Genomic DNA, 72,089 nt, shown 5'->3' on the forward strand with positions numbered 1-72,089 from the left:
TTTCATTGTATTCCACTTCACACTTCCCATTTCATACTACTGAAGGGTGGCAATGAACCCGAATACAAAATTTATTATTAGTAGTCTTCCACCCCTCTCAAAGTTGGTGTACAGGACCAGAACAAGAAGACAGCTGCAAAATTTATTTTATTGTCTGAATTGATTTGAAATAGTTCACTAACAGCATGTGACCCATCATGATGCTTCCACATTTGGGACGACATTGCTGTCCTGTAAACGATTAGAAACAGCACGTAACACGTATATTCACTGTCTGTACTACAAATGTGACGCTTTGTATGTAACGAAACTTATCTGACATGGTTCAAGCACTGCATGTGAGTCTACAGTCTCTTCTCCCGTGATATACTAGTTGGCTTCATATGGAAAAATGTCGATCTCACTATTTTAATGAGATATTCGAGAAGGCCTCGCTACCCAATGTTTTGGGGTTCGAAACGATCATTGTAACTATTCTCAATAGACACTTAATAAAGTGTCTAAGAAATTTAATGTGTCAGTGGGAGGAATTATCGTTTCTGCCAAGGGCAATAGCACAAACAAAAGAAGAGGAAAGTTTCATCGAATATTAACTAGTTGTATTATCACTAGTTGTAACATCGGGGAATATCTAGTTGGAATATTATTCAGTTTTAAATAGAGCAGACGAAAAGTTGCTGATTGCAAATTCATTAGTTATAATGAATTGTAACCTACACTCAACTGGTTGTAATGCAATCCGTACATAGTGAAACGTACAGGCCACTGATGTGTAACTCTTTATCCACGTGACCCTTAATATTGGTGTACAGGTGATTTCATGACAAAAGCTGCATAATTTATTTTATTGTCTGAACAGATGTGACACAGTTCAATGGCATGCATTGAACTCTACAACTTCCACTGCCATGACGAAATTGTTTGCCCTGAAATGCATTGTCCAGTGATATTTTAGCACATTGTTCTTTGTTGGCGGACTATAAAAGGGCGCGGGTGCAGTAGTATATCCCTCAACAACAAAAAATTTTTCGTCCACCTTTCATTACTGCACAAATATTTTTCATTTTAAATTACTTTACACTTCCCATATCATTCTACTGAAGGGTGGCAATGAACTCGTGCCTGAAATTTATTATTAGTATTCTTCAACCCGCCTCTAACTTCATTTGCAGTGTCATCAATAGAGGGTTCACACAAAAATCAAGTTCTTGGCTACCAAATAGCAGCCAGTAGGTTGTATGATGTTCGAGAAGATCTCGCTAATTTAATGAGATGTTCGAGAAGGCCTCGCTACATCAATTGTTTTGGGGTTCGAATCGATCATCTTTATGTTCTCATTAGACACTTACTAAAGTGTCTAATGAAATTTTATGTGTTGGGGGAGGACTTGTTGTTTGTGCCAAGTGCAATTGCACAAACAAGAGAAGAGGAAAGGTTCATCAGATATTAACTAGTTGTAGTATCACTAGTTGTAATATCAGAAAATTTCTAGTTGTAATATCACTAGTTTTAACTAGATAAGACGAAAAACTGTCGATTGCAAATTCATTAGTTGTAATGAATTGTAACATATATATAACTAGTTGTAACTCAAAATGGTACATGGCGTAATCAAAATTTGTTGCATTTTAAATATTAGTTACCATACTTTCAAATTACTTGTCCCAACGAAGTATCATGTTCTTCTGTGAAACTGTTACTTATTATGTGGTCACGTGGAACCAAGCCGAGCCGCCAATTGTAAGTTCATTTCTGTACTGAAGGAGTACTACCTATTGAAGTGCTTCCCCAACTATCTGTAATACTTATCATTAATACAATTATAAACAAATTGTCTAAGTTTTAACATACAAGCAAATGACAAGGTGCCTGTACAAGCACATCAATAAGCGGTAACAGCTTATTAATTTCTTGTAACGTACATATGCTGGTTGCAACTTCTTGTTACACTTGAAAGGTAAGGTGACTGATGTATAACTGGGTATTCACGACCCAATTGTTGTTGGAGTACAGGTCATGATCCAATCGAATTGAACCATTATTCCATCCACACACTATACATTTGACCAAACGTTGAGTCTATTCTCTCGTTAATAAGTGGTTTCCATGGCTTCACCAACTCACCCAGGAGTACTATCCTGTGGAGAACAGCATGAAATGACACAGCAAGCAGTTGGTCAAGTTGCCAGAAGAAACCATTTACTATGCATGGTCTGAAACAGGTGCTCCGTTAAAAATTTCTACCTCTTTTTTTCTCCCACCTTTTTCTTTATCAGTAGATCCTTTCTTTCATCCAACCAAAAAGCAGTAGATATCAGCATAGTCATGCAATCCACAAACGAAGGATCTCATACAAGCTCACCATCAAATGTTCGGCAAAAAAGACGGAAAGTATCGTTGGGTCCAACAAATGCCATCAGCAAGTACGAAACACCAGACGGGAGGATTTTATATGGTACCAAACGCGAGTTCAAGAATGCTCCGCTTAACACCAACAACTCTCTGGGAAATTTAGGTCACATTTTTAAAAATACCGTCAATAATCATCTACCGTCTGGCTATTCCGTTATGGACCATAAACCCATATGGGAGCCTGTTCGTGAGCGAAGAATGGAATTAGAGGTACTTTGTCGCTGGCATAGCCTCCGCGTCCCGAGAACAAGGTCGGCGGATCTTGTTATAGGACCACAAGCCAATGATGCAAGCGTATTACATAGACTACAGCGAGAAATTATGCAGATGGAGCGTAGGCTTCACAGGTTTCACGAGATCCAAGCCGCAAAAAGACATGGTATTGGAAAACAATTTGATGTTCAGCACATTTTAGCAGATCCCATGCTTATATCTGATCCGGACCTATCTGACTTTACTGAATCAAGCGACGATGACTTTCAAAGGTACATACCCCATTGTCTAATGCATGACGGCGTTCCCAAGTGTTGTATGGGATACAACTGATAACAAGGGATGTAGTTCAATGTTTGTTAGGGTAGCGGTAAAACTATACTCATTATAATCTCTACTCAAACAAATTGCTTACCATATTTGGATATTAATCATGCCTGTTAAACAGTCGTAACTAGTTGTAACGTAACAGTAACAGATCCCTAACTGGTTGTAACCCATTGTGTACTGTTCGTTCTTCCTTTTTGTTGCATTGTAAAACTTCATTTTAACGTTACAAATTAGTTCTCCAAGGAATCATTTTCTTATGCGCACCTATTACCAAAATGTGGTCGTGACCTGGCTTGACCATAATTTAATTAACCTAAAAACTTGTAATACCAATTGATGTGCCTGTGATATATCATGTCAATGGTGCACTAAATTCGTCAAGCGATGCAAAACAAATGGCCTAAATGATAATGTTTTATAAAAATAGCCCAATAATAATTCGAATTTATCATCATAATAAAATCAAGACAATTTAGACTTTAGATTGTGTTATCCTATATATCGTACCTTTGGCGGTGCGATCTATGCCAATAAATATGTTATTAAGGTATGCAATTGAATGTAGTAGAACGGTATACATATCACGATAACCATTCAACTGTTATGGTCGTTTTAGTGAAAAATATCCGATCACAAAAAACACGTTCAATTCTATTGTAAAATTGTTACTTCAATTTTCTACCAACTTTATAATTTTCTAACAATTTTATACAACCCAATACAAACTATTGATGACTACTAACACTAGATGCGATTACAATTGTAATCCACTTGTCTAAATTTGAAAAGAGTGAAACATCAATGGTGCCTGTATAACCTCGTCAATAAGTTGTAATAGCTTATTAACTGCTTGTAACGTACATATGCAGCATTCTCAAGTTGGGATAACCACTTAATGTCTCGTTCAAAATGTATAGTTACACATCATTCATCAACCTCATTTTGGGGGGAGGCGACGTCAACGCGTAGTTGCAATCCCTGTGTGTTATTTCTTTCCTGAAATGTGTAACGATGGCAAATCAGCAAATATTATTAATAAAACATACGATTAATGATATACGATGTCCAAGTCTCCAATTAATAACATTACATAAATATGTGCTGTAACGATAAAAATTTGTCACCTGAGGTGATGGTGCAAATACATGATATGCATCAACATCACAGTGTGTTGAAATTGCCCCACGCTCCTCCTACATTATATAGTATAAGTAATCGACTGTCAACAAATCATTACCAGTGCCTATATTACTCACTTATAAAGTTAAATTGGACTAGACATTATAACAAAAATGATATATCAGACCATTAAAACATCTCTGACGGAGTTATGCTTGGAAAAAATAGAAAATCTGGGATGCATCCATTCTGTAGGGACACTTGCAGGAGGCCCCTGATTAGCCAAACGGTGGACCTTGAAATAATAAAAAATAATACGTTATTAAAGCGAGCATACGTTAACTACATAATTTGCATGATTTGACAGCCTTCGGGAGCTCACCGTTACAATTAAAGAAAAAAAGGTAGCTCTACTACATGAACAAGAAGGTTTTATTTTAACAACTAAATGTAAGCATACCGTTTGACTTTCATCGATATCGGGAGCAACAGCATTTGGAGGGCCATTCACTGTCTGACTCATTGAATGCGTCTACAAGTTTCGTATGGGCAAAATCATTGTATGAGACAAACAAAATACGTATATCAGGAGGGATGACGGCCGTAACAACATTATCACACAATGTAACATCAATGTAACTATTTATGCTGTTAGAAACATCCAAATAAAAGCAAGAGTCATGTCCATTTTATACTAACCGAAACAGAGTCAGTAGATGAACGGCATCCCATAAACATGTATTCTTCAAATGAAATCGATGTCGGCTCCGATTCTGAGACCTACAGTATTGACACGGCAATAATATTATTTCATAATGAATGTTACCTAAACTTTAGTTAATAGTATAACAATAACTTAGTTTTAGCATAAATGTTCCCCATGTACCAAAATTTGATCCATACCGTAGTCTGTGTAGTCCTTGATAATCTAGATTTTCTTTTTACTCTGTCAAATTTATCGACCCAACTTCGCATCACTCTACTTTTCTTCCCGAAACAGAGTCAGTAGATGAACGGCATCCCATAAACATGTATTCTTCAAATGAAATCGATGTCGGCTCCGATTCTGAGACCTACAGTATTGACACGGCAATAATATTATTTCATAATGAATGTTACCTAAACTTTAGTTAATAGTATAACAATAACTTAGTTTTAGCATAAATGTTCCCCATGTACCAAAATTTGATCCATACCGTAGTCTGTGTAGTCCTTGATAATCTAGATTTTCTTTTTACTCTGTCAAATTTATCGACCCAACTTCGCATCACTCTACTTTTCTTCCCACCGCCTCGTTTTTTAATGCCTCTTGCGACTACTGCCTCCCCCATTTCATTTACAATTTCAATTTTATCTCGTTCCTCCATATTCAGATTTTTTTGATTTTGCAAAGGTTGCTCTTCGCTTTCTGAGAGGAGGAGCTCAACTCTCTTTGACAAATCGGATATGACAGTGATTGCTACTTTGCTGGTGTCCTCCGACATTGCTGCTCGAGTTGCGACCTTAATCATGGCTGGAGCGAGCTCCCGATAACGAGTTGAAATCATGACTTTAGGATCAGCCACAACTTCCTGTCCTCGCCGATCAAAACAATCTCCAGCCCGAGCTCTTTTTGTCCATCGCCTCTTAATGTATTCAGGAGGAATTATTTTTATGCCCACGGTATCAAACACCTTCAACGCGTGCCCACATAAAATGCCTTCATTCTCGTATTTTTTGCAACTACAACGTACACTTAGATCATTCCGATTGAATACTACTGTTCTTTCAGGTCCTCCATCATATCTCATGACCGCAAACTCCACAAACATCGCTGCATCTTGTTGTCTCAATATAACCATAGCTGTTGACTCGCCATATTCATTTTGGAATGCAACAAATACGGTTGGTGAATACGTCTCTGATGCATGCACAAGCATAGGTGTTTGCCTTAACCCTACCATGGGGAGCTTTTGCCTCATTTCATATTCTGCGATCAGTTCATTATGTCTCTTTTCATCAACCACCCGATTGAAATGTCTAAAGAACTGCACAAGGTCATGATCCAGTTTCAAATGATTTTTAATTGCTGCATTTAGGCTTTCGCTGAGTTGGGTGCTTCGCATTCCCGCGGTCCATCTTTCTTTCATCATGCACCTTGCCCATTTATCACGAATTTTGTACAACCCCGAGAGCCATTCATTATTTTCAAGATTGTGTTTTTTCACCATCGCCTCCCACACCCTATTGAATTGTTCCACTTCTTCAAACTCATACATGCAGGCACCAAACATGTATGGAAGATCACTATTTTCCTTGTAGTGATTGCCAAGATGTTTCATAAAATTACGCCTTATGTGAAACGTACATAGACCGTGAAATGTTTCAGGCATGACAATTGAAAGAGCGGCTGCCATGGCGTGATCTTGGTCGGTTAGTATGGTACTTGGATGTTTTCCGCACATTGCTTCTAAAAATGTACCAAACACCCATTTGAAAGAATCTATCGTCTCATCATACATAAGGGCAGCACCGAATATCACAATTTGCCTATGCTGGTTAAAACCCACAAATACTCCAAGTGGCCGGTATTCTTTATTTGTTTTGTAGGTTGTGTCGAATGTGACTACGTCTCCAAAAAAGTTGTAGTCAATTAACATTCCTGCATCAGCCCAAAAGATATTCGTTATCTGCTCTTCACAGTCCAGCTGTACGGCATGAAAAAAGGATGGATTCTCGAGTGTTTGCTCTTGAAAATAATTCAGCATGCTACCTGCTTCTCCATATTTCAAGCTCCTTTCCCGTCTCGTTCGAAGATATCGTTTAAGATCATCCCGAGTATATCCCACATTACCCATTCCACCTGCTTCCGTTCCCATAAGCTCATGGCTCTGTTTCAATGAAAGCCCAGCATCCTCGCTTATTTCAGCTTGGAATCCTTGAGCCACACTCACTTTTCTTTGTGATGGCATCATGTGAGCACATTGAGCAATGTGCAACTCATGATTATGCTCTAAGACAAGGTCATGCACACGGTACTTCATTGTCCCTCTAAACAACACGATAACCATCTTAGCTCCACACCCTGTTTTCATCGGCGCTCGTGTCCTCTTTGGCATCACATCACCTTCGTACTTGCGTTTCACACCTTCCTTGCAGCAACTATATCTCCTAGACGTGGTCACGCCGTCTTTATCTTTATTCAGATAGTCTTTACGTACACTGAAACCCATTTTAAAGGCATACTTGTTGTAAAACTTGTACGCATCCTCTTCACTGTTGAACTCCATTCCTAATTCAGGGGTCCCATTTTCTGTCAATTTGCTGTAATCCATTACTTCTACTCCTGCCAATTATGCATCAAACACCCTAATTTGCAACATTTCATGAATAGTATGTACATAAACGACAATATAAATGTATATTACCATTTATAATGTGTTATGAATCACACATTACTCGTATACCAAATCCTATTATTACGCTTATCAATATGATTAATGATTCACATCACCTTACTTTTACTCTAAGACAACGACATTATCTATGTACAAATACAACTCCATGTACACTAACTTATACGGACTGTAATGTATTGGTCACACGATGTAAGTCTATTTTAACTGTATGTACATCCACGCTGGTGATTATATTTTGATTCTAGATTCTTTAACTTACTGGACCTTATGTCATTCGTTAATGACAACCGCATAAACCAACTCCACATTTTCTACTTTTTCTACATTTTGAGGGCCAAACAAGTACTTTCTACTCATTGTAATATATTTCTTACATCATGTAATTGACTTACAACACAAGGTTCACCCATTTATTATTCACATATGTGTCTTTTCCTCTGTTTCACCTCATTCAACTCTGCGCCTCTATTTTATACACACTGTATGGTTAGGAGAGGGGCAAACTAATATTGCTCCATGAGCATGGACCAATTACTAGATGCACAATAATTCATATCAATTGTAATACGGTGGCTATAACATGTAACTAATTTACAACAAGATGTATATTCATTCACTTGTTAAATGTGACTTTGTTTCTCTCATCTTTCCCTAATTCTAGTCGATGGTTTATTTGAATACATAACCCTACTTTCTACTCATTGTAATATATTTCTTACATCATGTAATTGACTTACAACACAAGGTTCACCCATTTATTATTCACATATGTGTCTTTTCCTCTGCTTCACCTCATTCAACTCTACGCCTCCATTTTATACACACTGTATGGTCAGGAGAGGGGCAAACTAATATTGCTCCATGAGCATGGACCAATTACTACATGCACAATAATTCATATTAATTATAATACGGTGGCTATAACATGTAACTAATTTACAACAAGATGTATATTCATTCACTTGTTAAATGTGACTTTGTTTCTCTCATCTTTCCCTAATTCCAGTCGATGGTTTACTTGAATACATAACCCTACTTTCTACTCATTGTAATATATTTCTTACATCATGTAATTGACTTACAACACAAGGTTCACCCATTTATTATTCACATATGTGTCTTTTCCTCTGCTTCACCTCATTCAACTCTACGCCTCCATTTTATACACACTATATGGTCAGGAGAGGGGCAAACTAATATTGCTCCATGAGCATGGACCAATTACTAGATGCACAATGATTCATATCAATTGTAATACGGTGGCTATAACATGTAACTAATTTACAACAGGATGTATATTCATTCACTTGTTAAATGTGACTTTGTTTCTCTCATCTTTCCCTAATTCCAGTCGACGGTTTACTTGAATACATAACCCTAGGTCTTCCAAAAACTACTATCCCATTATAGTCCATCACTGAAAAGCTGAATGCTCACACACACACAGATACGGTACACACATACAAATACAGTACAACTTCACTATTCTTCTATCATCTTCATATTATGTCTTCAGTGACTCTAATTTCATCCTTCCTTTAACAGATGTGCATTTGGGTGACAAATTATTGGCCACAATTACTGACATGGTTCAGTCATGTTACCTTGGTCTGCTAATACGCTTCACGTTTCACCGAAGTCGGAGACGTAGCTGCTTCTGCTATTAAGTTGAAGGACAAAATCTGGTTTCGTGAGATGCTGAATTTCCTCTATTTGCTTCTACCTTACCGCCGCTCTTGCACGCATTCAGAATACATACAACACTCTTATACCCAATTGGAGACCACAACTGCTTCTGCTATTCAGTTTTACGGACAAACTTTGGCTTCATCTCTGTTTGCTTCTTCCATGCCGCCTGCCTCTCCACCCACTTTTCTGTCAATTGCTACATTCATCAGAGTAGACTACACCCACTTCACCTAGAAACACCCAGTAGGTTGAATCCCACCTGAACTTCAGCTTTCTGCCTTCAGTGAGTGGTTGGTCAGAGTAGATTACCTTCACAATTTAATTATTTGGCTTCCCTCAGTTTTGTTTTCTGCGGCTAATTCAAAATTTCAACTTGAATTTCAAAAACCAATTCTCTTCCGTTTGCTCCGTCTGCTCCCGTTTGGAAGTCAACATTTTTTTATTTGGAACGGCGTCGTTTTTGTGCCCTGCTTCAGCCTTGCTGACTTGGCTCATTTGTCTCCTCACGTTTTTTATTGTGAGGAGACCGTTCAGGAGCGGTCGTCAGAGGACCGCTCCTGCCCCGTATCCATAATTCTACGTGAATTATTCATAAAACTTAATAATATAAATATAATTATTATATATGGGATCCACACAAATAGTTATGCTGTTCAGGAAACCGTCCCTGCCCCACTCGCCTAACTAACGAACCCAATCGTTCTGAATGATATAACTTTTTTGTTAACAACATATAATTCTATGTGAACTATTCATAAAACTTAATGACAGAAACACCTTTAATGATATATGGGACCCACATGAACAGTAACAAAATATCACATCTCATATTATAAAGATGTATGAAAAGTTTACATAAAATTATAAAATATTCAAAAAATGTTACACTGTTCAAAGAACCATCCCTGCCTCACTCCCCTAACTAAGGAACCCAACCATGTGGAGCTTTTCTGATTAGTATCTTTATAAAATGCTACAACTACATAATACTAATACGATTTAGAGTGCTTAATGATTAATTAATTGTGTAGTAGATCAGATAAGCAAAAAAACCTTCCAAGAAATTGCACTTATTAGTGCTCACCCTATAACAGTTGAGCTCACAGTAGTGGAGTACATTAAATTTCTAAAACTCCAAGGAACCTCCGACTTATCCTCAAACATAGTGTTTGGATTATAAATTATTTGAAATGATTTTGTGAAAAAAATACTATAACATTTTTTTGATATGATATATGTGAGATAAAAAGGTGATTGGAAAATGTGTTGATGATACAAGTAAGCCAGTGTGTGTAAATAAAGTGTAAATAAAATGTTATTTTTTACAATCCAAACACAGGTACATGTATGTCAAATCTAGATGACAAATTCTTATCTCCTTTTGAGGAGGAGGAAAGGGGTAATAGTTAAGTAGTTTTTATGATAGAAGATGTGACGACCCCACCTCTCCCAAGGGCGAACCCAAGGGTATCGGTGGGCCGCCTGCCTAGCTCGCGCCAGGACTCGAAACACAAAACTAATAAAATGATAGTAAACCAAAAGAGAACTGTCTATAATATATACAACCACCACAAGTTCTATTTACATCTTCAAAAGCATCAAGTCAAACCTCTCTAATATACTATAACAACAACCAGTAGAAGGTAGACCCTAAGGAGGGTCCTTATACAACCCACCAAAACAAAAATAAACATCCTAACTGTCCAACTATTACAAACGAGACCTAACTATACTAACGGCAGAGTCCCAAAGTTCCCCGCGTCGTCCCCTGCTAAGGAAAACAAAGGAAACGGGGTAAGCTAGAAGCTTAGTAAGTAAACAGGGGTAAAAACGTAAATTTCACGTAACCACATTTACACAGTAGGAGTAAAGCAAAAGCAGAAAAATAACATCACATGATAAGGATACATATGGCTTCAAAGCCAAGTCATTTGCCATGCGTGATCTCCTGTCGACACTCCGTCGACCATAAATAAGGTCCGTAGAACTTCACTTGTACACCCACCGGACACCTTATCACCCTCACTGGCCAGTCACCTCACAAACTTGCCTGGGCGAACGAAATCACAAACTTGAGCTTGAGTCACAAGCTCGGGTCACAAACTTGGTTCACAATTCGGTGAATCGGATTCACAAACTTGGTGACCTCAATCCAAGTTGGACTGACTTCGACCAAGCCCTAACCGGCTCGAATAGTCCCTCGAGGTATTGAGATCAGCCCCAAACTCACAAATTTCACAAAATTATTCAAAAGTTACCCTGAGCCACAAGCTCAAGGGTTTTAGTTCCAAAATTGCTCATATACACTAGCCATGTATAGATAGGTGCGCAGATTAGGGTCTAGGTCGAGTGCGATAAAGTACACCCTCGCCTAGGTACCCTCTTCATACAAATCGAAACACATAAGCAACGAACACACAAGAGCGGCCTGAATACTTACTCAAAATACCAAAAGTAGTACTAAAGCAAAATCGCTTCGCGCGTGTTCGCTAGTAGTGGGCCCCACCGGCTCCGCCTAGCTCACCACTGTCTGAAATAGAAGATTTTACCACATTATATCACAAACGGCTACTAACAGATCCAAAACAAGCAAAACGGCAAAAATCGGCACACGCGCTCGCGCGGAACGGCAAACGGAAACGGCCAAATCGGCCATCTCAAACCGTTTTGATCAAAGGTTAGGCTAGGAATATCGGATCAAGGTGAACGAGACACCGTTTCGAAGCTATGAGGAAGGCCTACGATTCTCATGAAGACACCTTAAACTAGATCCGAATCAACACAAGTCGAAATCATGGAAAACGGTACCAGAATCGCAAAACAGGGTCACAAACCGTATTCTAATACAAACATCATAACTCAGCCTACACAAGGCCAAATCCAGAAATTCCAAAGCCATCCGAAAGCTTAGAAACAGGGATACATTTCATCAGAAGACCTCAACACCCAAATCCAAAACAATTCCAGGCAAAACAACCCATTTCAGACGCAGTTCTAACATCCTGATGAACCCAGAACAGCAATAGTAATTTCGGCTTATCTCATTCTACACTACTCCGATTAACCTGAAATTTTACAGGCACCTTTAAAACATCAATACCTACAACTTTCATGTTTTAAGCCAAGGCCAATTCGGCCTCTATCTAGGACCAAAAATTTCGGACAGAATGAAGAACCAAGAACCCTAATTTTCCAGAATTTCTTCCAAAACAGAAATTGATTGCAATTATCAATCATTTACACCTACTAGAGTTATTAAACATCATTTCCAATCATCAAAGATAGCCACACCATCATGATCATATTAAACCAGAAAAATCACCAATAAATTGAAAACTTCATCAATTCATCCAAAAGCAAGAAATAACCACAAAATTCATCACTTTAACTATCACTAGGCATCAATTAAGCTTCATTAGATGAAGGAGAAGGTTCATTCATTACTCACCTAGTAAGACAAGAGAGAGAGAGTTGCTTGACACCTTAGCTTCTCCAAACACTTCACCAAACTACTAAATAATACCTAATGAAGAGATTTTATGGAGTAGAAACAAGTTTATGTGATTGTTTTGGAAGATTTGAGCTAAATAGAAGCTAGAAATTGGAAGAGTTTTCTTTCTTCTTTGTTCAAGATGGCCGACCAAGAGGGAGGAGGAAAGAGTGAATTTTTGGTAAGTTTTTGAGATATTTTAACTAAATGGTAAAAAGTCAAAAAAGTGAATAGTTGTCCAACAAGTCCAACCAATGAGATAGTGACACTTGTCACTCCATTTAAAGCATCTCTATCCTTTTTCTCTCTCACATCAATCACATCACAACCTCTATTTATCTCTTAACACCCAATAAATTTCACCCAGTGTCCGGAACTTAACCTAATTGGCCGAATTTTTCCGAACATTTCGCACTAGCGGGTCCCACATCCGTTATATATCCTTAATTTCTCAAAAACTAACCGATACTAGAAAAATCATCTAAAACCTATATTTACTCATAAGAATTATCTGGGAAAAGTTCTAGTAAAGAAAAATGTAGAAAAGGCGGGGCGATTCAATAAAATAAACCCTAGAAAATTAGAAAATTTTTGGGTTCTCACACTCATACTTTTCGGGGCGTCACAGAAGACAGTTTTATTGAAACTAGAAACGTATGTTACATTTAGGAATATGATCAAATATCACATTCCACGTTATTCTATCCACTAAATTTTAATGTTTTTTCCATTCAAAATCCACAAAGTATAACACCAACATACTTACCAATCAGTACAATTTTCAATTGACATGCATTTGGACTCCCATTATATTGGTGGAATTAGGCGCCAAACCTTTTTTGTTAATTATTGTTAATTAACTTCACTATTCAATCTTACTCGATTTTACAACGTTTCCATGAATATGTACATGCAAATGGGATCCACCTAAAAGGAGTGATCATTTTAGTATAAACCTTTACAATTTTTTTTTTTCAAACAAAATTTTCAATAATGAAGTGTGAACACAAGGGCAGCTTGTCAACAAAATAAATAGGAGTACAAACTTAAAGCAACCCCCAAGGAAGGAGGAGGTTTCATCAATGTTGCTTGAGAGTTGCTCTTTTGTTCCTTGGCCTTCTTAAAAACCAGATGGATAAGCTCATGTCCTGTATTACTTTCCAATGACTCTGGAAATGTTTCACATTGGTTACTAACTTCACATTGAGATCCGTACTAGCTATCTTGAAAGTCCTGCATGTAGGATAGGATATCTGCACTGTTGTTCACGGTTTCACTTACTATAGGATCATGTTGACGATCTCTAGTACACCCTTCATCTGTGGTTCAGTTATGAGAAATACAGGAGCATGCAGTTTAAGAATGCAAGATGATCACTACACGTAGATCACTACAACCCCTGAAGCAAAATCCAACAGGCCAATTCAACTTGAATTATGCCCAGCAGGTTTCAGACACCAGAGGGGACCTCGTAGCATCACCTTCAACAACTGCACCAGGCCCCTGCATGAATCACTGGACATTATTGTTCTTATCACCTGCTGTTTATTCTCTTTGTTTGACTACTTCGAACCTCACTGTAGCAAGCAAGTGTATATGCATTCTCTCTTGCAATTGACTTTGCAATCCACCAGGTACTGAAATCAACTTTCTTGAGCTCAAGATACTTGAAGCATCACACTTAAAACAGCCTCTGAGAAATAGTAATGCAAAAGATCAGAGGGACTTGATCAATTGGGGCATAAATTCTCAATTCTTCAAATCTTGAGAGATGATCACAATTAAATAATAAAAAACTAAAATGAACTACAAAATGCATACTTAAAGAAATGGAGAAACAAATAAGGACTTATCAAGAGTGTGACCCAAGGGACGAAGACCTTTTCATAGGTTTTATTGATCTCAGATGTCCATAATGAGAATCACATCTCTTAGAACTTGTACAAGGGAAATATACTGGCGTTGGTACGTTTGACATGGGCAAATAAAAACAGAATTTGTTCCAAGAATAACAATCAAGTGATCAAGAAATAGAATGGTAAGCACCCCTATTTTGATACATTATACAAACTACAGTGAAATAGGATCAGATGCTAGTAGCATAGGCCTGGGATAAAGATACCAGTATCCTGCAAGTTGGCAAAAGGTACTATCATTTGCATCACAAAAGGAATAGTCCAGGTTTTGCATTCCAATCAGTACAGTACCTTCCAGGTTTTCACCTACCTAAGCAAAGCTGAGCAATATGGTGGCAATCTGGAAAGCCATATTTTCACTTCCATCTTCAACTCCTCAGCTAAAAGCTGACATGTACCAAGAATTTCACAACTTAGTCCAGTGACAAACACCAACTCAAGTACTTCATAGATAGAATAAACGACATATACAATACCACGTACAACTTCTGATATGGATGATAAAGCAACTGTTGATTTCTTAACTGAGACAGTAATAAGATGGAATAACCCCTGTATTAACTACTTCTATAAGAATATTGCTAACATTGAAAATGTAGCAAAATGCCCAGGTACACCACTGTGGTCTATGATCAAGCGCTTCCTGTAGGCTTTAGACCATTAGTTTTCTGCAGCCTGCGTATAAACTTGGCATTTTACCGTCTGTAACTCCATCCTTCACTGGATCATTATCTCCAAGAGGATATTAACATGATCTATATCTTCTTCTTTCTTTAAGTTCTTTATTGACTGGATAGTACAAAAGCAAAGAATGAGAATCTTACAAATTGATTGCTTATTTTCTTCGCAATTTTGACTTACTAGCAATTGTGATAGAGTAAATAAAAGCATGCATGTTCTTAAGTTAATGCAATCAGCAATAGGTATGTTCCTCCCTTGCTCCAGAACTGTAAGGCCAATCCTTCATTAGGTACTTCCCACTCCAAAAAACACAAAGCAAATGGACTCCAAATGCAGAAGAGAGTACCCACGTTAAAGAATATAAAGGAAAGAACAGAAGTACCTAAAGCAGAAACAATCATCAAAAGGTTTGCAAAAGTTCCACCTTGCCCTTCCTTTCGCCGGCACAATTCCATCATTTACTGAATACTTCCTCTCCTATTCTCAGTCTCAAGAAGAAAAGCTGAATTAGATAACTAGTAGTATGGAGAAACAAGTTTCTGTTTCTTGAATTAAGCTGAATTAGATAAGACAGAAACATAAGCACAAACAGGATGTCCCACTGATAGACTCATTTCTCAAGGTCCCAACCTTTAACTGGCTCACAGGAAAAATGCTAACAATTCATGTAAAATGTTACAATTATAGACCTTTGTTAATCCAATCTTGAGAAAGAAGCCTAGTAAGCAAATAGTCATAAAGGAAAATTTTGTTTCTGCAGATATGATATATTGACACAAAGGTGATTGTGGCAACAGTCAAGTGAAAGAAATTCTCCAAATGCAAACCAATGCAACCCAAAAAAAAAGGTGCTATCGAATATAAAACCATCTATTTCCAAGAATATAAACTTCAAAACAATATGTCCAGCACGCCCAGAACTGGAAAACAATCCTATTTATAAATACAGTTTGCCACAAGGAATTGACCCAAACAAAGAAGCAAAAGCTCGCATTTTCAACAATTTGATCATTGATAGTTCCAAAGTTCAGTCTAAATATCTCGCTCCAAGACATGAATGTAACAAATTGTCTTTTATCTGGCACTGCTACTGTCATAGAACACAATAATTAGTTTTCAGTTCGAAAATTAAGCTGAAGTTTCATCAAATCCTAAACCTCAAGTATATCAACTGAAGAAAATGCAGAAGACAAACTTGCATGCCAATGGAAAAGGTTGGACCATTGCAATCTTTAAAGCAAACATACTTTGCCTGAGGTAATGCAACACAATCATAGTCTCAAATGACGAGGAAGCCGGCCAGATCCGCTTTGCAGTCGCAAAATCTCTCTAGCAAATTCTTGATTACCCGTAAGCAAAAGCCCATTCAGAATGCGGTTGAAAGTAAACCTTCGAGGCAGAAATCCTCTGTCAATCATTTCTATCAACAACTTTCCTGCCACCACCAAATCATCGGATTTCTTTCTGACAAACATTGCACTGATCAAGATGTTATAAGTATCTAAGTTAGGTAAGCAATGCCCACTACCCATTTTCTCAAACAATTCGAAGGCCTTCGCAAATTCTCCATCATCACAATAATATCGAATTACAAGATTGTATGTCTGAACATTAGGCTCACACTCATCTTCTTTCATCTTGTCCATATACTCAACTGCCCTGTCCATTTTACCGACATGACACAAACCTCTAATGAGCACATTATAAGTAGTGACATTAGGTAAATAGCCCTTCCGCAACATCTCATCAAACACCAAAATTGCATTTTCCACATTGTCTTTCTTACATAAAACTTGAATCAGAGCATTGTAAGTTGCTACTGAGGGAAGCACTCCAGCTCCAACCATCTCATCAAACAGCTTACGGGACCTCTCAACCTCACCTGCAACACCAAAACCGTGAACCATAGTAGTATAAGTCACCACATCAATCTCACATTTTCTCCTCTTCATTTGCAAGAAAAACTCCCAAGCTTCCTTCGTTTGCCCTGCTCTAAAGAAACCTTTAAGAATTATATTATAAGTCATCACATTTGGCTCCAATCCTCTCTCTACCATTTCCTTCAAAATTTCCAATGCCTTTGGCGTTCGCTTCATTATACAATACCCATTAGCGAGAATGTTATAACTAATCATATCAACTCTAAACTTCCTCCTAAACACCTTAAACAGATTATAGGCTATTTCAGCCTGCTTCGCCTTACAGAGCACATCAAGAAAAGAATTGAACGAAGTCAAATCCTGAGGACAACCATGTTTATGCATTGACAAGAAAAGGTCAACCGCCTTATCAGCTTTGCCAGAAGCCACATACCTTTCGAGGATGATGGCGAAGGTTTTCGGGCCAGGACCGAGCTTTATAGTCCGCATTTGAGCCACAAGGGCCCATAGGGTCTTGTAATCCCGCATTCTGGCAGCAATGTCGATGGCGTAGTCGAATGCGGTGGCGGAGTGGGTGTAAGAGAGATGGGGGTCGAGGGCTTTGAAGAACTGGAGAGCTTTCGGGCCATGGTTCCACAGGCGTTTGAGAATCGTGTGGACAAGCTCAGGGGTCCATTGCACAAGGGTGGGTAAATTTTGAGTCAAAATTTCTGGGTTTGTCTTGAGAACGAGGTTGGTTATGGAGGTAACGTCCACCTCCGCCGCTGTCGGTGGTGGCGGAGGGGCTATGTGCGGTTTCAGAGGGGTTTTTGCAGAGGAGAAATCGGGGAACTTGGGGCCTATCGCTGTTTTGTGTAGTTTTGACATAATTTAAATTAGCAAGACGGTGGCAGAAGAGACCGCAAAACGCCACCGTTCTATCATGCTGCTAAAGGAAATGGACGACGGTGGCGACACTGGCGGGCGGTGGCAAGCGGGGAGCTTCCGCCGGTGGCAGAAGATATAAACATAAAAAATGAAGAGGGGGAAAAAAGGAAGAAAATGGAAAAAAGTAATGGAAAGATTTCATACAAAGTCCTTCACATTTTCAAATTATCCATGTTTAGCCCTTATATTTTGAAAGTAGTGCATTTCAATCCCCAACATTAACGGAGCTGCATATTTTTTTTCACACGGTAACAATTTATTCGTTGAAAAGGAAAATGATTAGCAGAAATTTTGAATTTCAGCACAGGCATTTCATCAAACATCAGCAGCCCGCGCTCCACTTTCCCCCCAAACCCACCCACCCTTCCTCCGCCGCCCTCCGCCCCTCATCCCCCTAAAACCACCCATCCCCGCCCCAGAAGTACGTGCATTCCACACTGACTATGTGTGAGAGCATGAAAGTATAAAACTAGTAAAAAAGATACATTGGGAAAATGGCGAGCAAAGCGACCTGTAGACAAGAGCTCCGCACAGCAATCCGCCAACTCAGTGACCGCTGCCTCTACTCCGCCTCCAGATGGTACCCGCATCTGCCCTCTGGGAACCCAGAAAATACTTTAATTTTCATTTAATTACTATGACGGGTTTTCTCATTTTTCTTATTTTCTGATAATTGTTTCCGAAATTTCAACCTTTTTAAGGGCAGCGGAGCAGTTGGTGGGGATTGAGCAAGACCCGGCAAAGTACACCCCGTCACATACGAGATTCCAGCGCGGCAGCTCCAGCATTCGCCGGCGGTTTCGCACTGACGGCGCCGGGGATGCTGCGGCAGCCTTTAACTCCACTCCCGTTGCCGGCGTGTCATTTATATCGACCCACCGGCTTCTGAGGAGGAAAACGACGCCGTGGAGAGTGATTTTTATTTGTTGGCGAAGTCTTATTTCGATTGCAGGGAGTATCGGAGAGCAGCCCATGTGCTCCGCGAGCAGACTAGCAAGAAAGCTGTGTTCTTGGGCTGCTATGCGCTATATTTGGTTATTTTCTTCGCTCATCCTTTACATTTGCTTCTGTCTAGTATTTTGAGTTTTCTCCCTTTTTTGTTGTTTTCAATGGTAAAGTAGTTTATTGAATTTGATTTCAGGAGCACTCAAGTTGAGCTTTCGGTCTTAAGTGATGTGTTAAATTATATAGATACTGACGGCCACAAAATACACATTTTCCACGTATAAGTTCTTTAGTTGCGTCAGGTAGTCTTAAGTGTGGAACTTTCACAAAAAGAAATGATTCTGCTACCTTGTTGGTTTATACATAACCCATCCACAATAATATAGGTAGCAACAATGAAAAGTTGAATAACTTTGTATCAGTTGCACAGGCATTAATTGCATCGCCTGCAGTGGAGTTACAAGTTGAAATTTGAGCTATTTGATTAACTTGGGATATTAGCATTAGGTTTAAGAAATGTACCATTTGTTATGCCGATTGAACATTAAACGCTGCCTTGCATTCCAGTTTCAGGAAAGTGTTTGTATATGTGTGAGTTTAGGAGAAAGCTTTGATGCATTGGTACTTTCGTTTGAGTCTTTTGGTCTTTTCTACATTCAAAGTTGATGTTGTGCAAATAGTGGAAGTTGGAGTTGACATGGAATTCTCACAGAAGGCAACCTAAAGTTTCCCATGAAGCAGTTAGAAGCCTGATATGAATGAAAAAAAGTACTAGACTAAGACAAATGGCAAGTTCAATTAAACAGCGGACTATAATAAGAATAACAAAGCTAATAGTGGTCTAAATATAAGTTTCACCTGACACTGCTATATAGTTTACATTTTGGGTTTGGGAGTGACAATGATTTGGCCTGCTGGATCTGTCACAGTACCATCTTGTCTATATCAAGTTTTCTCATACACAAACTCTTACTTTTTCTACTAGAAATCATTAGCAATAACTACTCCCTCCATCCCATTGATAATCTCATACTTTCCTTCTTGGTTAGTCCTCAAAATTTGTGCCACTTTCCAAATAATGCACAAAGTTTCCATTTGCAGGCCCACCAACTTTGTTTTTGACTGTCACTAGGTAATGATGTGAACTCTCATATTAGTGTGTGAATTCCATGAGCTACAGCTGAGCGTTATGCACCTTTAAGGGATCGCTCACTGACCTGCAAATATCCTTGGCAACCCAAAATGATTATTCTGTAATTTTGAAACATAAAAACACCAGCAGTTTAGCCCCAAACACATGTTTCAGATTTTTATATGCCCGGGGAATGATGGGAAGAAGAGCTGAAGTTTACAAAAGCTTTTCACCATTGATAGATGGAGTAACAAATGGAATTTAGATATTCATTTGATCAGCTAGCTATTGTTATGCTTTATTTCTTTTCGTGTTGTTTTATCATGTTGAACTCAAAATTTCAAAACAAGAACTAATTAAGAAAGAAAATGGGTCCTATTCTGTGACCTCAAGACACAGAGGAAAGGGCAGGCTGCTTGTCATTTTTTCCATGAAAAAATAAGTTTTTCGTTGGGAAAGCCTATGCAAGTTAGGGGATTGGGGGTAATTTAGTTTTTATAGTGGCCCACCCTCTCTTTTTGGTGTATTATCCTAAGGGCACAATTAGGAAAATGGAAAGAAACTAAAGGAGAAGAATACTTGTGGCTGTATATCCTGTAAAATATTGAGATTGAGTTGCTGGTGAAGCATGAAGAGAAGCGTCATTCTGTGGTTCAAATTGTATTTGCAAGAGCCTGAGATTGGTTTTGTGGTCAAGTACAATGATGTTCCTTTGTCCTAATCATAATGTACTTGCAAGAAGGTTCTATGGCTATTATGCATTACCTGTAATGCTTAAAGCATTGAATGAGGAGAGTGTACTTGCAAGTCTATTATGCATTACCTGTAATGCTTAACGTGCAAGAAGGTTCTATGTCTATTATGCTCTAAAATTCTAGCAATGGGGATTTTGGATGTCATGACTTTAGTACTTACCTTTGGCTTCTTAACAATTGAACCACCTTTGGAGTTGGAGGGCTAATTTTCAATTATGGGTTCCAATTTGGGCTGGCTGTAAAAGTTTCAAGCTGTTGAAATGTCTAAGTTTGTGTGAAGTGCGAAGTTATAGAAATTAATAGAAGATTGACAAATCTAGTTGACCAGTAATGATCATAGCCAATACTTTATTTTAGAAGCTTGGAGGATGATATAATGAAATATGAGGACTGTATGATAACATTCTTGTGTTTTGAGTTCCGATGCCATCCTTCAACTACACCCCCCCCCCAATCTGGTCCAAGTTGTAATTATGCTTCTTGTTGGAAAGTAAGTTTGAGTAGTTTGGTTCCATGCTTATTTTTCAAGTTAGTTCTTAGTAGAGCTGTAAACGAACCGAATCGAACCGAGTATCTCATATTTGAGCTCTGTTCGTTAAACGATTCGAACAATGTTCATGTTCATTCGTTAATTTTCGAACTCCAAACTTGTGTTCGTGTTCGGCTCGTTAAGCAAAGTTCGTGTTCGAATTCGAGTTCATGTTCAACTCGTTTAACATAAATGAGCCGTTCGCTAACATGCTCGAAATGCTCGAATCCAAATTATATTAAGCCTTAAATATGCCATGCAAATCATTAATCATTCTCAAAAACAATTGAAGCAATTAAGTGACTAAATTCTATTATTCATTAACTATATAACTAACATTAACATAAAAACAACAAATAAAACAAAGCAATTTGCCCTCCAAATATAAAAGTCCAGCCATAAAATTAACCCTAAAATTTGTCAATGATAATTATGTCCATGTTCGTGAACATTCGTTAAACTCGCGAACATGCTCGTGTTCGCTCGATTATTAATCGAACAAAAAAATTCGTTCGAATTCGGTTCGTTTAAGGTTTTGAACGAGCCTTTCACGAACACGAACGAGTCGAAATGAACCGAACTACTGAACAGCTCGGTTCGTTTAACAGCTCTAGTTCTTAGATTTAGTAGTGCTTGGTCATACTTACTATGGCCTCACATTTTTTGTATGATAACAAGCTTATCCTTGAGTTCCAATGCCAACCTTCAACTCCACCTGCTATAATTTAAACTTTAAATCTGGGATGGCATAGTGATTGTGCTTGTTATTGAAAAGTTAACTTTAGTAGTTTGCTTGTTGTAGGCGAAGTTGGTTTCTTAGATTCCTGTACAGTTTGGTCATACTTTTCTACTTTTCCTTCAATAGGCTGGTGAAAAGCGCAAGGAAGAGGAGACGATGGAACTAGAGGGACCTTTAGGGAAGAGTGATGCTGTAAATAAAGAACTAATTTCACTTCAGAGGGAGTTGTCAGGACTTCGCAAGTGTGGAACAATTGACTCATTTTGTCTTTTTCTGTATGGTCTCGTTCTCAAGGAAAAAGGCAATGAGGGTCTTGCTCGGGTTGTTCTTGTAGAGTCCGTAAACAATTACCCTTGGAACTGGAGTGCTTGGTCTGAGCTGCAGTCACTGTGTACTACAGTTGAAATACTGAATGGTCTTCATCTCGTTAACCATTGGATGAAAGACTTCTTTCTTGCCAACGCGTATCAGGAACTTCGTTTGCATAACGAGTCATTGGCAAAATATGAATATATACAAGGAACTTTCAGATTCAGCAATTACGTACAGGCTCAAATTGCTAAAGCTCAGTATAGTCTGAGGGAATTTGAACAAGTTGAAGTTATATTTGAGGAACTTCTGAGGAATGACCCGTACAGAGTTGAAGACATGGATATGTATTCCAATGTGCTTTATGCAAAGGAGTGTTTCTCAGCTTTGAGTTACCTTGCACATAGAGTATTTTTGACGGATAAATATAGACCAGAATCTTGTTGTGTAATTGGAAACTATTACAGTCTCAAGGGGCAGCATGAGAAGTCAGCCATGTATTTTAGAAGGGCGCTTAATTAAATAAGAATTGTTTATCAGCTTGGACATTAATGGGTCATGAATATGTTGAGATGAAAAACACCCCAGCAGCTGTTGATGCCTATCGGAGGGCTGTAGATATTAATCCGTGTGATTATCGGGCCTGGTATGGTTTGGGCCAGACATATGAGATGATGGGAATGCCCTTTTATGCACTGCATTACTTTAAGAAGTCAGTGTTCTTGCAGCCAAATGATTCTCGGTTGTGGATTGCCATGGCTCGATGTTACAAATCAGAAGAGCTTCACATGCTTGAGGAGGCAATTAAGTGTTACAAAAGGGCTGTGAATTGTAATGACTGGGAAGCGATTGCACTTCATCATCTAGCAAGTTGCACCGAGAACTTGGTCGTTTTGAAGAGGCAGCATTTTACTACAAGAAGGATTTGGAGAGGATGGAAGCTGAAGAAAGGGAAGGGCCAAACATGGTTGAAGCTGTGTCTTTTTTGGCCAGATATTGCAAAGATCAGAAGAGATTTGAAGAAGCAGAGGTGTATTGTACCCGTCTTCTAGATTATACTGGCCCGGTAAGTCCTGAACCTGTTCTCCTTAATCTAATCTCAGATTAGTTTCATACTCATTGGTTTTGATTTACTGAGTGACACTTCTTTGACCCTGATGCAGGAAAAGGAAGAAGCAAAAAGTCTTCTTCGAGGGATAAGATCTGCAAAGGATGTTGAGCTGTTCCCGCCTTAAATTCTCTCCTTCATACCTTACATGCAAATAGAAATCATGAAAGAGTTATGGAAATTGGGTTTCAGATAATTGATTGACGTGAAAAAAAGGTTGAAGGGCTCACATGAAACAGCATGTATTTAGGTGGCAGAACTTCTATTGCTGTTGTTTACTTGTTAATGTACTGACAGTTTGCTGTCAGAAATTTGTTGCAGTCTTTTCACAATCTATTATTTGTTTATCCTTATTCTTTACAAGAAGTAGTCACTCTTATTGGGACCGTATTTTTATTTACTGGAAGATGGTAACTTGTATGTGCTGAAGCATTACACCTTCTGGGAAGTGGGAGTTTTGTACTGGAATAATACAAGCATTCGCCTTCAGTAAAGTGAATGCATTCTCTTTTTCACATATCCCCCCTTCCCCAACAGAAAAACCATCATCTCATCAAGGTAGCTTTCAAAAAGAATCGGATCCTTTTCAGTTGGTGAAACTTTTCTAATGCTTGGTTGTTGCTATAGCATGTCTCATCTCTCGTATGAAGTAAGCTGTGTTTCATGTGAAATCTTCCATGAGATTAATTGAAATGGAGTGGGTAGCTGAAACCAGTTTGAGGGAGTTGTTTTGTGTTGCATCATTTGGTGCCTCTTGCAAGAGTCTCAGCTAGCTATTGTCCTCAGTTATGGTTTTCGCTATCTAAATAGGTAGTCCCAAACTATCTATTTAATAGCTACTAATTAATGGGTTTAATTAGGTTACCCATTTGAAACTAATAAAATTGCATACCCATATTCATTTGTTGAAGAACAAGTTGAAAAATTGGTCACTATTTATAACTATAAATGGATAGAAAGAATGGTAGAATAGGAGGTAAATAAGTTGCGAAATTGGATAAAATATCGCACAATTTGATAGAAGTAGGGAAAGGTGAAAAGAATGTAGAGTTCGTGGGAGGGAGAACAATTGGAGTAATGTAGGAAGAGTAGGAGAATGTTGAGAGGAAAATGGCGCAAAAAAGAGAGAGCGTGAAAAAAAGGATAATAATGTTATATTTGGTGTCTTTTAATATTTCTTTAGGTATTTTTGTGATCTTTATTTATATTTTTTAATATATTTTAACGTTTTAGACAAGATACATAAAATATAATATAACTTAGATACTACAAAAATAGCATTCTTTTGATTTTTTTAAGCCCTTTTTTCATGTAACTAATATAAATAATTTATTTACTATTATAATTATATTAGACGTAAATACGTGCATAGCACGCGTTACAACACTAGTATCAAGAAAAAGCCTGGACGGATGATTAATTCAAAACTTGAAACTTAGAACTGTGGTGCAAGCTGAGATAATAATAATAGAAGCGTCTTTCTACTGTGATATAGCTGTGGCCCAAAGTATTAGGAGTCTCCTCAGAATTAGGAATGTACTCAAAACTACATAACAAAACGTTTTCCCCTAACGGTCATGCAGTTGAAAGAAACATCCCCAGCATTTTCGGTTCCCCCTCTCTCAATCTGTTATCTTACCAAGTCTTGCAGCAAAATCCGCATATATCAGCAGACTAGTTCAGTTGAGATCAATGTTGCCATTTGGCTTCTGTCTTCCTTCCTTTGAACACCAGCACTAACACTCCTTATCTTATCTAAGTAGAGCAATCCCTTTCCTTTTTTTTTTTTTTGCCATCTCTTTTGGCTCAGCCCACCTCCAATATTTTTTACATGAATACTCTTTTATTTTTGTCACACATTTCTTTGAGATGACCCTCAAAGGTGGCACCAGCCAAGCCTGCGCTGCCTGCAAGTATCAGAGGAGGAGGTGCACGGCTGACTGTCCACTCGCGCCATACTTCCCGGCTGATCAGCCTAAGATGTTCCAGAATGCTCACAAGCTTTTTGGCGTGAGCAACATCTTGAAGATTCTGAGACTGCTAGACCCCAGCCAGAAGTTGGTTGCCATGAAGTCCATCATCTATCAAGCAAATATACGCGATAAGTATCCTGTCCACGGATGTTTAGGAATCATACAACAATTGTGGTACCAAATTCAACTAGCCGAGGAGGAACTTCAAGCTATTCATGCACAATTGGCTTTCTATCGACAACATCAGCAACAAGAAGTGTCAACTGGATTGACTGATTCTATATCGCAATTGCAATTAGGAGTGGCGCCTCCAAGCAATGCCCTGTCGCTTTTTCACCAGGATGCTCCTCAAAATTATGACAATACCGTATCTGCACTGCCCATTGGATCACACCCCACTTACTCCTCCAATAGTGCCAACGCTGCCAATTACAATGCAACTTACATGGATTCCAAGGAAAACAATGCTGTAAACTCTTTATGGGTTCAACAGCCGCCCTACAACAATAGCAGTAGTAATATTAATAGCAATCCAATGGTTATGCAATCTCAGTTGATAAACTCGCAGCCCTTAATAATCCAACAAGATTGTGGCACACAAGATTATGATGAAATGCACCCATTCTTTGATACACTTGATGATAGACAGTCTTATATCGCTTCCAAGGAAGCATATGAGTCGAGGTAAATAAACACAATGAATCGCTATGTCGTTTTATCAATTTTGAGAGCATGATTCAGATTTTACAACAAGAAAGAACATTTCTATTTGGTCTCATCATGAGGTGTCTATGAATTTGCAGCTCTGAATCATCATTGAAGGATACAACACAATCTGTTGAGCATGTAGCTGAGAATGAGTTGAAGAGTGCTGCAGCGTGTTTCAGTCTTACCAGCGTTAATTAATACTGCAGAACACCATGGAAAGTGTGGAGTAGCTGGTACCAGAGAGTAGACTTGTGACTATGGTGCCTGTATATTGCACATGTTATTTCACATATTCACAGAGTACGTTATGTTAAATTTGCATCATTTCTCTTTTACTTCAACTTCTTTCTTTTGAATACTTAGTAGTTGTTTCAGTAGGAAATGATTTGGTCATTCATTCTGTAAACCTGCACTTTCAGAACAGAGGAGTATTTGTGTCCTCCCCTCAACTAGGAATGTGATCAACTCTGTGCAGATTAATTTGCAAATGATGAGCGAAGCCATTATTCATGACGATGTATATTTGAACTCTTGAATGGACAAAACCACCTTTCTAGTTTTAAACCACCACCCCAAATCCAAATGAATCACTTTAGTAGCTCTGATCACTTTAGTAGCTTCTGATAAAGAGCTTCAATGTTTTAGTTCGTACACTATCTAGGTCTTTTCTGAATTGCAAGCGGATCTCTTTCTTTTCAACTCCTGATGGTCAAAGCAAAATTAAACAGAAAAACAAACAAACGGAAAAAAGACAACAAAATACAGATTTGAGTTTCAGATAAAGGTATGAACCTTCTCAGAATCCAACGTTTGTGAAAGCTAGGACATGTGATCACTGCTCTTTGTTAGTTTAGTGTTTCTTCAAGATTAATTACAGCTAAAAGCTTTCAATGCCTATCATGAAGCCTGCACATAATAGCTGATATCGGGTAGAATGTCATCAAAATGTACTGTGAAAAATGTTGTCTAGAGCAGCAAAAACCTACCAACTACAGATAATTCTGTAAGATGGCTATAGCTGACAAAGCTACTGAAAGTAACTGGACCAAAAATGTTGAAAATAACCTAAGATTCTAAGACTATTCAATTACAGTGTTAGCTAAGCCTTAATCTGAAGGGTCTTAATCCCCATACAGGATCCAAGAATCTATAACAAATCATTTTGAATTGAAAATAATCCAATTTATTAAGCTTTAAGAGATTTACTGGTTTAGGTTGAATCATTAACCCTCTAAATTATCTTAGGAATAGAAGATTTAACTGAGATAGATTGACGTAGTCAAAGAATACCAGTGACACAAATTAAGAATGGGTAAATGGGGAAGATCATACTACGGTTTAAAGTATTATGGGGAACTTAAAATACAAGAAGGTGATTATTACCTTGGGATTACTTTTGTGTAAGGTAGTTGCTATACATTAAACCTGCATCTCACGCTTGAGGTCAATCAAATGATGACCCTTACCTCAAAAAACACTCAAAAAGCACTAGATTTTAACTTGCCCCGCCTACCAAGTCCTTGAAGGAGAGCAGCACTCACAAGTAGATTAATAGGAAGGTCATTTCTTCACTGTTCCAATTATTTCTTTCCTTTGTTTGTTTCTCCTAGAATTGCATTTTAAATTGCTGAATATATCAGGTTCACCTACTTTTGTGAAGTAAAATATTTGAAGGTTTACTGATCTACTTAGCATCCTCCTGTTACACGTACTTTGTTGGCTGTTTTTTTTTTTTTTCTCAAACGGTATTCTTGTTATACATATATGAACTTGATAATACAAGATTTTAGTTACATAAAGGGACATTAGTCCTATTATCCTCCTGTATACTCTCTTTGAGCCACAGGGGGAAACTTTGTTTCCAAATTACCTTGGAAACAAGTTTAGTTGCAAATTGTGCCATTTTATGAGCACTTCTATTTCCATCTCTATACACAAAAGAAAAAGTACAGTCTTGGAACATGTCACTCAAATGTCTAATATCTTCTATGATTGTGCCAATTGGTGTTTCACCCAAGCCTGTCTTGCATATTGTCTCAATGGCGGCTTTGCAATCAGTTTGCATTTCAATTCTTCGCCAGCCAGCTTCTCTAGCCATTAGCAGGCCTTTCAATTCTTTTGCATTTCAATGGAAACTTTGTTGGCTGTTTGATGACTTAAAAAGTACATAAAAATCCCTGCCAGTGATTAAAAGTGCAGCCAGCGAATGCATTTGATCTGAGTTTGTATTGCAAAAGAAAACCCGAAAAGAAGTTTCTCATTATAGTTCTTAGAAGTTATGAGCTTGGTGGATTAAAACTGTTTCCTTCTTTTACAATGTCATTTAATTTGTTTTCCAGAAGGGGAGGGGATTGGGGTAACAGAAGCGGGAAGAGAGTATGGACATGGTGAGAATCAAACTATTGTTCTGAGATGATGATACAAGACAGTTTTCTGAGTTAGTTACTTTTATGCTTTCTCTTAAGACTCTGAAGATTGACACTAGTAACAGCCAAATGACTTCAAATCAAGAAAACTAGACCATGGTGTAATGCAACTTTTATTACCTCCCCCAGCATAAAATGTCTTTTCTATTCTTTTATCTCTGATGTACTTCGTTTTCTCCAGTCAATTCATAGACCAAAAATAAAACAAAAAAAAAAAAACTTGGAACAAAATTACTTCTCAATATTCAGATTCTACAAGTAGCTATTTAACTTTTACTTTTTGTGAAGATCATACATGTTTAGTGCATCTCAATTGATTAATACATTTCATTTTCCTACAAGTATTTCATTATTAAACTTTTCTATTTTGTTACTGATGAAATGTGTATAAACACATAAATATACATTAGATTAGCTTTGTCCCCAGTGAAAACATATCTTTGCTCCCCCTGCCCCTGCTCATACTGTTTTTAGCAAAACATTCAGCTTAGAGCAGTAATTAGGTGTATGGGCAGAAAAGCATCACTAATGGAGTTGACGCCTTGCTATTGGTAGCTTCACAGAATAAGGAATTTCAAACTTAAAATATTACTTATTGTTTATGAAATGATGATGATGCAAAGTCTAGGACAGTATCAAATTTCTTCAGGAAAATGAGAAGACAGAGTATGTGCCAATTCCTAGTTTCTTCAAGCTATTAAAATAATGCAAGGCAAGTAATAATTTCTTATCTGTATAAAACGGACTAAATTGTATTACAGCTTTGTCAGATCAGTTGTCACACACTCACTGTGTATTTGGCTTATAGAAGCCTGGTATTGTATGAACCACAATGAGGGCACTTGTGATACAGCCAGTGGAAGGAAGCATTTCCTTTCCTTTCACAGTCATTGCATAGAATAACCTGTGAATCATAACAAATTTCAATATCAGGAGTTACTAACCTGGCAACGGTTGGATGATAAACTAGCATCTTGAATAAGATAATAGATGATCAACCTGAATTCGACTTGAATACTCCTGCGGAACTTTCTCTTCAGCTAATAGTGCGTCTAACATTCCAAAATACACCAGAATGCAAACAAATAAACGTTGTTTCCTGATTCTTCACTTGTAATTCATTTAAATGAAAGTCATAGGTTGATCATTCTGGTGCTTAAGGCTGGCATACAAGGGCTGTGATAACTGACAGTCAATCACTTCTAAATTATTAACTAACAGTGACCGAAAGATGAATAAGAGAAGAGACACTCAGAAGGTAAAATATTCACCTAATGTAGATTGGGGATGGAACAAGCAGATTGGTAAGTGTTCCAAAGCGGTATGATGAGCCCCCCTTGGCTCCATCATTGGAGACAGTGCTGCTGGTCTAGATGGTTTTAATGGTAAATTTTTTACTACTAGATGGGAGATTGTAGCATCGGATTTATATAATGCTATTATTAGTTTTTTTCTGTGGTTCAGAGTTGCCAATGAGCTTCATGACTGCTTCTAGGATATTAATTCCTAAAGTTCAGCAGCCTCAACATTTCTCCCAATTTCGACCCAGAAATCTTTTTAACTTTGTTAATGAAGTTGTCTCAAGAGTATTATCTAATCGGCCAGCTAAGATTTTGCCCAAGTTGATCTCCCCACAGTAAAGTGGTTTTGTGGGTAGTAGAACAATCACTGATAAATTTCTCCTAGATCAAGAGTTAGTGGCTAGTATGGGCAAGAAGAATAGGGGGAAATGTGGCAATTAAGTTAGATATGGCCAAAGCGTACAATAGAGTCTTTTGACCTTTTTTACTTCAAGTGCTTAGCAGGTTTGGATTTGGTGAATGATGGGTGGATGTAATATGGCGTTTGATTTCAAACTATTGGTTTTCTATAATTGTTAATGAGGTTCCACAGGGAATTTTCAACTCGACAAGGGGCTTGCGACAAGGTGACCCATTTCGCCTGCATTGTCTGTTATAGGAGCTGAGGTGTTCTCCCGAAGTCTTAATTCTTTATTGTCTAAGCCTGGATTTATGCCATATAAAGTTCCAGTGAGGTGCTGGCCATTAACGCACTTAGCATTTGCGGACGATATTATTATTTTTTCCAGTGCCTCGCGTCGTTCATTGTAACTAGTGATGAATGTTATTCATGGTTATGAATCTGTTTCAGGTCAAATGGCGAATATCTAGAGAGCTGTTATATGTGTCATTCAAAGCTGCCTTCGGTTCATCGTTTTTTAATTACTCTTGTTACTGGTTTCCAGCTTATGTCATTTCCAGTGAGGTACTTGGGAGATCCTTTGTATTGTGGAAGGAGGAAGGTATAGTAGTTTAATGATATGTGCCAGTCTATAGTGAAACGAGTTTTATCTTGGAAGCATCGATTGTTATCATCAGGAGTTAAGTTGGTTTTCATCAAACATGTCTTGCCTTCCATCCCTTTGCATGTCTTGGCAAGTGCAAATCCCCCGAAAGCTATTTTCCGCATAATAGAAAAAGTGTTTGCTGATTTTTTATGGGGTGCGAACGATGAAGGACATAAACATCATTGGTTGAAATGGCACGATTTGTGCTTGCCTGGTGTAGAAGATGGGGCAGGAATTCATTTCTTGCATGATATTTTTCGAGCTTTGTCGTTGAAGCTATGGTGGAATTTTTCAAAGCAAAAGTCTCTCTGATTGTTTTTATGTTGCAAAAATATTGTGGGGGGATTCATCCATGTAGTGTCAGTTTTACTTCTTCTAGCTCATCTAGTTGAAAAAGGATGCTATTGCATCGACATGTTGCTAAAGAACATATCACATGGATTCTTAGTGATGGATCTTGTCATTTTTGGCATGACAACTCGATGGGCATTATGCTTTATGTCGACATACAAAAATCAGTGCACATCATCAAGTCAGTGATTTTGTTTTGGATGGGTATTGGCATCATTTTTTGTTGCAAGAATGGCCGCCAGAGTCAATTATTTCTGAGGTCTCAAGAATTCAGCCTCCTTCATCTTTAGTAGCAGACCGTATGGTTTGGGATTTGACAAGAGAATTTTCAGCCAAGTCAGCTTTTTAGCTGGTTAGATATACACTCAATCCTTCATTTGTGTTTTCTAGGATATGACATTCTGCTTTGATGGACCCAAATAAATAAATACATATAAATCCACAGGAGCAATCAAGAAAAATGATACAGAGGCAAAGGAATTTACTTCTTGTATTGACAAAAAACTGCGGCTACACTACTCATAATAAACGACGACCACAAGGCTATTCTGAGGCTACTAACTCTCATACCCAAGATATCCAAGACAAAGACAACTTCGGACGCCAACTACTAATACTAACATAGGAATTAATCCAATGCTTCACACTACAAAACACAATCAATGCGCCTATCTAGTCAACCAATTAAACAAAGACATGTGACCATTAATTATTGATGCTTCGTTAATATTGTTACATTGCCTCCCTTAAACCAAGCTCCTCTAATTTGGACATACCCAACATCTTTTTCAACTTGACAAAAGTTTCCGTCTTCAATGCCTTGATAAAAATGTCAACCACTTGCTCTTCAGTTCTGTAATAATCAACTTCAATCTCTCTCTTTCGAACCAACTCATGTATGAAGTGATATTGAATATTAATATGCTTGCTACGCCCATGGAGTACTGGATTCTTGGATAATTCAATCGTTGATTTACTATCACAATAAATCTTCGTAAGATCAACTTGTTTCGTAGAATCCACCACAAAGCTTGAGTGGCACTGTTAACTGCTGCAATATATTCCGCTTCTACCGTAGACAATGCAATCACTTGCTACTTCTTAGAACTCCAAGAAAATACTCCCGAGTCAATGAAAAATGCAAAACCTGATGTACTCTTCCTCTTGACTGTATCACCTGTCCAATCACTGTGTAGCCAAACAACTCAACTATATCATTTTCTGAATAAAAAATGCCATCACTGCGAGTATCTCTAATATACCTCAAAATCCTCTTAGCCGCCTACAAATGTGACTGATGTGAATTTTTCATGAACCTGCTAATCAAACCAACAACAAAATTGATATTTGGCCTTGTAGATTTTAGATACCTTAAATGTCCTACCAAACTTTTAAAGTATGTAAGATTTACAGCACCCTTCTTGATCAAACTCAATTTTTCTTCAACTAGTGTCATAATTGATTTCGTTGTATCCATCTTGAACTTCTTTAAAATATCACCTGCACATTTCTTTTCAGATATAAAAATTTCACTGTCAAACTGAAAGACTTCAACTTCCAAAAAATATGACATGAGTCTCATATCTGTCATCTGAAACTGTTTAATCATAACCTTTCTAAACTCTGCAATTATCTCTGGATTATTTTCTGTAAAAATTAAATCATCTACATATAAGCATACAATAAGAATATCACCACGAGCAGAAAATTTAATATATAAAGTGTGCTCATATGGACACCTCTAAAAATCACGAGTCAGAAAATATGAATCAATTCTTGTATACCACACTCTTGGAGTTTGTTTCAATCAATATAAGGCTCTTTTCAATTTATACATTTTATTTTCCTGATCTCTTCTGACAAATCCTGTTGGCTGCTTCACATACAACTTTTCATTAAGAATTCTATTCAAAAATGTTGATTTCACATCCATTTGAAAAATTCTTCAATTATTTTGGCAGGTAGAGAAATTATCATACGGATAGTGTCAACCCTGGCAACGGGTTCAAATACTTCAAAATAATGAATCCTGGATTTCGACTTGTATCCCTTCACCACTAATCTCGCCTTGTATCTATCAATTTCTCCATTGAATTATTATTATTATTTTTTTGTATATCCACTTCACTCTAATGAGTTTTTTACCAGTTGGAAGAGAGGTGAGCTCCCAGGTATCATTCGTCTCTATTGCATGAATTTCTTCATCCATTGCTTTCACCTAACGATCATCACAAGCTGCCTCCTCATACATAATTGGGTCACAATCTGCAAACAAAGCAAAATTAATAATATTTTCGTCAGAAAGAACATCATCTGGTGTAATAACATAATCTTGTAGACGAGTTGGCATCTGTCGCTGACGCTGTGGACGTCCAGTTAACTCAGTCTGTGGACCCTAAACAACTGGTGATGGTTGAACATCATCATTAGCATTCTTTTGCTGATAATTTGGAATCACCTCTCCTGCTTTAGGATCTCCAATAGACCAGTTTCAAATATTTCTTTCATTAAAAGTCACATCTCTACTCACTATCACCTTTTTTGTCATAGGATTATACAACTTGTAAGTCTAAGAGACATCACTATAACCAATAAATACACACTTCTCGCCCTTGTCATCAAGTTTCTTTCTTAATTGATCAGAAACATGGAAATAAGTGATACACCCAAAAACTCTAAGATGACCAACAAATGGTCTTCTACCATTCCAAACTTCTTCACGAGTTCTTTCACGAACACTTTTGGTAGGACATCTATTTAACAAATAAATTACACAAGAAATTGCCTCTACCCAAAAAGATTTTGGTATATCTTTTAGTTTCAACATACACCTCACCATATCCATAACTGTCTTATTCTTCCTTTCTGCCCCTCCATTTTGTTCGAGAGTATACCTGATAGTCAACTGATACTTATCCTTTTTTTTTTTCAAAAAAATCATCACACACCAAATATATCTGACCCCTATCTGTTCTCAAAATTTTAATCTGACAACCACTTTGTCTCTCAACAAAAGTCTTAAAAATTTTAAAAGTGTCACACGCATCAGATTTTTGTTTCAAAAAATACACCTAGGCTTTTCTACTAAAATCATTAATAAAAGTAATAAAATACCTATAACCACCATTAGAAGAAACCTCCACAGCGCATAAATTTGAATGAATAATTTCTAATGGCCTTCTGGCCCTCCATGATTTGCCAGTCTGAAAACCATTCCTATGTTGTTTTTCCAAAATACGCATATCACAAAATTTACCACAATTTCTAATACTAGGCAACCCACCAACCATTTTTCTACTGTCCAAAAATCTCAAACTGTCAAAATTCAAATGACCAAATAACATATGTCACAATCAATTACTGTTATCTATCACCGTAAACAAACAAGAAAAATTGGCAGAACTCAAATTCAGTGAAAATAAGCGACTTGAAGCCATTGGTACACTGACAATCATTCCAATATTTTTTATCAAAAATGGTACAAGTACCATTCCTGATACAAATATCATATTTTTTCTCAGACTTTTAGCCCATACTCAACAAATTATGATGCAATCCAGGAACATAGAAAACATCAAAAATAAAATCAGAAAATCCATTTTTCAGGCTAATAGGAATTTTTTCCTTGCCAAACACCGGTAAAACAATGTTATTTTCATATTTAACTTCCCCACGGACAGATTCGTCAAGTTCAACAAATAATTCTTTTTTGCGAGACATATGATTGCTGCAACCCGTATCCACGTACCATTTATTTTTATCAACCACATCAACAATATTACAGACTAATAATAGAATTTCAGATTTTTTATTATTATCCTGTACCTAATTGTCAGCAACATTAGTCTGAAAATTTCTGTCTATATTTTCTCCAAATCTACATTCAAATTGTTTATGGCCAAAATTTTCACAATTATAATATTGAATTTTTTGTCCAAAATTATTCTAATTAAAATTATTTTCTCTGTCAAAATTACTACATCTACCTCTACCAGGACCACCTCTAAAATTAAAAATTATTACCTTTACCGTGTCCAGGATTTGATGTACCTCCTTTGCCTCTATTATTGTTGCCACGACCATCTCTGTTATTGTAATCACCTCTGTTCCTCTAACTGGATTCACCTCACTCCCTGATATCATTATTCTCTGTTCCTCTGTTCCATTAATTCTTTGTTCATGCAGAACTAATGACCCATGCAAAATTTCAATACCCAAATCCTCCAAATCTTTCATTTCCTGGATCACAACTACCACATGATCAAATTTTATAGGTAGGGTATTGAGAATTTTCTCAATAAATGTTCTATCAGAAAGGTTATATTGATTGAGTTTCATTTCATTTTTAATATCTGACAAGCAAGAAAAATATGACTCAGTAGATTCAGATTTTTCCATCATCGCAAGTTCAAATTTTCTCTTTAATATCATCAAATTATTTTGTTGGACCTTGTCGATCTCTTTGTATGTTTTCTCCAATATATCTCAAGCCTCCTTTGCCGTATCAGCCGTAATAATTTTTTTAAAAATTGACATGTCAATTGCCTGATGAATCTGTGGCAAAGCCAAGTTATTTTTCATTTTATCTTCCTCACTAGCATCTTGAGCAAGTGTAGATTCAAGAAATCGATATAATTTACATACCTTGAGATGAGTTATTATTTGTTTCTGCTAAAAACTGAACTCTACCTTTGTTTTGAGTTTTTCGATAGAAGAAACAATATTAGGGATAGGGTTTGCCATACTTTAATCTACCGTAACTCTAATACCACTCTAATGGACACAAACAAATAAACACACATAAACGTACAGGAACAATCAAGAAAAATGATATAGAGGCAAAGGAATTTACTTCTTGTATTGACAAAAAACTGCGGCTACAGTACTCACAATAAACGACAACCACAAGGCTATTCCGAGGCTACTAACTCTTATACCCAAGACAAAGACAACTTCGAACTCCAACTACAACTACTAATACTAACATAGGAATTAATCCTATGCTTCACACTACAAAACACAATCAATGCACCTATCTAGTCAACCAATTAAACAAAGACGCGTGGTCATTAATTATTGATTGCTTGGTTTAATATTGCTACATTCTGCAATTCCACTTAAATTGTCCTTTTTCATGATGCGTCTATTGAGTTATCGTTTGCCAATTCCTGATGTGTTGTTAAGAATGGGTTTTCATGGTCCATCAAAATGTGTTTGGTGTTCCACTTCGCAAGCTGAATCACTGGATCATTTGTTTGTGAATGAGACTTAGCTAATCAGATTTGGAAGTTCTTTGCAGCTGAATTGGGATTGTTGATAGATGATTCTTGTGTCCATCCAGTGGTGTTGAAGTGGTGGCTTCGTCCGTCTATAAATGTTCAGCTTTCTTTACTTTTGCAAATTTTGCCGAGTCTCATTTGCTGGCATAAATGGAAATTCAGAAATAAGGCAGTTTATGAAGGTTCTATTGGGTCTTTTCAAGGGGTATGCAAGTCCATTTTTCCAGATTTGAAGCTAATTTTTAGCTTGTACTTCAAGGTGCACTTTGATTCTGTGACATGGGCTGAGTTTGCGGCTTCGATTGTTTCATTTGTACGACTTCCACGTATTACTATGGTGCATTGGTCTTCTCCATCTCTTTCAGTTGTTAAACTAAATTCCGATGGGTGTTCGAAATGGAACCCGGGGCCTAGTGGTGGGGGTGCTGTACTCAGGGATTCGTCTGGTGCATTCATCTTTACTTATTCATGTTACTTTGGAATTGTTACAAGCTTGGCAGCTGAAGTTAGAGCTTTGCTATGGGAGTTAAGTTGTGCATTTCAAGAGGTTATAATTTTCTCCATATTGAGTCAGATTCCGAGGTTTTAATACAGATATTGGAAGGCCATTGTCGATGTCCTTGGATGCTTCAGAAGGGTATTGATGCATTGCTACACTTCCGTGAATCTTTAGTTAAAATGTCTCCTTGTTATCGTGAAGCTAACAAGCCGGCAGATCATCTTTCCAACTTAGGAGTTTTATATCCATCTGGTAAAATTTATGATTCATTTTCTACACTGCCTAGCCATGTAAGAGGAGATTTGAAACTCGATGAGATAGGTCAATACTCTCTTAGAAGACGCTAGTTTTGAGAACATTGTCTTTGTTTGTTTAATTTTCTTTCATTCCAAATAGTCATGTAATCTTGGAGGTAAGATTCATGTTCCTCTTTATCAGTATTTTTTTAATCTCATTAATAAAATTCGAGTTGACATCCCTTCCCCATATACGGGGTTTGCCACTTAAAAAAAAAAAACTCATCTTTCGCCCTTGGATCTAGCAGTGATATGTACATAGAATCTTGCATGTTTTCGTTCTCATTATTTTATCTTTCTCGTCACAGAACAGAAGTGATAGGAATCACTTAAGATGATCAGTTTATGGAGCTCATAGTTGCTAAATCCATGTTTTATTTTTTTTTAAATTGGAAATCACATTTCATGGTAGGCACAACCACTCCTAAAAAATTGTCTTTTATATCGAGTATAAATGCTTAAATAGGAACATTACCTTTATGAATTTCTTTTTCAATATAACATATTTTTTTATATGTTCAACATCATTATTTTATGTTTACTCTCCATATTTTCCTTTTAAGGTAACTCTTTATGTGGTTTATTGGTCATGTTTACTGTTTGTGTTCCTGTTTTAAGGTAACCTTCATACAGTTATGCATTTAACATTGAGATGCATAATCTTGTATCGAGGTAATTTTCATATAGTCATCTCATTCTTTAGTTCAAATATTAAAAATTATTGTAATTTACAAAAAAGGGAAAAACAACAACATAAGTCTGTCGACAAGTGCATCTAGTGATTCTTCACTCTTTTCTCAATAAAATGAGTACACCCCCATATTTCGTGGCATAGAAATTAACATGCTTAAATTGTAAAAATATGACTGAAATCAAGGTAATTTCATAAATGCAGTTTTTGGTATCTTTGACAATGTTGTAACTTAAGAATAGATCATAATTGTTTATTGAAGAAGAAGAAATTAGAAGGCGAAGAAGACAAAATCATAATTCTTTATTCATTTTTAAGTATACGTAATCCTTACTGTTTTTGTGCTTTTGTTATTTGTAATAGAACAACTAACCTACATAAGCAATGACAATTTGTAACATAAATTTAGATTGCAACTCATGATAGGATTATAATTACTATATATTTCATCTAATTAATTATATATTTAAGGTGGTGATTTACATTCTCATTGGAAAAAATTTTATGCAGTCATTTAAGGTCTTTAGGCTTACTTAATGATTTTTTTTGTAATACAATGGTGGATTATATCCAATCCATAAATAGTTAGTGATATATTATTATATAGTAAGACTACACACATTATTGTTTCAAGGCTTGTATCCATTTTTTTGACTATGATGTCTTAAGTTTTATTTGTTTCACCATCAAACCAAGATGGTAACCTTTCAAATATTATAAACAAACCCTCTTTGCTCCTATACAATTTCTAACATAGCCCTATTTCTCCTTTAAAAATGTACTTTTAAACTTTGTTTTCAAATTCTTATGCATTCATGCTCACCAGTGCTACTGGTTTTGTACATTTTATTTTATTGCTTAAAGACAAGGAAATTGCAGAATTGGAAATCTGTATGCATATCTTTAGGAGTCTTTTCTAATTGACGTTTGTGTGTTTAAATTTTAGTGCGGATAGGTTCTTGATAGTGTACAATATTAAATTGTATTTCTAAATGTAGTTATATTTAATTAGCTTTAACCTTGATTTGATATTTTTTTCTTGTTCCTTTTGTATTTTTTATATTTTGGGCAAACGATAAGGACAAGAGTGTGATAATCAAAGATTAGTTGATAATTTCTTCTTGTTTAATTTATCGATCAAAAGTAGTGTCTAAGTAATATTGGATAAATCTTTCTTTTCTTGGATGAGGAAGTATCAGAAGAAGAAATAGGGCTTTTAGTTTTTGGTTTTTTTGGCAAACCCCGTCCTCAGGGTGGGGATGCCAACCCCGAATTTATTAATAAAAAGCCAAGTTACAAAGATCTAGTGAAATCTAGAAATAAGAAAAATTACGCCGTTACAACTTGCATATGAACAAAAGAAAATTCTCTACTATCCAAAAGTATAGCCACTTTAACGACCCCAAGAAGTTGTTGAATTGTAGTACAGAGGAAATCATCCTAAGCCTCCATACTTGCTAACTTGCTGTAGACACCAAATTTTGAATAATTTGTATGTGGCATCTACTTCATGATTTTTATTTTAGATCGCTTGCATTTAGTTCGTTGTTGTGTGTTTTGCATTTTTAGTTGTTATTTTATTTTAGTTTTATTCATTTTGCCCTTTTAGTTTGTCTATTCATTTTTATTTTGTCATTTCAGGTTTTTAATCACTTTTAAGTTTTAGATTTTAGTTTTTAGTTTTGTTTAGTTTTTAAGTTTATAGAGTTTTTAGAAAGAAAAGGAAAAATCATTTTAGTCATTTTGTTTTTATTCAATGCTTTCTTGAAAGAGAAATGAAAATGAAAAATCATAAAAAATGAGAAAATAGGAAAAAGGAAAAAGGAAAAATAGGCTTTAGTTGGATTGGAAAAATGAAAAAAAGAGCAAAAAGGAAAAGGAAAATTTGTTCACAAAAATATGTTTATTTCTTTAAATTCAATCTTTGGGCACTTTAGTTATTTTTATTAAGTTATTTTGAGAAAAAGAAAATGAATGAAAATGAAAAAGAAAATGTGAAAAAGATGGAAAAATGGCCATTTTTGTTGTTTTTAGTTGTTTAGTTTTTAAATTATCTTCATTATTATTACTATTATTATTACCTGGTTTTTGTCAATTTGTTATTATAATTATTATTTATATTTTATCATTTCTGTTGATAGTAAAAAAAAAAAAAAAAAAAAAAGGAAACGCGGCAAGCTGCGTTTTGGTGCAGCTTGCAAGGAAAGATTGAGACGGCTCCTTTGGCTGCAAATATGGCAAGAGGGCTAAGTTGTTTTAGGGTTGTTTTTGCTGATATAAATAGATAGAGTAAAGGAGAGCCGCAAGGGAGGGGGTTTTTCGGTGAGCAAGGGGGAGAGAGCATCGAGAGGCAAACAGAAAAACTGAGCGAGGGAGAGGGTAGTTGACGGCCGGGGAAGAGAGGAAAAAACAGCTAGGGTAGCCGGAAAAAGAGTGAACCAGAAAACTAAAAAAGTGAGGGAAAGTTTTGGAGAGAAATGGACGGCTGTAGAACGAACGAAACCAGCGAGAGAAAGGAGTGGTTTTAGGAGTGGAGGATTGAGTGAAAAGCTGAGTAAAAAGGCTGAGGGAGAGTTTGGGAAGCAAAAGAGACCAAGGAGGGAGGTAAAGAGGGCTTCGGGTCAAGCCAAAAGAAGGAGAGGAGCTGCGGGAATCTTAGTTTAGCCTCTACCGAAACATACTAGCTGCCAACCCCGGCCGAAGCAGAATCGTAAGATTTCTTAGCTTTGCTTATAGATAGTTTCTGTGAGAATCGTGGGTTGTTTGTTGTCCCCAATGGTTATGTGTTGATTGTTTAAGCTATCTTGTTCGGCAATGAAAATGCAAGTATGACGGAAAGATTTGCAGTAGCCCTTTTCGTTATCATTATAGCTTAGAGCTGTTGCCTTTTTGTTGATTATTTTGTATGGCAAGTTTGATTAGGTTTCCAAAGTTGTTTGGTGTCGTTAATTTCATTCTCAAAGCTATGATTTAGTAGTAAAGATGTGGACTTTGAAGAAAAAATAGCATTTCCTTGGCTGATTCGTTCAATTTTGCGTCTGAAGTCGCATGTCAGATGGTTGTGAAAGCTCCCAGTTTGTCCGTATTTTCTGTTCTGATGTTCATGTTAAAGCTGCAATATTTTACGTTGCAAAGTTTGAAAATTGTTTTGGGGGATTTTTGCTAACTGGCTTTAAATGAGGTTTGATTATTTTGCGCACAAAAACTGCTGCAGCAAGATGCGAAGTTCTCGGTTGATGCAGCAGCCTGGGCAAACTTTGTCCTTTTGATTGTTCGAATGTTGGCTTGTTTGAAGTTTGTGATTTCTTTCATACTTGGCTAGTATTTACACATCAGCCTTCATGCTTGCAAAATGTTCTGATGTTTGTCTACCTGTTTTGGCAATTTAATCTACATGAGCTTGTTGCTGCAAAATCCTGCAACAAAACAAAAGAAGCTGCATTTTTCTGTTCTGTTTTGCTGCTCCGTGGTTGCTCCCCAAGTCCTTACACCTAGTTGCATGTTTAATCTGTATTAAGGGCAAGGAATGGAATGATTTAGGGTCAGTTTTGCATGTTTGGGGCTGAAAGGTTTAAATTGTATTGAATACTTGCTGATAGGCCATGTCAAAAATGAATTGCAGGTTGCTAAATCATCTCTTCATATGAACATCTTGCCCAGAATTTTGCATCAGTGTGTCTTTTGCTGTTTGAATTTCCTTCCCATGTCTTGCTTGTAGGGATGTCAAACTAATGTCTTGATTGTTTATTTTCAAAGTTTGGATGTTAGATCAAAGAAACTTTGGTTATGATACATGCCTGAATCTGGAATCTGGTCTTGGAAGTAGAAGCTAGGGAAATTACGGCAGCTGCATTCTTCAAATGTTTTGCCCATTTATTAGAACTTTGCATGAGTTTTTTCTAAGCTTTCACTTTGTTTGGATGAGGTTTATGGTGGAGCTTGCTGATTAGCTTAAGGTTGTGAATTTGGAGTTGAAATATGTTCTTGAAAAACAAGTTATGTGTTTGAGTGTGGTTTCGGTTGATAAAGCATGACAGAAAATTTTGCAGAAAAATGTTTCCTACGTGAGTTGCATGCTATTGCATGGAAATGTTCAAAAATTACACTTTGGCCCCCCAAGTCTCCCCTTGTCCTACTATGACCCAATCAATTGAATGATTTCCTCAATTTGGCCCTTGGTGGCTTTTAATTTTACAACTTCATTGCTTGTTTGTTTCAATTGACTACCATGCTTTGTTTCAATTGCACTTCATGCATGAATTTAAGAGCTTTATGACTAAGTGAGCCTTGTTTTGCCCATTTCTTTTGATTTTTCTTAAACAAAGTGGTGCCATGACCTGTTTATTATTTTGGAGGGTAATTGAATAATTTCACTTCATTTGGACTCCATTCCAAGGGAGGTACACTCTATCCCTCATTTGCACTTCATTTGACCCTATGTGCTCCTACGTGTTATGTGAATATGCCTGTCTACTTCGCTTTCCTTACCTCTTTGCATGCATTTACTTACTTTTACTGTTATTTAAGTTTTATGGGGTATGTGTACACCTCTTGGCTTGTAATAGATAGGGTTCGGAGAGCATCTGGTCCATTTCCCCTTCCCCTTTATGCTTTTATGGGGTATGTGTACACCTCTTGGCTTGTAATAGATAGGGCTCGGAGAGCATCTGGTCCACTTCCCTTTTCCCTTGCTTGCTTGTTTTTGTTGCTACATGTTTAATTGCTTTATTAGGCTCTTGCATCTAGTCGAGCATGCTAAATGCTATGTGCTATGTGTTTACGAGTATTTTGGCATGTCTACTTGCTTTCATTGCCATGAATGAATGGAATGGATGAATGTACGTTTCCGCTAGTCCAACGCTAGTCGGAATTCATAGAATGGGCTAGTCCAATGCTAGACCCTTAGGGATTTCCCCTCGTTAGCACATCATTTGCTTGTTCACTACATATCATGCATTTTTCCTTAGTTTTATCATCTGGCATGCTCCTCGAGCCCCTTTTCCCCTCATTTTAGGATTTTTGCATCTCATACTAGTCATAGGGTACATTTGCGTGAGAGTCCCCTTAAATATGGGATATAGACGAGTGTGGCTTTTTTCTAAGCCTTAGCACGCTTATATTCCCTCTATCAAAGGAAAAATCAAGTCACGATTTAGGTCTCCCCGTACCCAATATGCATGAATTCCCTAGGCTCATGCACTCTCAATCCACTCTATCATTACACTTTCACTTTTGTCTCATTTGCACACATGCACCTTTTTATCTTCACTTGCACACGAACACTTTTTTATCTTCACTTGCACATGAACATTTTTATCTTCACTCGCACACGAGTACTTTCATCTACATTTGCACACCTTCACTTATATCTTATTACTTTTATCATTTTTCTCACTTCACACAAACTCACACTTTCACATGGCATGCATTCCACTCATTTTTCACGTCATTTAGGTTTAGGTGTGACCTCTCCAAAGGATCATTGTTGGGCTTCACAATTAATGTGATTGGCACCACTCAACCTTTGAAGAGAAATTTCCCCCATGTCCCCCTAGGTCTAGGTTTTTGCATTCATATAGACATATCCAACACGCGATACATACCTTGGGTAGAAAAATTAGGGAAAATTGGTTTAAGTCACGCAACTAGCCTTGGCTAGGTCGAAGGGGTGCCTTGGATTTTTATCCTTGCCTTCCCCTTCGTCAAATGTGACCCCCGATCCCTCTTTTGGTTACGCAGACCCAAAAGTTCTCAAAAAGGGTTTATTTACTTTTTTTCAAAACAAAAATCATTTTTGGGTGACTTGGTACACCCTAACTCTATACCAAGTGGCGACTCCATTTTTGATACAAAAAACCCTTTTGAACTTCACTTGGCCAAATCGTCGCATTCTAAGTCCCATGGCCTTTTACTTTTCATTTTGCACACGTTCACACATTACACACCACACATCACACATCACACATTCATCACACCGATCAAAAAGTGGGGCGCGACAGTTGGCGACTCCACTGGGGACTTCCTAAGTGGGTCCGAGCATTTGACTTAGCCATTCGTTTCCTTTTTCTACCCTTTTTATGCATTGCATTTGGATATTAGGGTTGCATTTTCCATTTTTAGGGCCTTTTGCCTCGCGCGCGTATTCAACTATTCCTTCACTCACGTACGTATGATTGGTTGATTGGATGTATATTTACTTCTTTACCTCGCGCTTGCATTGCATTTGGGAGGGGGTGTGTGTCACCTTTAGAGCCTCGCGTGGTTCTCAACCCCTTCCCTCAAAATAGGGGAAAACACTTCATACGTGCACGTTTACTTGCTTTTATCCCATTTTATTTTATTTTTCGTGGGCTCTTTCCCACACCGCCTTGTAGGACTAGGAATGGTTTCTCTGGGTATGTGGATGGTGTGCTTTGCGCCCATAGCAATACCTAGGGGACCGCTCGAGCCACCGACCGAGGGTCTTGGGATTGATGACCCATTCCCTTAGGTCTGAAGGCTTGGGGACCTTTTAAGCCTTATCGAGTCTAGTCGCATTAGTGAACCCCAACCTCATGCATCCATGTTAGCATTTCCCTAGGATAGAGTCAGCCTCACCCTCTTTTAAGCACATTAGGCACGAGGGAAGGGGTTCCACCCCTTTTACTTGTTTTATTGTACCTCTTTTCTTAATTGCTCCCAATGTGTTATGTGTACTATTAATTGCACTAACCATTTCTTTGTTTTCTTGGCCTGCATTCATGTGCCGTAGCAATAAGAGGCCTCGTTGGCACTCTTTTAGTGACTCACCCACTAGATGACTCACATGTTTAAATTTCAGTTATTACACTTGATTTTCAATAAATACATTTTATTTTTAGACCTTTTCCCCACGATGTATTATTTATGTCCTTTAGGCCATATTTGTCACATATTTACATCGCTTTAATAAATGGCATCATGCATAAACCATAGAAAGGGAATGCCACATAGGGAATCCCGTGTTTAGGAATAAGCCACCTTGTGTCTCGGATACTTAATCCAGTGAGACTTGCACGTTTACATTTTGTACCATCCAAAAGGGTAGTGCACAAGGTAAGGTAGGATCCGATCATCTTCATAAGAGCGATTTTTGGAATATGAGCATCTAATAATCACTTTTTGGCCATTTTATCAAAATTGGTAAAATTTCCTTGCGTAAAAGGACATTAATTTGAAGAAAATTCACAAATGATTCCTCCTATTGAGATGATAAATAAATTGAGGCCAAAATTTTGATTTTAGAAGCTCATAGACTAATGCATCTCAATAATTTTGAAATCACCAATGGCCGGACAATTCAACCAAATCATTTTGCCAATTCATTCAATAAATCGTCAATTTTTTTGACCAATTTACCCTTTTTAGGGTCATTCGGCCGATTTTTGAATAAATCCCTAATTCAATTTCATTCATTTGACCAATTTACCCATTTTTAGGGCAACCGAGCCGATTTTGAATAAATCAAGTTTCGTTCAATCTATTTGATCAATTTACCCTTTTTAGGGTGATCTGATTAATTTTGGATAAATTTCATTCAATTCATTTGACCTGTTTCCCTTTTTAGGGTAATCCGGTCGATTTTTAATAAATTGTCAATTTCATTTGACCAATTAGGGTTTCAATGTCGAATTTTAAAAATAAAAAACCTAGTCGATTTTGAGAAAAGCATCCATTGCATCCAATCACTTGATCAATTGGGGTTTTGACCCGTAATTCACTGAGAAATTTTATCAACGAATTCCAATCTCTTTGAATAGGAAGTTCGTCAAGGTCAAACCCATGCGTTTTGCAAATCAAAGGTAATCAATCCCTTCGGACGAGGTCCTCATTTTGACAAACGTCTCTTCTTATTCCAATGGGCCAAATTTTTCAAAATTATTTTCACTCCATAAGCTGATTGGATCCATCAGGTATTGTATAGTGCCTGCTCTGGAGGATCGCATTTTCATGCTAGGCCTACCCTTGGCATAAAAAGGGCTCCCCAATAGGACATGCATCCGAATTTTTTTGGATAGTTACTAACTCTTGCCTTTTTCTTTTCCTTTTCTTTATTTTTATTGGAATATCTAAGCGAGAGTTGAATCTAAAGGCAATCTTTCAAAATTTTCAGGTAATATTTAAACATCGCTTCTCGTCGAAGCCCCATCATAACGCGATCCCGTGATCAAGCCTGGAGAAGTCATGTAAACATGAGTTCGCAACCGGAACTGTCGGATAAGTCTGCTACTACAGCCCAACCTGAGACTGCAAGTTTGGGGGTCCAACTGACCGAGATGCTTACGAAGTTTGGGGAAATGGCGTCAGAAATGGCCGCTCAAAAGAAATTAATCGATGAGCTTATCAGTAGTGGAGTTCAACCTGAACCTGTACCTGACAGGCAGCCAGAGCCAGAATCATTTGTCATCCCTTCAACTCAAGTCACTGATACTCCATCATTCCCTATTCCACCCGAGGAAACTTTCGCCTATCCCACCACAAATTTGCCATACGCCTACCCTCCTAATCCTTCATCTTTTCTTACTCGCAGGCAAGGCTCACAACCCCAAGCTACTTCAAATATATCACCTGAGCTACATACCTTTTATTACCCTGCTGCTGAACCTTTCCTACCAGACCACACTGTTCAAACCAAGCCAGAAATGGGGGAATCTTCCACTCCCGTTGATATGAAGCTGCTCAAGCGCCTTGACCGCTTTGATGAGTTTATGGGGAAAAGTCAGGGGTTGAACAAGCAAGGAGTTTTGGATTACGATAAGCTTTGCCTTTTGCCGAATGTGCGGTTGCCTGAGAGGTTCAAAACCCCTAAATTTAACAAGTATGATAGGACGGGTAATGTCTCTGCCCTCGAATCGCAGTTGGATGCTTTGCAAGGACAAGGGAGCAGTGGGAAAAAGCAACAATTCCAAAAGGAAAAGGGGGAAATCGTTTTTGTTTGTGATCGAAACCGTGTCCCAAGCTCCAGGCCTAGACAGCACCCTACCTACTCAAACTCCTACCCTTATCATTCGAACCCTCATCCTGTTCATCACCCTAATACCACTCAACCTCGTCCTCGCCCTAAATACACCAACTCGTCTATAGCCCCTTTTCAAATATCTCAGCCTAACTTCCAACAAGTTCGACCCCGACCTCCCTACAATCAACAATTTTCTCCACCAAACAGACCTACCTACAACTATCCCCAACACACTAAAACTTACAATCAAAGCCGTAGCCGAACATTCACCAACCTAGGCAGGCCTCTGGACCAATTGTATGAACAATTAAAGGCTGCTGGTAGAATTGGCATAATTCTCCCTCCAACTTACTCTCATGGCGTCCCTGCCGGATACAATCCTCAGTACACTTGCGCCTATCATTCGGGAGCACCCGGCCACCCAACCACTGATTGTAGAGCACTTATGCACAAGGTGCAAGATATGATTGAAGCAGGAGAGATTGTAATTAGAAGAAAAGAGGCACAAGCGCCAAATGTGGATAAGAACCCCCTGCCAGAGTACGATAACACCATTGGGGTTATTATGGACCATACGGAATTTAAGGAGCCTGCTAAAAACTCATCAAGTGAGGCTGAAGTGTTTGGAAATGATGCAGAATTTCCCGATATCCCTGAGGGATCAATTTCCAATTGGACAGCCGAATTTCTACCCATTCAGAAGGAGTTTCGGTAAACCTAAAGGGGGTTTGTCATTCATGCGAATTCATGAGGAAAAAACTTTTGCATCTGTAATTAGCTAATGAAAACATCTTTACTTTTGACTAAAATTTGCGCATGTAAATATTTTTTAAGTTTTTAGTTCATTTGCTTTCAATCAAAGGTTTTATGAAAATGCACAAGTCATTCTTGTCAGGTTATTTTGTTTATTCGTTTGTTTATATTTCGCTCATATTGCTTGTTCATTTGTTTGTTGTATATTTGTTTGCTTATTATTCCAAATTCGTTAATTCTTTCAAATGACCAAAGATAAAATTATTTGACCCTTTGGATATCATTTTTCTGGGAATTCAATAATGGCAATCTCTATCTCACTCACGACTTGAGAATTTTGGAACCCAAATTTCAAAGCGAGAGTGATAATGAGAAAGTATTTGATTCTTTTTCAAAAAATCTTGAACAAAACGAGGAGAAATTCGAACCAAACCTAGAAGCCATAGCAATTGTTCACATTGGCACTGAGAATAAGGTCAAAAGGACATAAATCAGCATTCGTTTGGACAAAAGCAGAAAAGGAGATGATTAAGAGTTTGACCATGTGTCAAGGTGTACAGATGGTTGGAGGCAGTCTCGTTTGCAGTAGCAGAAATTCAATCTTTGCACACTCTAATGGGAGTTCAGCCAAGAATGCCGTTTGTCATGAAATGTTACAAACACGCCTGGCCTGAGCCTACGACAAGAAGTTTCATCAGCATACATTTTGAGGAAGGCGACAAAGCACTCAAGCGAACTTTGCCAATACAAGACGAAGGCAGAGACAAATTCGCCCAAAATCAGAAAGGGCTGTTCGTTGTCCAAAAGGTATTACCTGGCGGAACACTCATTTTGGCGGAAATGGATGGTCAAACATTCCCTCAACCCATCAAATCAGATATGTGCAAGAAGATTTTCATTTGATCATGCAAATTTTCCTTAGAAATTCATGCAAATGGCGAAATGCAAGTCAGGCCCTCTTCTTTTACATTTAAAGCATTTTATCCCTACTTGTCCCCTTTGAGCCATCAGAATTGATAAATTTTCGTTTGGCAACCCCTGAGAATTGCCAACCCCACACTGGGGCAAATTCATTTTGAAAAGAGATGATCGGAAAGAAAAGGAAAACCCCACACTGGGGCAAATTCATTTTGAAAAGAAATGATCAGAAAGAAAAAAGAGAACCCCACACTGGGGCAAATTTAGTTTTTGAAGAAAAATGCAAAAGTGAAAAATGCAATGAAAAGCACAAAGAGAAGAATTCAATTAAACTGGGGCAAATTTCCTCAGTTTTGTTCAAAATTTGGAGATGATCTCAAAATGATGCAATCTCAGGTTATTTCACACCTCTCATCAAATTTGCTTTCAAGCCTCAACTTTTCTTGAAAACACCCCACCTGACCTCATTACAAAAGCCCAAAGTCCTGACTTTCGTCACTTGTTGTATTTCTATTGGAAAGTTTGCTAATCAACTGGCAAGTGATGTCCATAATGCCTTCGCCTAATCTTACAAGGGAAGTGCATTTTGCTGATGCCAGCAATCTTCAACTTACATTTCTGAGTCGATTATGGACGAGCTCTTCCATTGCTTACTTAGGTGAAAGCCCGAAAGGGCACCTTAAAAAAACAAAAAGACAAAAAAATCAAAAAAATCAAAAAAACAAAAAAACAAACGAAACAAAACGAAACAAAAACAAAAAGGGTGGGGGCAACCTTGGTGAAAACCCGAAAGGGCGCCAAGGCAAGTTTTTTGCAACGAGCAAGCACGAGGAGGAACAGCTGGTGACTTGGTTCATTTGGATTTCTTCTCATTTTTGTCATACTTCTGCCAATATTAAATTCCAGAACAAAGATATCCAGAGATTTGAATATGACATCTGTTGGCCAAAACTGTGTCGCTTTGTAAAAATATTCTTTTCCAAATACATTCTTATGAAATTCATCTTTCCTCATTTGCTTGTATTCATGGCATTTTGTAGGATTAAGCACAGTTGGTGGTGTTTTACATTCTTTGGCATTCCTGCATAACATAGGAAATCATTTTGCATTAATTTTTTCATGCATCATTCTTTTACCATTGGATTCGGATGAATGATAAACCCTAAGGTTTGTGCAAGAATATGGGATTCAATCATCTTTTAAAGTGAGTAAAATGCAACCAAGCTGCTACATGGATTTGGTGACATGGTAAATGCGCACTTTATTGGTCTCCGGAATCGAAAGGTTTCAAAATTACAAATTCAACCAAGGCAGATGCCGCAGCAAAAGTTGGCAAAAGCATCAAAAGACTCATGTTTACACGATTCTCAAGGCAAGCCGGATCGAATGATGGTGGCAAGTCCATTATTTCTTCTTTTCTTCCAGGAACGTTGCATTTACAAACACAAACAACCACACTTCTTTTCGCACCTGAATCGACGTCAGAAAAAGCTCTCCAGTAAGCAAAGACGAAATGATAATTTGGCAAAGGTTGGGTCATAAGGAACGACATCAGCTATCGTTCTAGCCATAAAGATCCAAATCTCCCTCTTGGTACAAAAGTTTGAACTACTCTCAGGTAAGAACTCAATTCATTGTTTAAAAATCCCGTGGGTCTATCCCAAATTTTACATTTCTGTTCGGGTCTATCCCGTGGGTCTATCCCAATTTTACATTTCTGTCCGGGTCTATCCCGTGGGTCTATCCCAATTTTAAATTTCTGTTCGGGTCTATCCATCCGCATGTCCGGGTCTATCCTGTCCGGGTGTGGGTCTATCCCATTTACATTTCTGTTCGGGTCTATCCGTGGGTCTATGCCATGGGTCTATCCCATCCCAATTTACATCCGTGGGTCTAGTCCGCGGGGTCTATCCCAATTTACAGTCCGGGTCTATCCCAATTTTAACAGTCCGGGTCGTCCGGGTCTATCCGTGGGTCTATCCCAATTTTACATTCCAGTCCGGGTCTATCCCGTGGGTCTATCCCAATTTTACATTTCTGTCCGGGTCTATCCCGTGGGTCTATCCCAATTTTAAATTTCTGTCCGGGTCTATCCCGTGGGTCTATCCCAAATTTACATTCCAGTCCGGGTCTATCCCGTGGGTCTATCCCAAATTTAAATTTCTGTTCTGGTCTATCCCATTTTTTACATTCATGTTCGGGTCAGTCCCATTTTTTAGAATTCTTGTTCGTTGGAATCATTTTGCAGCCCAATAACACAGGTAAGTATTTGGCGTCTACTTCTTTGTCCCAAGTTTTTTCAAAACTCAGACAAAGAGGGGCAAACTGTAGACACCAAATTTTGAATAATTTGTATGTGGCATCTACTTCATGATTTTTATTTTAGATCGCTTGCATTTAGTTCGTTGTTGTGTGTTTTGCATTTTTAGTTGTTATTTTATTTTAGTTTTATTCATTTTGCCCTTTTAGTTTGTCTATTCATTTTTATTTTGTCATTTCAGGTTTTTAATCACTTTTAAGTTTTAGATTTTAGTTTTTAGTTTTGTTTAGTTTTTAAGTTTATAGAGTTTTTAGAAAGAAAAGGAAAAATCATTTTAGTCATTTTGTTTTTATTCAATGCTTTCTTGAAAGAGAAATGAAAATGAAAAATCATAAAAAATGAGAAAATAGGAAAAAGGAAAAAGGAAAAATAGGCTTTAGTTGGATTGGAAAAATGAAAAAAAGAGCAAAAAGGAAAAGGAAAATTTGTTCACAAAAATATGTTTATTTCTTTAAATTCAATCTTTGGGCACTTTAGTTATTTTTATTAAGTTATTTTGAGAAAAAGAAAATGAATGAAAATGAAAAAGAAAATGTGAAAAAGATGGAAAAATGGCCATTTTTGTTGTTTTTAGTTGTTTAGTTTTTAAATTATCTTCATTATTATTACTATTATTATTACCTGGTTTTTGTCAATTTGTTATTATAATTATTATTTATATTTTATCATTTCTGTTGATAGTAAAAAAAAAAAAAAAAAAAGGAAACGCGGCAAGCTGCGTTTTGGTGCAGCTTGCAAGGAAAGATTGAGACGGCTCCTTTGGCTGCAAATATGGCAAGAGGGCTAAGTTGTTTTAGGGTTGTTTTTGCTGATATAAATAGATAGAGTAAAGGAGAGCCGCAAGGGAGGGGGTTTTTCGGTGAGCAAGGGGGAGAGAGCATCGAGAGGCAAACAGAAAAACTGAGCGAGGGAGAGGGTAGTTGACGGCCGGGGAAGAGAGGAAAAAACAGCTAGGGTAGCCGGAAAAAGAGTGAACCAGAAAACTAAAAAAGTGAGGGAAAGTTTTGGAGAGAAATGGACGGCTGTAGAACGAACGAAACCAGCGAGAGAAAGGAGTGGTTTTAGGAGTGGAGGATTGAGTGAAAAGCTGAGTAAAAAGGCTGAGGGAGAGTTTGGGAAGCAAAAGAGACCAAGGAGGGAGGTAAAGAGGGCTTCGGGTCAAGCCAAAAGAAGGAGAGGAGCTGCGGGAATCTTAGTTTAGCCTCTACCGAAACATACTAGCTGCCAACCCCGGCCGAAGCAGAATCGTAAGATTTCTTAGCTTTGCTTATAGATAGTTTCTGTGAGAATCGTGGGTTGTTTGTTGTCCCCAATGGTTATGTGTTGATTGTTTAAGCTATCTTGTTCGGCAATGAAAATGCAAGTATGACGGAAAGATTTGCAGTAGCCCTTTTCGTTATCATTATAGCTTAGAGCTGTTGCCTTTTTGTTGATTATTTTGTATGGCAAGTTTGATTAGGTTTCCAAAGTTGTTTGGTGTCGTTAATTTCATTCTCAAAGCTATGATTTAGTAGTAAAGATGTGGACTTTGAAGAAAAAATAGCATTTCCTTGGCTGATTCGTTCAATTTTGCGTCTGAAGTCGCATGTCAGATGGTTGTGAAAGCTCCCAGTTTGTCCGTATTTTCTGTTCTGATGTTCATGTTAAAGCTGCAATATTTTACGTTGCAAAGTTTGAAAATTGTTTTGGGGGATTTTTGCTAACTGGCTTTAAATGAGGTTTGATTATTTTGCGCACAAAAACTGCTGCAGCAAGATGCGAAGTTCTCGGTTGATGCAGCAGCCTGGGCAAACTTTGTCCTTTTGATTGTTCGAATGTTGGCTTGTTTGAAGTTTGTGATTTCTTTCATACTTGGCTAGTATTTACACATCAGCCTTCATGCTTGCAAAATGTTCTGATGTTTGTCTACCTGTTTTGGCAATTTAATCTACATGAGCTTGTTGCTGCAAAATCCTGCAACAAAACAAAAGAAGCTGCATTTTTCTGTTCTGTTTTGCTGCTCCGTGGTTGCTCCCCAAGTCCTTACACCTAGTTGCATGTTTAATCTGTATTAAGGGCAAGGAATGGAATGATTTAGGGTCAGTTTTGCATGTTTGGGGCTGAAAGGTTTAAATTGTATTGAATACTTGCTGATAGGCCATGTCAAAAATGAATTGCAGGTTGCTAAATCATCTCTTCATATGAACATCTTGCCCAGAATTTTGCATCAGTGTGTCTTTTGCTGTTTGAATTTCCTTCCCATGTCTTGCTTGTAGGGATGTCAAACTAATGTCTTGATTGTTTATTTTCAAAGTTTGGATGTTAGATCAAAGAAACTTTGGTTATGATACATGCCTGAATCTGGAATCTGGTCTTGGAAGTAGAAGCTAGGGAAATTACGGCAGCTGCATTCTTCAAATGTTTTGCCCATTTATTAGAACTTTGCATGAGTTTTTTCTAAGCTTTCACTTTGTTTGGATGAGGTTTATGGTGGAGCTTGCTGATTAGCTTAAGGTTGTGAATTTGGAGTTGAAATATGTTCTTGAAAAACAAGTTATGTGTTTGAGTGTGGTTTCGGTTGATAAAGCATGACAGAAAATTTTGCAGAAAAATGTTTCCTACGTGAGTTGCATGCTATTGCATGGAAATGTTCAAAAATTACACTTTGGCCCCCCAAGTCTCCCCTTGTCCTACTATGACCCAATCAATTGAATGATTTCCTCAATTTGGCCCTTGGTGGCTTTTAATTTTACAACTTCATTGCTTGTTTGTTTCAATTGACTACCATGCTTTGTTTCAATTGCACTTCATGCATGAATTTAAGAGCTTTATGACTAAGTGAGCCTTGTTTTGCCCATTTCTTTTGATTTTTCTTAAACAAAGTGGTGCCATGACCTGTTTATTATTTTGGAGGGTAATTGAATAATTTCACTTCATTTGGACTCCATTCCAAGGGAGGTACACTCTATCCCTCATTTGCACTTCATTTGACCCTATGTGCTCCTACGTGTTATGTGAATATGCCTGTCTACTTCGCTTTCCTTACCTCTTTGCATGCATTTACTTACTTTTACTGTTATTTAAGTTTTATGGGGTATGTGTACACCTCTTGGCTTGTAATAGATAGGGTTCGGAGAGCATCTGGTCCATTTCCCCTTCCCCTTTATGCTTTTATGGGGTATGTGTACACCTCTTGGCTTGTAATAGATAGGGCTCGGAGAGCATCTGGTCCACTTCCCTTTTCCCTTGCTTGCTTGTTTTTGTTGCTACATGTTTAATTGCTTTATTAGGCTCTTGCATCTAGTCGAGCATGCTAAATGCTATGTGCTATGTGTTTACGAGTATTTTGGCATGTCTACTTGCTTTCATTGCCATGAATGAATGGAATGGATGAATGTACGTTTCCGCTAGTCCAACGCTAGTCGGAATTCATAGAATGGGCTAGTCCAATGCTAGACCCTTAGGGATTTCCCCTCGTTAGCACATCATTTGCTTGTTCACTACATATCATGCATTTTTCCTTAGTTTTATCATCTGGCATGCTCCTCGAGCCCCTTTTCCCCTCATTTTAGGATTTTTGCATCTCATACTAGTCATAGGGTACATTTGCGTGAGAGTCCCCTTAAATATGGGATATAGACGAGTGTGGCTTTTTTCTAAGCCTTAGCACGCTTATATTCCCTCTATCAAAGGAAAAATCAAGTCACGATTTAGGTCTCCCCGTACCCAATATGCATGAATTCCCTAGGCTCATGCACTCTCAATCCACTCTATCATTACACTTTCACTTTTGTCTCATTTGCACACATGCACCTTTTTATCTTCACTTGCACACGAACACTTTTTTATCTTCACTTGCACATGAACATTTTTATCTTCACTCGCACACGAGTACTTTCATCTACATTTGCACACCTTCACTTATATCTTATTACTTTTATCATTTTTCTCACTTCACACAAACTCACACTTTCACATGGCATGCATTCCACTCATTTTTCACGTCATTTAGGTTTAGGTGTGACCTCTCCAAAGGATCATTGTTGGGCTTCACAATTAATGTGATTGGCACCACTCAACCTGTGAAGAGAAATTTCCCCCATGTCCCCCTAGGTCTAGGTTTTTGCATTCATATAGACATATCCAACACGCGATACATACCTTGGGTAGAAAAATTAGGGAAAATTGGTTTAAGTCACGCAACTAGCCTTGGCTAGGTCGAAGGGGTGCCTTGGATTTTTATCTTTGCCTTCCCCTTCGTCAAATGTGACCCCCGATCCCTCTTTTGGTTTCGCAGACCCAAAAGTTCTCAAAAAGGGTTTATTTACTTTTTACTCAAAAACAAAAACACTTTTTGGGTGACTTGGTACACCCTAACTCTATACCAAGTGGCGACTCCATTTTTGATACAAAAAACCCTTTTGAACTTCACTTGGCCAAATCGTCGCATTCTGAGTCCCATGGCCTTTTACTTTTCATTTTGCACACTACACACACCACAACACACATTCATTCATTCGAAAAGTGGGGCGCGACACTTGCCTGTCGCACTATTTTTTTTTTTTTTTTTTGTCGACATAGGGGTGTTCGGATCAATTCTTACGGGGTCCGACTATCCCTGCGGCACCATTTGCTTCGAGTGACTGTAGAGTGCAAGTTCCGAAGCAAATCCCGAATCCTTTGCAAAGAGTTACATAACAGCCACTTTGACAGTATCCCTGCATTCAATAGACAAGCCAAGCTCTCTGAATCCACTTTTACAAAAAGACCCTGGACTCGAGCATTTTTACACAATTGTAGGCCATGCAACAACGACAAACTTTCAGCAGTCAGTGCATCAATCTCCCCAAATTCCTTGTAAAATGCAAAGATCAACCGCCCCTCATGGTCCCTAAGCAACCCTCCTCCGGAGGCCTTCCCATTTGAGACACTGGCATCAGTATTTAGCTTGACAAAATCATACGGGGTTTTTGCCAAGAGACCATGAACCGTCTAGTTACTTGAGGCAATTTAGTAACAAAGCTCGCCCAAGGATCATCCGAGTCACCCTTAAAGTGAAATGGAGAAAAAACCTTTGCCCACATAATTGCTCAACAAAACTTCCCACCATCGAAATTACCTTCTGTGCCTCAAAATGAACCCCCTCGAATTGTGATTAATTCCGAGCTTTCCATAAGAACCATAAGATTAAACACGGAATGGCAGTCCTTATATGATCCGCCGAAACAAATGAAGTAGATAAAAACCAAGATAGACACATTGGAGAGAGTGACTGAGGACTAGATTGAAGAATACCAAACTGTGTCCGAAAAAATTTCCAGACTTGCTTCCCTACTGCTCCAGTAAGGAACAAGTGAGTCAAGGATTCTTCATGCAATGAACAGCAAGAACAACGAGAAGCCAAGATGAAACCCTGCTTTTTTAGATTTAAATCCAAAGGAACCAGATTTTGTAACACTTTCCAAGCAAAGAATGGTATTTTTAATGGTAGTATACTATTCCATAGAAACCTATCAACCAAGGATAAATTCCTTATTTGCCGCAGAGACTCCCAAACCGATTTAATAGAGAAACCCCATGTTGAAGAGTCTAGCCAAACCATGACATCATCTTGGTTCGGAAACAAGTGAATCTCCTGAACTTGTTGAACCAACACCATTGGCAACCAAGCCTTTAACAACTCAACATTCCAGCCATCATCTCCGTAAAATTTCGCCACTAGCATATCAGGAGGATCAACGATAGATACCATATCCGCCAAGGGCACCTCCAATAACTACCGATCATACCAAAAATCAACAAAACCCTTGCCAAAGCGCCACCTAATCCTGGACTCAATGAATTCTCGAATATGCTCAAGTCGTCTCCATGCCAAAAGGGGCCTATGACCTACACCCTAGATGGATGAAGTCCATTAATGTATTTCAAGTGCATAAATTCTGCCCATATTGAGTCATTCTTGTGTAAATGCCACCACAATTTACAAGCAAAACCCTTACTCCATTTAGTTATGTTGAAATATCGGTCATATGTATGCCTAAAATTGTTAACTTGACCTTTTGCTCTTGTAAAATGCATCACCTATAATCCTCGTGATGCTTTAGTAAAAATTGTGACCATTATTGGGGCTTGAGATCAAATTGATGCATTTTACTTTTTGAGGGACATAAATTATATGAAAAGTTTTGGATGCACAAAGTCAGAACATGAAATGTTCGAAGCATTTTCTACACTTTTGCCTAATATATTGTTTTTGGCATGTTTTCAATTTGTATTTGTGAATGCATTCTTCACAATGTTTGTGCACTGAGTAGGTCGTATTATTCTCATGCATTGCAGGGGTTTGCATGGAATCATATGTAGAAAAGCATTAAGTTGGAAAAGAAATATATTCAAACCCAGTGGCTGGGCATAAGTGGTAAGCGGCTTGTGAATGCTACATGAGATCGCCGGTTCGACTCTGGTTGTGAGCGCCAATTCAAACAGCGGGGCCAGGCCTTACCCCCGAGCAAGAGTCGGACTCTGTGGGTGCAACTTGGACCGAATCCAAATTAGTCGGAGTAGTGGCTCAGGATACCGGGTGGTCTGACCAAAAAAAAAAAAGAAAAGAAATATATTCCATGATTAATGGATACATGATTTTTTTATAACATTGCAACAAATAAAATATGGGCCACTTTTATTTTCAGTCTAGTTCTTAGAAAAAAATAAAAATAAAAAGTCGAGTCCTTACTCGTTATCTTCAAAATGGTGCTAACAACTTTATTTGTGAACAGAAAGCTCATATTTTTTTTCCTCGTATTAGTGTCTAAGAGTCTGCTTAGACTCCTTTCTTCACTGTCTTTAGCTATCATTGCAACAAATCAATCAACGTTTTTTCCGTTGGCAATAGCATTAGCAAGTGGTTTTTAAATATCAATTTGATACTAATCCTCATGAATAAGGCATTTTATTTCAATTCTGCTAATCTTGGATTTAGAGGTATTTTACATATATAGCAAGCATGACGTCAGGTGATGACTTTATAGAGTTCAATAGTTGTTAATGCTATGCTTCTTTTTATAGGTAGTGACATTTTATGATAGGCATTACTGGTTCAAAAAAATTTGTTTTTGCTACTTGTCAGTTTATTTTAATCGTAACATTACCTTTAATATAATCGTTCACTCAATTTTACAATTTAGATTCTCTTGTCAAGTTAACTTTTTATATGGTTATGACCATGAATGATTCAAAATCTCATATCAAAGTAACTTTGCATAGTCTTTTTGTTTTCCCTATGTTAATGACCAACATTTACATTACTCCAATACTAACTTATACTAACTGAGAATCTAGCTAAACCAAGGGAGCTCGAGGGAGAGAAAATTGATAGGGTCTTTCCACTCACTACAAATTTTAAAACCTTATTACCATATTTTCACAAATGCACGGTTTGTTTCTTGAGTATATAGATAATAGGTATAGATCCTACAGGGACTTAGGCAATCACTTGAATTTAATTACTTACTTTATTATCTAGATAATCAAAGTGAAGAAATTAAAAACAAAGAAAGTTCACTAGGCAGTACAACCAGCCATAGAAAATGTTAGCTTAGGCGATACAACTGGCCATATGACATAAGTAATAAATATAAAACCAGCCATTAGGTGGTAAAACCAACCATATAGGTGGTATATTGCAAGAAAGTAAATAAAAGTAAAAACAAATTAAATAAAATTACTTAAAGATTAAGTGAGGAGATATTAGGGTTTAGAATCCCTTGTTTATGTCAAGATCAGAAGTTAATTAAGGTAATTATACTTATGTTTCCATGAATTCTCATAGAACAACTTCCAAATGGATGTCCTCACTTTTGCCAATGGACATTCTTAAGAGAAACCACCTTGGCTAATTCCTCTAACAATTGCTTTCATCAATTTCTTTAACTCTTAGAACCATATATCCTTCACCTATGTTCATAGAGAACAAGTAAGAAACAAGCACTACAAGAAATATATTTTTCAGTGACAACAAAAATCTTGTCACAGATAACCTAATTCAGTGACGACATTAGGTGTCATCACAGATGAGTACAGCACAAGCATAATCAGTGACAACATTGGAAGTTGTCATTCTCAACTCGTCACGAAATAGTTGGCGCGCATCTCATTTGATGCCGCGGGAAATGATTTTATGACAACTCAAGTAAAGTCGTCACAAACGCTCTCTCTACAGTGACAACATAACTTGTTGTCATTAAAAGTCTACCCTGTTCCAATTTTGTGACAACTTTTTGCATCATTGTATACTACAGTATTTTCATCAACTTTCACTAATTCTACTATGACACCCTAATTTTATTTTTTAGCCCCCAATTCTTTTATATTAGCAAAAGCACCGAAGATATGACACCCTAATTTTATAATTTAGCCCCTATTCATTATGTATTAACAAAATGCAAATGATATAATAACAAACTATTTTTAGATATTTGTAATTTTTGCTAAGTTGACATAATAGACATGTCTGAGCATAAAATTTTTTTCATGAATTGTTTATTATTACTTATAACAACCCCCAAAAATCAATAACTGAAATAATTTGAAAAAGTGTAATAGAATATAATTTGTAGTCTAATGTCAGCACTGTGAAAGATTAGTATAACGTGTAATACATCATAAGTAATAATTATTTTCATATGGAATGGGTATATACGAAATTAAAATTATTCAGTAAAATATCTGTCGTGCAATAAGATTGAGAGTTGTAACACATTTAACAGAATATTTGATTACATGTTTCTTTTAATTTATTATAAAAACTAAGTAATAGACAAAGAGTAGGATAAGCATGAGTAAGAAGTGCTATACTGTATATAAGCAATTCTATAGTATTTTCATCAAATTTCACTAATTCTACTATGGCACCCTAATTTTATTATTTAGCTCCCAATTCTTTTATATGAGCAAAAGCACAGAAGATATGACACCCTAATTTTATAATTTAGCCCTTATTCATTAAGTATTGGCAAAATGCAAATGATATAATAACAAACTAGTTTTAGATATTTGTAATTTTTGCTAAGTTGACATAATAGACATGTCTGAGCATAAAATTTTTTTCATGAATTGTTTATTATTACTTATAACAACCCCCAAAAATCAATAACTGAAATAATTTGAAAAAGTGTAATTGAATATAATTTGTAGTCTAATGTCAGCACTGTGAAAGATTAGTATAACGTATAATACATCATAAGTAATAATTATTTTCATATGGAATGGGTATATACGAAATTAAAATTATTCAGTAAAATATCTGTCGTGCAATAAGATTGAAAGTTGTAACGCATTTAACAAAATATTTGATTACATGTTTCTTTTAATTTATTATAAAAACTAAGTAATAGACAAAGAGTAGGATAAGCATGAGTAAGAAGTGCTATACTGTATATAAGCAATTCTATAGTATTTTCATCAAATTTCACTAATTCTACTATGGCACCCTAATTTTATTATTTAGCCCCCAATTCTTTTATATGAGCAAAAGCACAGAAGATATGACACCCTAATTTTATAATTTAGCCCCTATTCATTACGTATTAGCAAAATGCAAATGATATAATAACAAACTAGTTTTAGATATTTGTAATTTTTGCTAAGTTGACATAATAGACATGTCTGAGCATAAAAATTTTTTCATGAATTGTTTATTATTACTTATAACAACCCCCAAAAATCAATAACTGAAATAATTTGAAAAAGTGTAATTGAATATAATTTGTAGTCTAATGTTAGCACTGTGAAAGATTAGTATAACGTGTAATACATCATAAGTAATAATTATTTTCATATGGAATGGGTATATACGAAATTAAAATTATTCAGTAAAATATCTGTCGTGCAATAAGATTGAGAGTTGTAACACATTTAACAGAATATTTGATTACATGTTTCTTTTAATTTATTATAAAAACTAAGTAATAGACAAAGAGTAGGATAAGCATGAGTAAGAAGTGCTATACTGTATATAAGCAATTCTATGCATGTTAAATTTTTGAAACATGTTTTATTGTGTAAGTTTTATTGTAAGGTAATTTCTTAAATAATTTGTATATTGAGTTGTCCAAACCCAAAAAGATGTATATAGACACAAACAAGCACACATATATATATATATACATGCACAAAAAAGAAACCAATATCAAATAATTTATTTGATATTTATAGATGAGATTAAGGAAAAAAAAAAGAGATTAAGTATGAAAAAAGAAACCTGAAAAAAAAATTTGACCAGGGAAAAAAAAAAGAAAAAAGATGTATGAAGCTAAAGGCGTGAATCCTGGAATCTCAAAGACGTGCTTAGATGCCAAAAAAAAAAGAGCGCCAGTCTGAAATCTGAAAGAGGCGCGAGGCGGGTGGCTGAAATCTCTACAAAACGACGTCGTTTTTGGTTGTTCACAGACAAACAAAAGTCTCGCCGCTTCTCTCTTCCAACACTTAGACAAATTTCATTCTCAGTCTTTCCTTCCTATGGTGAACACAAAAAAACTCTGGACCTCAAACACCTTCTGCTTCCGCAAAATGCTCCTCTGAAGCACCATTGACGAGTGCCAATCTTCAGGTCAAGCTCGCCGAAGAAGCGAAGTCAGAACACTTCCAAGCTCCCTCCTCGTTCCGCGACTTCAGCTTAGACTTTTCTCCGACCCCCTCTTCAGCTAATTGTGCGGTATGTGTTTTTTTTTTGCTTTCAAAAGCTGCTCAGCCTTCTATTGTAAAGACTAATTTATGAACTAGATTGTTAATTAGCAGTGGGGAAGGTAATACTCTTGGCCAAATCGCATCCGAAACACTTGCGATCTGGAGTATGAACAGTGTTAGGGTTCATCCAAGATTTTTTTTTTTTTCATTTGTGGATTTTTTCACTGTTTTCGAGAAATTTGGACTGATTAAACCAAAAATTGCTTGCTTTATATTTTGATGGAACCTTTTTGTGATTAGGATGGTCAGAACCGGCTTTCTTTGAGGAGCTATGAAATGCGAACATTTTTTTACTGCATTAATTTGGTTGGATGAAAGAGAAATTAAACAATTTGTCGTGCCATTTAATTGCTTCCTTAAGGGGAAGAGAACTTGACTGATTTGCCTAATTTATTTGGCTGTTTTAAATGTACTTTATGCCATACCATGTAATTTACTCTCTGGTTCTCTCTCTCTCTCTCTCTCTGTGGTAATCAAGCATGCACTTTACTAGAATTTTGCACGTTTGGGAACTGGCCAGAAAACTGTTTTGGGGTTTCAATTGCTGTTAACATGTTGTGCAATGTGTGTTTAGTCATACAATGGTTAATCTTTTGTAATAGTTAAGATTTTCATATCTGTATTCCCCCTTTGTTCTTCATTTCCTTGCCATTTTCGAACCTACATTTTAATTTTCCCCTGTTTTTGTTAGCTCATTATCCAATGGCTTCTGTCCTGCCCCCGAAAGGCTTCATTTCCTTGCCATTATCCGAGGCAATTTGGGCTTCTGAAATGTTGCATTTTCAGTTTGTATCTTGAGAAATTCCTGTGTACGGTTCTTCTTTTATTGACTTTGTTCCATAACATCGTAGAGGTATCTGGCTTTAACATCTTTTAATTTTATCTGGGAGGGAGAAAATATAAAGAAGAAAGAACCTGAGAAGATGTTACTACATGGAGGGATATTTTTAGAGGGGAAAAGTTCAAAATAAAATTGACTCAAATGAAAGATGAACAAATTTCCATCAAGTGTATCCATTTAATAATTATCATTTTCACCCTAAAACTAAATACTGGAGCAATTTCTTTTCCATCTCAGCAGATTAATTGTATTTTTTTTTCTTTTGTGAGTTTATAGCAACAGTAGATAATATTCAATCATCAATAAATGAATGTAGAAACAAAGGATAACATAAAATGTTGAAGTTCAGGTGCTGAAATTGCAGCTACGTCATTAATTCTCAATTATTTTTAACTACAAAAAGGAATTTTTTTCCTCTTTTTATTGGAACCAAGACTCAAAATATGGCACATGATTTTCAAACTGCTCTGAAAAAGGTAAGAAAAAGAACTGCATGACATTTTATATGAAATATATAACAGCAAAGTTTTAATATATACCACAGCAAAACAGAGAAAAAGGAATAAATTCTTTGCTATTCTATTCTCTTAACTTGATTATTCAATTTTTTGTTATCAAGATGTTAGAATGCCAGTGAACAGAAATTTTGCTTTTTCTTTAGACCTTTTGGGTTTATATGGCTGTAAAGAATGGTTTATTCTTTCCCCCATAGGACCAAAAAAATAAAAAGAAATGGTTATTAAAACTTTTGGAGCCACTGGAGAAAGCCATTGTTTCGTAAAAATTGCAAAGACTAAAGGTAAATCCAAAATTTTTTACAATGTATGATAAAAGTTCTCTAGTTTATATATATAATACATTCAGGGGTGGTTATCTTTCATTTCATAGTCTTATAGATGGTCAAAAACTGAAAAGAACAAATTCTAATAAAAAAAAATGGTCTATTTTATATATATGGTTAATACATCCAGTCTGTATTAGATTCTCTCATAAGTGTAACCAAATCCCCTCTCTAATGGGGCCTTTAATTCCCTAACCAAAGTCCCTAAAAATAGAAAATGACAAATAGAGAGAAACAGAAAGGAAGCAAAAAGAATAGGGATTATGCAGTTGTTGCAGTTCCAACTTGCACCAAGTGATTGCTAGTGCATTTGTTGGTATTAACCATCAGTTGGTATTAACATTTGTTGATTGCTAGTGCATTTGTTGAAGTCTCTCCTCTTTAATTTCTATTGATTTCATGGTTAATTTCATGGCTGCTTTACATATGGCTTTTTTGGATTTTAGGAAACTGCTTTCATGGTTAATTTCATGTTCATTTCGTGGCTGCTTTACATATTACTTTTCTTGATATATGATACTGATTTCATGGCTTTTCATATGAATTTTCATATTACTTTTATGGCTGCTTTTCATATGACTTGTAGCCTTAATTTTTGAAAAGGCTAGTTAACAAATTATTCTCTTTAGTTTGATATTAGAAAAGTATTTTGTACTAAAGGCTGATGTGTCTATATCTAGGACATGGATAAAACTTGGATGAAGATTAGCAATAGGAAGGACAAGGCTTATGAACTCGGAGTCAAAAATTTCCTCAAGTTTGCATATTCTCAAAAAGTTGAAAATCAGAAAATCCCATGCCCATGTACACAATGCAATAATTTTTGTAACCAAACTAAAACAGTTGTGGAGGATCACTTATTGACTCAAGGCATTCGTAAAAGCTACACAAGATGGATACACCATGGGGAACAATTTCGACACCAAAATTGTGGGGATAGTACTAAACATGGGGATGGAGAGGAGGATAGTGATACTGAAGATTTAAATGACATGTTGCACGACATTGGGACAGCACAATGGGGGGACAATTGGGCTGGTAGGGAAGAATCAACGGATGATAGTCTAAATACGAATCATAGTGACACAAATAACTTTCTTAAATTGTTAGAAGATGCAAAAAAGGAGCTGTATCCAGGGAATCATTTTTACTCAAAGCTATCCTTTGTAGTCACTTTGCTCCATTTGAAAACAATGAGCGGGTGGACTATAAAGTCCTTCAATGCATTGCTAGAAAGTCCTTCAATGACTTGCGCAAATAAGCAACTTCTGTATCAGGTATAAATAAATTGTTTGCTCTTCATAGTTATTACAATTGAGGCACTTGAATTCTGGTTCTACAAAAAAGAGATTCATTTTTAATACAATTGGGTTGCTAGATGTCAATTTAGTTGCTTGATGGCACTTGAAATCTGGTTCCACCAAATCTGATTCCTGTTTAATGCAATTGAGTTGCTTGAGGCTGATTTAGGTGCTTGAAATCTTGTTCATGTTTAATTACAGCCATTGAGGTGCTGGATGTTGCAACCAAAACTTTAGTGTTTTTAAAGCAAATGTGTTTGAACGTTGGGATGTATTCCACTTTTTTCTTTGTCGAACTCATCTAAATTTTTCTGTATCAGAATTTTTTTTTTGTGCTAAGGAAAAAGAGGCACCTGTGATTGTGTGTGTGTGTGTTTTTTTTCTTGATATACTGTGTGGTTCACGATCATCTAGGCTCTCAATGATTTTAGGATTTTATTGTTGTTATTGTTATTGTTATTGCATATATATTTGTGAACATGCAGATATTTATTGTGTTTGTATTGTTATTCTATATTTCATAGAATATACATTCAATGTCTTATTTGCTATAATTTCACTTTATTTTTGTGTTAAGCAATTTACTTAGATTGCTATAATTTCAAATTAGAGTGACATTAGTTTTTATAATATGGTGCCTATCTAGAAGTGTAGTTCCAGTTTTAACACCAGTGCTCATTGCTTCAATTTTGGTAACGTGTAGGTTCTAACACGATTCCCAAGAAGAAGAAGCCAGTCATTGCTGTGAAGATGGTTTTTGAATTGAAGACTACAAGGCCTATCGTGCTCATGTTTTGTTCTAGATGGGAATCGTGCTCATATTTTTGTATAGAACTTTACTACTCTCTATTGTGGATGGGAAATCACTAGTATTGTAACTGAATGGCTTATTTTGGATGGTGCATGGTTTATGACTCATTTGAGGCAACATTTATATATATATGTATTTGGGTTGATCTTCTATTGGAAATGAATGTTGGCTTTCTTTTCGTATGTTGGCTTTTTTTTTCTCCTTGCTACTCAATGAACGTTTTGTGATTGTTGGCAGCTATGTTGCGTAATTAACATTAGATTATTGCTTTTTACAAAAAAATAAATGACAATAAAAAAGTTGTCACTGCCAACAAGTTTCACTAGTGACACCAGAAAGTCGTCACTTTTTATGGATGGAAAACAATGACAACAAAAGTCGTCACTGAACGGAAGCATAATGTGACAACTCCAAGGGTTGACTATGACAAGAATTTAGCCAGCTTAGTGACAATAAAAGTCGTCACACAATGTACAACAATGAGTGACGACAAGAGTCATCACAAAAGCGAAATCGTTTGTGACGACTTTCAACAGTCGTCACATGGACCCCCTTTTGTGACATAGAACTAGTGACAGCTCTGTGACAGCAGTAAAAGTCGTCACTGACTTTTTTTGTGACGACTTCTGAATTTTTAGTGACGACTTTCGCCTGTCACAGAAACGCAATTTTCTTGTAGTGAAGTTAAATAAGTTCAATGAAGTTATTGTATGAATCCAATCAATCATTATTCACTACTTTCGTGAGAATAAGGCTAATGTTTAAGAACTTAGATCTATTTGAAGGCAACTTTCATTGCTCAATAATTATCAAATCATTCATAATTGATGGCCAAACAACTATAAAGTATAAGAACAAGTTCTCAAACTAAAAACTCATGAAACAACATAATCATTCCCTAACTACTTCAAGTCAAAACTATAACAAGTTCATCTTCACCCTAGGATATGAAAAAGTTTAGTTAGACATCATATTAAGAACATTTAAGCACGAATCAAACTTGTAATAAAGTATGACAAATAAAAACAAGAGACAAAGTTTAGGAAGAAGAATTCTTATTCAATGTTTTAAAGGTTGAATCCTTGAATTTCTTCACAAATTGATCTCTCAAATAAGTTCGTACAAGAGTGTTTTCACCTTTCTCTCAAAGCTCTTAGTCTAAGAAAGAAACTCTCAATATGAAACTAGGCCTACCTATACTTCTACTCTATTCTACTTCTTACTACAAAGTGCTACAAGATGCTAACAAATTATAAAAGATGGTCAAATAAATGAGACACAAAGGGTATTTATAGATGTTTTTTTATGAGAAAATATGCTCGTAATGTGGTCATAAGTTGTTCTTCACTTTTTCAACTCAAGTTTAGCTGGTTCCATCCACATTTTAGTCCACAAAGTAGTGTAAAATGAGTGCAAGTTTTAGAATCAACTTGCAAAAGCTTCTCAGGGATACCTCGTGGATTGCCTCGTGGTTCTTCATGTTCTTCAGTTTTGCACTTTCTGCTCAAATCTCAACTTTGCTCTATTTTTGGACCAACTTCAACTGAAATTTTCTTGATGATGGAAGCCAAATTAGCTCTTGGACTTCAAAGTTGTAGCTCTTTGAGTTAGCTTTCCAATGCATCAAGAATCATCTCATTTAGATCTCTGTAGTCTGATAAATGACCAAAATACCCCTGAATAGTTGATGCTCTATTTCAGGTTTTGACAGAAATTTTCCCGACTGTATTTTGGCCTTTTGACTAGGAAAATCAATGAGTTGGATTTTGATATCTTCATAAGAATTATAGAGATGTTTCTTAGCTTCAAAATGGATAAAAAATCATCTCAATCCAATACTTGTAACTCAAGAAATGACTAAAATATAAAGGTGTGTCAAAGCTGTCAAACTCTTCTTGACTTGAATCAATTCAAAGGATACCAAAACCTACAAAAATAACACAAATTTGCATATTAACCAACACTTTTGCATATTTTGGTTAAGAAACACTACTTGTATGAAAAGTAGCTTATAAAGTAATTCAATTCTTCCATTTTAACTTAAAACACATTAAAAACTTACCCTAAAATCTAACTAAAAATCGGCAAAATACATGCTAATAAAAAATCAACTCTAAAACAAGAGGAATGCATCTTCTAGATTTAATTAAAGGTGCCAAGGTTTGAACTCCTAACTTGCAATTAGGATTGCATGATATATGCATTGACTTTTGATTGGTTGTATTTTAAAGGTCTTATTATTATAACCTGAATTTAATAGTGGCAACCTTTCTCTGTTATTTTTGTTATTGAGTCTTTTAAGAGATCAATTTTTTTCTTGAAAGTCTTGAATTCTTTAGTTTCTTAATTTAGTTTTGCCTTTTGAATCTTTGTTTTAGTTTTTGTTTTATAGGCCGTCTTAATTTCTCTAAAGTTTGAGGGTAGAAAAGTTAAACCTATCTCATTATAAGTCAACCTGCAACTGTGGAAGATGATGTACATGTTAGAAAAATTTGCTTTGATCTTCTTGTATTTTGATTACTTGGACTACAAAATCAAATCAGATTATGCAGTAAAGTAATGAAAGATTCGTCAATAACAATATAACAAAGTTAACAGAAACGCACCATACAAAGTAAATCATTAACATAAACTGTTCCTACAACAAGCAATTATGGAGGTTTTTATATATGAAATATTGAATGCAAAACGATTCATTGATTTAGAAAATTGATTGGCTCAAGGGTCATTAGTTCAACTGTTGGGCTAACCATTATCAATTCGCATCATCAATATTATTAATAACTAATGTGCCAATAATTGTAGAACTTTGTTTATGATGTAGAGAATAATTACTTCATCATCATTCTAATCTTTTAAGTATTACTTAATTGACACACAAAATTCATTTTTATAAATAAAAGGTCAAAAAATTGTAGATAGCAATATTTCTTACCATTTAATTTTTTACACTTTTCGTAGGGCCCAAAGACAATCTCAGAGGGGGGGTGAATTAGGTTGTTTACAATTTTTTCAAGTTCAAAAATAACTTTACCCAAATAAAAAATTCTTTCAAATAAGTATTGAACAAATAATGATATAAGCATATAACAATTAAACTCAATCAACCAATCATGCAAAAAACAACAAAATAAATAAATAAGCAAAGTAAAGATAAAGGGACAAGATACTCAAATCAATTTATAGTGGTTCAATCACCGTCAGTGCCTATGTCCATTTTACTATAGTTCTTCCTTTTTGAGCAAATACATTAATAAGTTATCAAGGAGAAAATTACTACAGTTCCTTCTTATGCTTGTTCAAGTGTTCTAGCAAACAAATGAAGTTAAAAAAGAGAAGAACAAAGCTTCAATGTTTCAATGAAACAAAGATGTTCATTTGATCAAGTAAATTCAAGCATAAGGCTCGTGGAAATCATCATTTAGAGTGAGGTGAAATGATTTTTGATGATTTGAAATTGATTCCAAGAAACATAAACTGCAAAAGATTAAAGAAATGAAATGCAATCAAGAAACAATGAAGAATGAGAGTGGTTGAGATAATACATTTCAGTATGTTGACTATAACATGAGCTACAACTATCAAATTGAAATGATTCTTAAAACATTGCAAAACTAAGAGAAAGCACTCCCTAAGATTGAGCATCCTCAGGACTTTTCGCAATTCCGACCAGTTAGTTTGTGTAACTTCATTAACAAGTTAATTTCGCGAATTTTGGTGGATCGTTGGGCCCAAGTGCTTCCTAAGATCATCTCCCCACAGCAGAGTGGGTTTGTTCGGGGGCGGCTTATATCGGATAATTTTTTGCTCACACGGGAGTTGCTCTCTAATATGGGGAGGTCTTCCAGAAATGCCGATGTTGCTTTAAAGTTGGATATGTCGAAGGCTTACGACTGTGTCTCCTGGATATTTTTGACTTCCGTTTTGAGAAGATTTGGATTTGGGGAACAATGGATTGATAGGATTTGGAGATTGCTATCGAATGTTTGGTTCTCAGTTCTGGTCAACGGGTCCAGTGTGGGTTTCTTTAAGTCCACACGAGAGCTTCGTCAAGGGGACCCGCTATCCCCAGGGCTATTTATTGTCGGCGCGGAGATGCTGTCCCGCTCTTTAAACAAGTTAATAGAGTATCGGGAGTTTAAGTGCTTTTCAGTTCCGCGAGGATGCTCTAGGATCACTCATCTCAGCTATGCAGATGGCGTCTTGGTTTTTTCTAGTGCTTCGTCCTCTTCACTGCGATATGTCATGCAGACGATTAGGAGCTATGAAGCAATATCGGGGCAGGAGATTAATGTTCAGAAGTGCGGTTTCTTGGTGCATACTAAGTTGCCTAGTCAATGTGTGGCGAGGGTTTGACGGATTACTGGGTTTGGGCTTAAACCGTTTCCCGTACATTACTTGGGCTGCACGCTTTTTACGGGGCGTCGGAAGTGTCTGTATTTCATGAAGTTGGTTCAGTCAATCATTAATAAAATCTCATATTGGAGATCCAGGTTTCTATCCAATGGGGTTCGTCTCATACTCATTAAGCATGTTCTTTCTGTAGTCTCGATTCACTTGCTGGCGGCTTCATGCCCTTCGAAGGGAATCCTCGCCTTGGCTGAACGGGCCATGGCAAATTTTCTTTGGAGGAAGCGGGAGGGTGGCCTCCGACACCATTGGATCAAGTGGCTAGACTTGTGTGCCGACTCGTCACAAGAGGGGTTGGTGTTCGGTCGTTACTGGAGGTCCAGTCAGCGTTCTCGTTCAAATTATGGTGGCGCTTCCGGACAAGTGACTGCTTATGGTCGACATTCATGTGGGCCAAGTACTGCCGGCAGAGTCATCCATGAATGGTAGGGGTGGTGCAGGGCAGCTCATATATGTGGAGTCACTTGCTTCAAGTTCGTGAGGTGGCGGAGCAAAATCTTTGGTGGGTGGTGCGGTCTGGTCAATGTAATTTCTGGTTTGACAATTGGCTAGGCTCTGGTCCTCCATGTCAATGCCTACAAAGTGTCTCAGATCATTTAGTAAGGGATTTTGTGGTGAATGGGCGGTGGAATCAACAGTTGTTGCGGCAATGGGTCCCTGATGACATAGTTTCAGAGATTGTTACCAAATTGGCCCCAGTGGGATCTGCGGATGATTGTGTGGTGTGGGCTTTGACGGAGTCAGGGGATTTTTCTATTGCTTCCTCCTACGCGATACTTGGTAGGCAGACTCCTTCCTCATTCATGTTTGATAGGGTTTGGCATCATTTGGTACCAATCAAGATATCTTTCTTCATGGTGCGATTGTTGCGGGATCAGTTGCCGTTGGCGTCGTCGCTAGGAAGATTACATGTGTCTGGCCCATCCAAGTGTTTTTGTTGTTCGGCCTCGCAGTCCGAATCTTTGGAGCATGTCTTCGCGGAAGGAGAATTAGCTCAATTCCTGTGGACATTCTTTGGGAATGGCACAGGCGTGAGATACAGAGGGATAGGGGTGCGTTCACGATTGGCTGGTTGGTGGTGCCAGCCTAGACGTCACTCTCTATGGAGTCATTACGCACAGTGTTGCCTAGCATAATCTGCTGGCATATCTGGTTGATGCGAAATCTTGCAATTTTTGAAGGGCAGTTCCTGCGGTGATAGACCATTTGTGACCGTATCCTGGCGGATGTCGTGGGGTTATTTGGTAGGGAGTATGCAGGGGAGTCTACTGGGCTTGGCTCCTGGTTGGCCGTCTACTCCAATATCTTTGGATGGAGGCCTCGATACTCCCATAGACTGGTTTTTTGGGAGTTTCCAGCTCAGGGGGAACTTAAGCTGAATACGGATGGGTGCTCGTTAGGCAACCCGGGCATTAGTGGCGGGGGTGGTGTGCTCAGAGATTCATCTGGTGCGTTGCTGTTTGGATTTTCTACTCCGTTTGGGGAGCTGACATGTATCCAAGCGGAGATCAAGTCTCTGTTGTTTGGTGTGCAGCAATGCCTTCTTCGGGGGTTCGTGCGGATTCGGGTGGAGGTGGACTCTCTGGTGCTAGTCAACTTACTGGAGAAAAAATCGAGGTGTCCGTGGTTAATTCGGTCGGAGCTAGATGCATTAGTGGCAACCCAGGGGTTGGAATGGACAGTGGAGCACTGTTATCGCGAGGCAAATTAGGTGGCGGACGCCTTAGCCAAGGTGGGGGCGCAGTCTGAGGGTATTGTCTTGTATTCATCACAGTTAGAGTTGCCACGATTGGCAAGGGGGGCCTTAGGCTTAGATAGAGCACAGACTCCCATTATTCGCATTCGAGCTGTTTGTCATTAAAGTCTTTGTAATCTTGCTTTCTAGCCTTTAATAATAATAGGGGTGGCGTCCCTCTCCGCATAAGGGGTTAGCCAAAAAAAAAAAAAAAAAGTGGCCATCAAAGTCCAGTTCTCATGTTTTCTTATCTGAAAACCCGAATTTCAGGAGTATTTTTCTGTGGCTATGATTTGAAGCAATGTTCTAACCAGTTAG

General features: G+C 37.2%; 4 protein-coding genes, 1 long non-coding RNA gene and 1 pseudogene across 9 annotated transcripts; 2 read left to right on the forward strand and 4 right to left on the reverse strand.

Moving 5' to 3' along the window:
- Positions 1 to 3,879: 3,879 nt before the first annotated feature.
- On the reverse strand, positions 3,880 to 7,388 carry LOC113756524 (protein FAR1-RELATED SEQUENCE 5-like). Its single transcript, XM_027300165.1, has 7 exons — positions 5,271 to 7,388; positions 5,058 to 5,147; positions 4,774 to 4,854; positions 4,535 to 4,606; positions 4,262 to 4,369; positions 4,080 to 4,148; positions 3,880 to 3,951 (listed from the first exon to the last, which is right to left on the reverse strand). Exons 1-7 carry the CDS (start codon positions 7,386 to 7,388, stop codon positions 3,880 to 3,882), a joined length of 2,610 nt encoding a protein of 869 aa, XP_027155966.1.
- A 6,651-nt stretch (positions 7,389 to 14,039) lies between these two features.
- Positions 14,040 to 18,105, reverse strand: LOC113756523 (pentatricopeptide repeat-containing protein At1g74900, mitochondrial-like). Of its 5 annotated transcripts, none has more exons than XM_027300163.1 (5): positions 16,496 to 18,105; positions 15,631 to 15,725; positions 14,878 to 14,954; positions 14,723 to 14,780; positions 14,040 to 14,344 (listed from the first exon to the last, which is right to left on the reverse strand). In XM_027300163.1, the coding sequence occupies exon 1, from the start codon at positions 17,993 to 17,995 to the stop codon at positions 16,520 to 16,522; it is 1,476 nt and encodes a 491-aa protein (XP_027155964.1). In that variant the 5' UTR covers positions 17,996 to 18,105; the 3' UTR covers positions 14,040 to 14,344; positions 14,723 to 14,780; positions 14,878 to 14,954; positions 15,631 to 15,725; positions 16,496 to 16,519. The 5 variants fall into 5 exon arrangements, with proteins under 5 accessions (XP_027155964.1, XP_027155963.1, XP_027155960.1 ...); XM_027300162.1 differs by having other exon boundaries at positions 14,698 to 14,780; XM_027300159.1 differs by lacking the exon at positions 14,723 to 14,780.
- Positions 18,106 to 18,428: 323 nt separating this feature from the next.
- On the forward strand, positions 18,429 to 24,025 carry LOC113756526 (annotated as a pseudogene).
- A 926-nt stretch (positions 24,026 to 24,951) lies between these two features.
- On the forward strand, positions 24,952 to 26,477 carry LOC113756528 (LOB domain-containing protein 27-like). The gene is made up of 2 exons (XM_027300167.1): positions 24,952 to 26,229; positions 26,349 to 26,477. The coding sequence occupies exons 1-2, from the start codon at positions 25,442 to 25,444 to the stop codon at positions 26,449 to 26,451; spliced, it is 891 nt and encodes a 296-aa protein (XP_027155968.1). The 5' UTR covers positions 24,952 to 25,441; the 3' UTR covers positions 26,452 to 26,477.
- LOC113756529 lies at positions 25,956 to 29,772 on the reverse strand. Its single transcript, XR_003465982.1, has 3 exons — positions 29,679 to 29,772; positions 29,470 to 29,583; positions 25,956 to 26,043 (listed from the first exon to the last, which is right to left on the reverse strand). It is a non-coding gene; the product is annotated as an uncharacterized LOC113756529 (long non-coding RNA).
- A 2,337-nt stretch (positions 29,773 to 32,109) lies between these two features.
- On the reverse strand, positions 32,110 to 33,586 carry LOC113756525. The gene is made up of 4 exons (XM_027300166.1): positions 33,523 to 33,586; positions 32,762 to 33,042; positions 32,555 to 32,659; positions 32,110 to 32,328 (listed from the first exon to the last, which is right to left on the reverse strand). The coding sequence occupies exons 1-4, from the start codon at positions 33,584 to 33,586 to the stop codon at positions 32,110 to 32,112; spliced, it is 669 nt and encodes a 222-aa protein (XP_027155967.1).
- Positions 33,587 to 72,089: the final 38,503 nt, after the last annotated feature.

This window comes from Coffea eugenioides, unplaced genomic scaffold, assembly GCF_003713205.1.
Source record: "Coffea eugenioides isolate CCC68of unplaced genomic scaffold, Ceug_1.0 ScVebR1_2398;HRSCAF=3420, whole genome shotgun sequence".
NCBI lineage: Eukaryota > Viridiplantae > Streptophyta > Magnoliopsida > Gentianales > Rubiaceae > Coffea > Coffea eugenioides.

Excerpts from the sequence above, each read along its gene's own strand:
- LOC113756528 (XM_027300167.1), top strand. The coding sequence starts at position 25,442 with ATGACCCTCAAAGGTGGCACCAGCCAAGCCTGCGCTGCCTGCAAGTAT. Across the intron at positions 26,230-26,348 it reads AAGGAAGCATATGAGTCGAG|CTCTGAATCATCATTGAAGG; the intron begins GTAAATAAACAC and ends ATGAATTTGCAG.
- LOC113756524 (XM_027300165.1), bottom strand. The coding sequence starts at position 7,388 with ATGGATTACAGCAAATTGACAGAAAATGGGACCCCTGAATTAGGAATG. Across the intron at positions 4,855-5,057 it reads ACTCTGTTTCGGGAAGAAAA|GTCTCAGAATCGGAGCCGAC; the intron begins GTAGAGTGATGC and ends TCAATACTGTAG. Across the intron at positions 4,370-4,534 it reads ATATCGATGAAAGTCAAACG|GTCCACCGTTTGGCTAATCA; the intron begins GTATGCTTACAT and ends TATTATTTCAAG.
- LOC113756525 (XM_027300166.1), bottom strand. The coding sequence starts at position 33,586 with ATGGATGAAGAAATTCATGCAATAGAGACGAATGATACCTGGGAGCTC. Across the intron at positions 32,660-32,761 it reads TTACATACTTTAAAAGTTTG|GCGGCTAAGAGGATTTTGAG; the intron begins GTAGGACATTTA and ends TCACATTTGTAG. Across the intron at positions 32,329-32,554 it reads GCTACACAGTGATTGGACAG|AATCCAGTACTCCATGGGCG; the intron begins GTGATACAGTCA and ends GAATTATCCAAG.
- LOC113756523 (XM_027300159.1), bottom strand. The coding sequence starts at position 17,995 with ATGTCAAAACTACACAAAACAGCGATAGGCCCCAAGTTCCCCGATTTC.